This window comes from Salmo salar, chromosome 11 (assembly GCF_965601325.2).
Source record: "Salmo salar chromosome 11, fSalSal1, whole genome shotgun sequence".
Classification (NCBI taxonomy): domain Eukaryota; kingdom Metazoa; phylum Chordata; class Actinopteri; order Salmoniformes; family Salmonidae; genus Salmo; species Salmo salar.
In genome coordinates this window covers 55,527,679-55,599,767 of record NC_138301.1, presented here as the reverse complement: position 1 = coordinate 55,599,767, position 72,089 = coordinate 55,527,679, and the positions used below count along the sequence as shown (strand labels likewise).

Here is a 72,089-nt window from a genome sequence, read left to right as displayed (position 1 = left end):
ACAGTCCATTACATTACAGTATGTAACAGTCTGAATGACAGTCCATTAAATTACAGTATATAACAGTCTGAATGACAGTCCATTACAGTACATAACAGTCTGAATGACAGTCCACTACATTACAGTATATAACAGTCTGAATGACAGTCCACTACATTACAGTATATAACAGTCCACTACATTACAGTATGTAACAGTCCACTACATTACAGTATATAACAGTCTGAATGACAGTCCACTACATTACAGTATATAACAGTCTGAATGACAGTCCACTACATTACAGTATATAACAGTCTGAATGACAGTCCACTACATTACAGTATATAACAGTCTGAATGACAGTCCATTACAGTATATAACAGTCTGAATGACAGTCCACTACATTACAGTATATAACTGTCTGAATGACAGTCCACTACATTACAGTATATAACAGTCTGAATGACAGTCCATTACATTACAGTATGTAACAGTCTGAATGACAGTCCATTACATTACAGTATATAACAGTCTGAATGACAGTCCATTACAGTATATAACAGTCTGAATGACAGTCCACTACATTACAGTATATAACTGTCCACTACATTACAGTATGTTACAGTCCACTGGATTACAGTATATAACAGTCTGAATGACAGTCCACTACATTACAGTATATAACAGTCTGAATGACAGTCCACTACATTACAGTATATAACAGTCTGAATGACAGTCCATTACATTACAGTATATAACAGTCTGAATGACAGTCCATTACAGTATATAACAGTCTGAATGACAGTCCACTACATTACAGTATATAACTGTCTGAATGACAGTCCACTACATTACAGTATATAACAGTCTGAATGACAGTCCATTACATTACAGTATATAACAGTCTGAATGACAGTCCATTACATTACAGTATATAACAGTCTGAATGACAGTCCATTACAGTACATAACAGTCTGAATGACAGTCCACTACATTACAGTATATAACAGTCTGAATGACAGTCCATTACAGTATATAACAGTCTGAATGACAGTCCACTACATTACAGTATATAACTGTCTGAATGACAGTCCACTACATTACAGTATATAACAGTCTGAATGACAGTCCATTACATTACAGTATGTAACAGTCTGAATGACAGTCCATTAAATTACAGTATATAACAGTCTGAATGACAGTCCATTACAGTACATAACAGTCTGAATGACAGTCCACTACATTACAGTATATAACAGTCTGAATGACAGTCCACTACATTACAGTATATAACAGTCCACTACATTACAGTATGTAACAGTCCACTACATTACAGTATATAACAGTCTGAATGACAGTCCACTACATTACAGTATATAACAGTCTGAATGACAGTCCACTACATTACAGTATATAACAGTCTGAATGACAGTCCACTACATTACAGTATATAACAGTCTGAATGACAGTCCATTACAGTATATAACAGTCTGAATGACAGTCCACTACATTACAGTATATAACTGTCTGAATGACAGTCCACTACATTACAGTATATAACAGTCTGAATGACAGTCCATTACATTACAGTATGTAACAGTCTGAATGACAGTCCATTACATTACAGTATATAACAGTCTGAATGACAGTCCATTACAGTACATAACAGTCTGAATGACAGTCCACTACATTACAGTATATAACAGTCTGAATGACAGTCCACTACATTACAGTATATAACAGTCCACTACATTACAGTATGTAACAGTCCACTACATTACAGTATATAACAGTCTGAATGACAGTCCACTACATTACAGTATATAACAGTCTGAATGACAGTCCACTACATTACAGTATATAACAGTCTGAATGACAGTCCACTACATTACAGTATATAACAGTCTGAATGACAGTCCATTACATTACAGTATATAACAGTCTGAATGACAGTCCATTACAGTATATAACAATCTGAATGACAGTCCACTACATTACAGTATATAACAGTCTGAATGACAGTCCATTACAGTATATAACAGTCTGAATGACAGTCCACTACATTACAGTATATAGCAGTCTGAATGACAGTCCACTACATTACAGTATATAACAGTCCACTACATTACAGTATATAACAGTCCACTACATTACAGTATATAACAGTCTGAATGACAGTCCATTACATTACAGTATATAACAGTCTGAATGACAGTCCATTACATTACAGTATATAACAGTCTGAATGACAGTCCATTACAGTATATAACAGTCTGAATGACAGTCCACTACATTACAGTATATAACAGTCTGAATGACAGTCCATTACATTACAGTATATAACAGTCTGAATGACAGTCCACTACATTACAGTATGTAACAGTCTGAATGACAGTCCATTACATTACAGTATATAACAGTCTGAATGACAGTCTATTACAGTATATAACAGTCTGAATGACAGTCCACTACATTACAGTATATAACAGTCTGAATGACAGTCCATTACATTACAGTATATAACAGTCTGAATGACAGTCCACTACATACAGTATGTAACAGTCTGAATGACAGTCCATTACATTACAGTATATAACAGTCTGAATGACAGTCCATTACAGTATATAACAGTCTGAATGACAGTCCACTACATTACAGTATATAACAGTCTGAATGACAGTCCATTACATTACAGTATATAACAGTCTGAATGACAGTCCACTACATTACATTATATAACAGTCTGAATGACAGTCCATTACATTACAGTATGTAACAGTCTGAATGACAGTCCATTACATTACAGTATATAACAGTCTGAATGACAGTCCATTACAGTACATAACAGTCTGAATGACAGTCCACTACATTACAGTATATAACAGTCTGAATGACAGTCCACTACATTACAGTATATAACAGTCCACTACATTACAGTATGTAACAGTCCACTACATTACAGTATATAACAGTCTGAATGACAGTCCACTACATTACAGTATATAACAGTCTGAATGACAGTCCACTACATTACAGTATATAACAGTCTGAATGACAGTCCACTACATTACAGTATATAACAGTCTGAATGACAGTCCATTACATTACAGTATATAACAGTCTGAATGACAGTCCATTACAGTATATAACAATCTGAATGACAGTCCACTACATTACAGTATATAACAGTCTGAATGACAGTCCATTACAGTATATAACAGTCTGAATGACAGTCCACTACATTACAGTATATAGCAGTCTGAATGACAGTCCACTACATTACAGTATATAACAGTCCACTACATTACAGTATATAACAGTCCACTACATTACAGTATATAATAGTCTGAATGACAGTCCACTACATTACAGTATATAACAGTCTGAATGACAGTCCATTACATTACAGTATATAACAGTCTGAATGACAGTCCACTACATTACAGTATATAACAGTCTGAATGACAGTCCACTACATTACAGTATATAACGGTCTGAATGACAGTCCATTACAGTATATAACAGTCTGAATGACAGTCCACTACATTACAGTATATAACAGTCTGAATGACAGTCCATTACATTACAGTATATAACAGTCTGAATGACAGTCCACTACATTACAGTATATAACAGTCTGAATGACAGTCCATTACATTACAGTATATAACAGTCTGAATGACAGTCCATTACATTACAGTATATAACAGTCTGAATGACAGTCCATTACATTACAGTATATAACAGTCTGAATGACAGTCCACTACAGTATATAACAGTCTGAATGACAGTCCACTACATTACAGTATATAACTGTCCACTACATTACAGTATGTTACAGTCCACTACATTACAGTATATAACAGTCTGAATGACAGTCCACTACATTACAGTATATAACAGTCTGAATGACAGTCCACTACATTACAGTATATAACAGTCTGAATGACAGTCCATTACATTACAGTATATAACAGTCTGAATGACAGTCCATTACAGTATATAACAGTCTGAATGACAGTCCACTACATTACAGTATATAACTGTCTGAATGACAGTCCACTACATTACAGTATATAACAGTCTGAATGACAGTCCATTACATTACAGTATATAACAGTCTGAATGACAGTCCATTACATTACAGTATATAACAGTCTGAATGACAGTCCATTACAGTACATAACAGTCTGAATGACAGTCCACTACATTACAGTATATAACAGTCTGAATGACAGTCCACTACATTACAGTATATAACAGTCCACTACATTACAGTATGTAACAGTCCACTACATTACAGTATATAACAGTCTGAATGACAGTCCACTACATTACAGTATATAACAGTCTGAATGACAGTCCACTACATTACAGTATATAACAGTCTGAATGACAGTCCACTACATTACAGTATATAACAGTCTGAATGACAGTCCATTACATTACAGTATATAACAGTCTGAATGACAGTCCACTACATTACAGTATATAACAGTCTGAATGACAGTCCACTACATTACAATATATAACAGTCTGAATGACAGTCCACTACATTACAGTATATAACAGTCTGAATGACAGTCCATTACATTACAGTATATAACAGTCTGAATGACAGTCCACTACATTACAGTATATAACAGTCTGAATGACAGTCCACTACATTACAGTATATAACGGTCTGAATGACAGTCCATTACAGTATATAACAGTCTGAATGACAGTCCACTACATTACAGTATATAACAGTCTGAATGACAGTCCATTACATTACAGTATATAACAGCCTGAATGACAGTCCACTACATTACAGTATATAACAGTCTGAATGACAGTCCATTACATTACAGTATATAACAGTCTGAATGACAGTCCCTTACAATACAGTATATAACAGTCTGAATGACAGTCCACTACATTACAGTATATAACAGTCTGAATGACAGTCCATTACATTACAGTATATAACAGTCTGAATGACAGTCCATTACAGTATATAACAGTCTGAATGACAGTCCACTACATTACAGTATATAACAGTCTGAATGACAGTCCATTACATTACAGTATATAACAGTCTGAATGACAGTCCATTACAGTATATAACAGTCTGAATGATAGTCCACTACATTACAGTATATAACAGTCTGAATGACAGTCCATTACATTACAGTATATAACAGTTTGAATGACAGTCCATTACATTACAGTATATAACAGTCTGAATAACAGTCCATTACATTACAGTATATAACAGTCAGAATGACAGGCCATTACAGTATATAACAGTCTGAATGACAGTCCACTACATTACAGTATATAACTGTCCACTACATTACAGTATGTTACAGTCCACTACATTACAGTATATAACAGTCTGAATGACAGTCCACTACATTACAGTATATAACAGTCTGAATGACAGTCCACTACATTACAGTATATAACAGTCTGAATGACAGTCCATTACATTACAGTATATAACAGTCTGAATGACAGTCCATTACAGTATATAACAGTCTGAATGACAGTCCACTACATTACAGTATATAACTGTCTGAATGACAGTCCACTACATTACAGTATATAACAGTCTGAATGACAGTCCATTACATTACAGTATATAACAGTCTGAATGACAGTCCATTACATTACAGTATATAACAGTCTGAATGACAGTCCATTACAGTACATAACAGTCTGAATGACAGTCCACTACATTACAGTATATAACAGTCTGAATGACAGTCCACTACATTACAGTATATAACAGTCCACTACATTACAGTATGTAACAGTCCACTACATTACAGTATATAACAGTCTGAATGACAGTCCACTACATTACAGTATATAACAGTCTGAATGACAGTCCACTACATTACAGTATATAACAGTCTGAATGACAGTCCACTACATTACAGTATATAACAGTCTGAATGACAGTCCATTACATTACAGTATATAACAGTCTGAATGACAGTCCACTACATTACAGTATATAACAGTCTGAATGACAGTCCACTACATTACAGTATATAACGGTCTGAATGACAGTCCATTACAGTATATAACAGTCTGAATGACAGTCCACTACATTACAGTATATAACAGTCTGAATGACAGTCCATTACATTACAGTATATAACAGTCTGAATGACAGTCCACTACATTACAGTATATAACAGTCTGAATGACAGTCCATTACATTACAGTATATAACAGTCTGAATGACAGTCCCTTACAATACAGTATATAACAGTCTGAATGACAGTCCACTACATTACAGTATATAACAGTCTGAATGACAGTCCATTACATTACAGTATATAACAGTCTGAATGACAGTCCATTACAGTATATAACAGTCTGAATGACAGTCCACTACATTACAGTATATAACAGTCTGAATGACAGTCCATTACATTACAGTATATAACAGTCTGAATGACAGTCCACTACATTACAGTATGTAACAGTCTGAATGACAGTCCATTACATTACAGTATATAACAGTCTGAATGACAGTCCATTACAGTATATAACAGTCTGAATGACAGTCCACTACATTACAGTATATAACAGTCTGAATGACAGTCCACTACATTACAGTATATAACAGTCTGAATGACAGTCCATTACATTACAGTATATAACAGTCTGAATGACAGTCCATTACATTACAGTATATAACAGTCTGAATGACAGTCCACTACATTACAGTATATAACAGTCTGAATGACAGTCCACTACATTACAGTATATAACAGTCCACTACATTACAGTATGTAACAGTCCACTACATTACAGTATATAACAGTCTGAATGACAGTCCACTACATTACAGTATATAACAGTCTGAATGACAGTCCATTACATTACAGTATATAACAGTCTGAATGACAGTCCATTACAGTATATAACAGTCTGAATGACAGTCCATTACAGTATATAACAGTCTGAATGACAGTCCATTACAGTATATAACAGTCTGAATGACAGTCCACTACATTACAGTATATAACAGTCCACTACATTACAGTATATAACAGTCTGAATGACAGTCCACTACATTACTGTATATAACAGTCTGAATGACAGTCCATTACATTACAATATATAACAGTCTGAATGACAGTCCATTACATTACAGTATATAACAGTCTGAATGACAGTAAATTACAGTATATAACAGTCTGAATGACAGTCCACTACATTACAGTATATAACAGTCTGAATGACAGTCCACTACATTACAGTATATAACAGTCCACTACATTAGAGTATATAACAGTCCACTACATTACAGTATATAACAGTCTGACTGACAGTCCACTACATTACAGTATATAACAGTCTGAATAACAGTCCATTACATTACAGTATATAACAGTCTGAATGACTGTCCATTACATTACAGTATATAACAGTCTGAATGACAGTCCATTACAGTATATAACAGTCTGAATGACAGTCCACTACATTACAGTATATAACTGTCCACTACATTACAGTATGTTACAGTCCACTACATTACAGTATATAACAGTCTGAATGACAGTCCACTACATTACAGTATATAACAGTCTGAATGACAGTCCACTACATTACAGTATATAACAGTCTGAATGACAGTCCATTACATTACAGTATATAACAGTCTGAATGACAGTCCATTACAGTATATAACAGTCTGAATGACAGTCCACTACATTACAGTATATAACTGTCTGAATGACAGTCCACTACATTACAGTATATAACAGTCTGAATGACAGTCCATTACATTACAGTATATAACAGTCTGAATGACAGTCCATTACATTACAGTATATAACAGTCTGAATGACAGTCCATTACAGTACATAACAGTCTGAATGACAGTCCACTACATTACAGTATATAACAGTCTGAATGACAGTCCATTACAGTATATAACAGTCTGAATGACAGTCTACTACATTACAGTATATAACTGTCTGAATGACAGTCCACTACATTACAGTATATAACAGTCTGAATGACAGTCCATTACATTACAGTATGTAACAGTCTGAATGACAGTCCATTACATTACAGTATATAACAGTCTGAATGACAGTCCATTACAGTACATAACAGTCTGAATGACAGTCCACTACATTACAGTATATAACAGTCTGAATGACAGTCCACTACATTACAGTATATAACAGTCCACTACATTACAGTATGTAACAGTCCACTACATTACAGTATATAACAGTCTGAATGACAGTCCATTACATTACAGTATATAACAGTCTGAATGACAGTCCATTACAGTATATAACAGTCTGAATGACAGTCCATTACAGTATATAACAGTCTGAATGACAGTCCATTACAGTATATAACAGTCTGAATGACAGTCCACTACATTACAGTATATAACAGTCCACTACATTACAGTATATAACAGTCTGAATGACAGTCCACTACATTACTGTATATAACAGTCTGAATGACAGTCCATTACATTACAATATATAACAGTCTGAATGACAGTCCATTACATTACAGTATATAACAGTCTGAATGACAGTAAATTACAGTATATAACAGTCTGAATGACAGTCCACTACATTACAGTATATAACAGTCTGAATGACAGTCCACTACATTACAGTATATAACAGTCCACTACATTAGAGTATATAACAGTCCACTACATTACAGTATATAACAGTCTGACTGACAGTCCACTACATTACAGTATATAACAGTCTGAATAACAGTCCATTACATTACAGTATATAACAGTCTGAATGACAGTCCATTACATTACAGTATATAACAGTCTGAATGACAGTCCATTACAGTATATAACAGTCTGAATGACAGTCCACTACATTACAGTATATAACTGTCTGAATGACAGTCCACTACATTACAGTATATAACAGTCTGAATGACAGTCCATTACATTACAGTATATAACAGTCTGAATGACAGTCCATTACATTACAGTATATAACAGTCTGAATGACAGTCCATTACAGTACATAACAGTCTGAATGACAGTCCACTACATTACAGTATATAACAGTCTGAATGACAGTCCATTACAGTATATAACAGTCTGAATGACAGTCTACTACATTACAGTATATAACTGTCTGAATGACAGTCCACTACATTACAGTATATAACAGTCTGAATGACAGTCCATTACATTACAGTATGTAACAGTCTGAATGACAGTCCATTACATTACAGTATATAACAGTCTGAATGACAGTCCATTACAGTACATAACAGTCTGAATGACAGTCCACTACATTACAGTATATAACAGTCTGAATGACAGTCCACTACATTACAGTATATAACAGTCCACTACATTACAGTATGTAACAGTCCACTACATTACAGTATATAACAGTCTGAATGACAGTCCATTACATTACAGTATATAACAGTCTGAATGACAGTCCATTACAGTATATAACAGTCTGAATGACAGTCCATTACAGTATATAACAGTCTGAATGACAGTCCATTACAGTATATAACAGTCTGAATGACAGTCCACTACATTACAGTATATAACAGTCCACTACATTACAGTATATAACAGTCTGAATGACAGTCCACTACATTACTGTATATAACAGTCTGAATGACAGTCCATTACATTACAATATATAACAGTCTGAATGACAGTCCATTACATTACAGTATATAACAGTCTGAATGACAGTAAATTACAGTATATAACAGTCTGAATGACAGTCCACTACATTACAGTATATAACAGTCTGAATGACAGTCCACTACATTACAGTATATAACAGTCCACTACATTAGAGTATATAACAGTCCACTACATTACAGTATATAACAGTCTGACTGACAGTCCACTACATTACAGTATATAACAGTCTGAATAACAGTCCATTACATTACAGTATATAACAGTCTGAATGACAGTCCATTACATTACAGTATATAACAGTCTGAATGACAGTCCATTACAGTATATAACAGTCTGAATGACAGTCCACTACATTACAGTATATAACTGTCCACTACATTACAGTATGTTACAGTCCACTACATTACAGTATATAACAGTCTGAATGACAGTCCACTACATTACAGTATATAACAGTCTGAATGACAGTCCACTACATTACAGTATATAACAGTCTGAATGACAGTCCATTACATTACAGTATATAACAGTCTGAATGACAGTCCATTACAGTATATAACAGTCTGAATGACAGTCCACTACATTACAGTATATAACTGTCTGAATGACAGTCCACTACATTACAGTATATAACAGTCTGAATGACAGTCCATTACATTACAGTATATAACAGTCTGAATGACAGTCCATTACATTACAGTATATAACAGTCTGAATGACAGTCCATTACAGTACATAACAGTCTGAATGACAGTCCACTACATTACAGTATATAACAGTCTGAATGACAGTCCATTACAGTATATAACAGTCTGAATGACAGTCCACTACATTACAGTATATAACTGTCTGAATGACAGTCCACTACATTACAGTATATAACAGTCTGAATGACAGTCCATTACATTACAGTATGTAACAGTCTGAATGACAGTCCATTACATTACAGTATATAACAGTCTGAATGACAGTCCATTACAGTACATAACAGTCTGAATGACAGTCCACTACATTACAGTATATAACAGTCTGAATGACAGTCCACTACATTACAGTATATAACAGTCCACTACATTACAGTATGTAACAGTCCACTACATTACAGTATATAACAGTCTGAATGACAGTCCACTACATTACAGTATATAACAGTCTGAATGACAGTCCACTACATTACAGTATATAACAGTCTGAATGACAGTCCATTACATTACAGTATATAACAGTCTGAATGACAGTCCATTACAGTATATAACAGTCTGAATGACAGTCCACTACATTACAGTATATAACTGTCTGAATGACAGTCCACTACATTACAGTAAATAACAGTCTGAATGACAGTCCATTACATTACAGTATATAACAGTCTGAATGACAGTCCATTACATTACAGTATATAACAGTCTGAATGACAGTCCATTACAGTACATAACTGTCTGAATGACAGTCCACTACATTACAGTATATAACAGTCTGAATAACAGTCCATTACATTACAGTATATAACAGTCTGAATGACAGTCCATTACATTACAGTATATAACAGTCTGAATGACAGTCCATTACAGTATATAACAGTCTGAATGACAGTCCACTACATTACAGTATATAACTGTCCACTACATTACAGTATGTTACAGTCCACTACATTACAGTATATAACAGTCTGAATGACAGTCCACTACATTACAGTATATAACAGTCTGAATGACAGTCCACTACATTACAGTATATAACAGTCTGAATGACAGTCCATTACATTACAGTATATAACAGTCTGAATGACAGTCCATTACAGTATATAACAGTCTGAATGACAGTCCACTACATTACAGTATATAACTGTCTGAATGACAGTCCACTACATTACAGTATATAACAGTCTGAATGACAGTCCATTACATTACAGTATATAACAGTCTGAATGACAGTCCATTACATTACAGTATATAACAGTCTGAATGACAGTCCATTACAGTACATAACAGTCTGAATGACAGTCCACTACATTACAGTATATAACAGTCTGAATGACAGTCCATTACAGTATATAACAGTCTGAATGACAGTCCACTACATTACAGTATATAACTGTCTGAATGACAGTCCACTACATTACAGTATATAACAGTCTGAATGACAGTCCATTACATTACAGTATGTAACAGTCTGAATGACAGTCCATTACATTACAGTATATAACAGTCTGAATGACAGTCCATTACAGTACATAACAGTCTGAATGACAGTCCACTACATTACAGTATATAACAGTCTGAATGACAGTCCACTACATTACAGTATATAACAGTCCACTACATTACAGTATGTAACAGTCCACTACATTACAGTATATAACAGTCTGAATGACAGTCCACTACATTACAGTATATAACAGTCTGAATGACAGTCCACTACATTACAGTATATAACAGTCTGAATGACAGTCCATTACATTACAGTATATAACAGTCTGAATGACAGTCCATTACAGTATATAACAGTCTGAATGACAGTCCACTACATTACAGTATATAACTGTCTGAATGACAGTCCACTACATTACAGTAAATAACAGTCTGAATGACAGTCCATTACATTACAGTATATAACAGTCTGAATGACAGTCCATTACATTACAGTATATAACAGTCTGAATGACAGTCCATTACAGTACATAACTGTCTGAATGACAGTCCACTACATTACAGTATATAACAGTCTGAATGACAGTCCACTACATTACAGTATATAACAGTCCACTACATTACAGTATGTAACAGTCCACTACATTACAGTATATAACAGTCTGAATGACAGTCCACTACATTACAGTATATAACAGTCTGAATGACAGTCCACTACATTACAGTATATAACAGTCTGAATGACAGTCCACTACATTACAGTATATAACAGTCTGAATAACAGTCCATTACATTACAGTATATAACAGTCTGAATGACAGTCCACTACATTACAGTATATAACAGTCTGAATGACAGTCCACTACATTACAGTATATAACGGTCTGAATGACAGTCCATTACAGTATATAACAGTCTGAATGACAGTCCACTACATTACAGTATATAACAGTCTGAATGACAGTCCATTACATTACAGTATATAACAGTCTGAATGACAGTCCACTACATTACAGTATATAACAGTCTGAATGACAGTCCATTACATTACAGTATATAACAGTCTGAATGACAGTCCCTTACAATAGAGTATATAACAGTCTGAATGACAGTCCACTACATTACAGTATATAACAGTCTGAATGACAGTCCATTACATTACAGTTTATAACAGTCTGAATGACAGTCCATTACAGTATATAACAGTCTGAATGACAGTCCACTACATTACAGTATATAACAGTCTGAATGACAGTCCATTACATTACAGTATATAACAGTCTGAATGACAGTCCACTACATTACAGTATGTAACAGTCTGAATGACAGTCCATTACATTACAGTATATAACAGTCTGAATGACAGTCCATTACAGTATATAACAGTCTGAATGACAGTCCACTACATTACAGTATATAACAGTCTGAATGACAGTCCATTACATTACAGTATATAACAGTCTGAATGACAGTCCATTACATTACAGTATATAACAGTCTGAATGACAGTCCACTACATTACAGTATATAACAGTCCACTACATTACAGTATGTAACAGTCCACTACATTACAGTATATAACAGTCTGAATGACAGTCCACTACATTACAGTATATAACAGTCTGAATGACAGTCCATTAAATTACAGTATATAACAGTCTGAATGACAGTCCATTACAGTATATAACAGTCTGAATGACAGTCCATTACAGTATATAACAGTCTGAATGACAGTCCATTACAGTATATAACAGTCTGAATGACAGTCCACTACATTACAGTATATAACAGTCCACTACATTACAGTATATAACAGTCTGAATGACAGTCCACTACATTACTGTATATAACAGTCTGAATGACAGTCCATTACATTACAATATATAACAGTCTGAATGACAGTCCATTACATTACAGTATATAACAGTCTGAATGACAGTCCACTACATTACAGTATATAACAGTCCACTACATTAGAGTATATAACAGTCCACTACATTACAGTATATAACAGTCTGACTGACAGTCCACTACATTACAGTATATAACAGTCTGAATAACAGTCCATTACATTACAGTATATAACAGTCTGAATGACAGTCCATTACATTACAGTATATAACAGTCTGAATGACAGTCCATTACAGTATATAACAGTCTGAATGACAGTCCACTACATTACAGTATATAACAGTCTGAATGACAGTCCATTACATTACAGTATATAACAGTCTGAATGACAGTCCACTACATTACAGTATGTAACAGTCTGAATGACAGTCCATTACATTACAGTATATAACAGTCTGAATGACAGTCCATTACAGTATATAACAGTCTGAATGACAGTCCACTACATTACAGTATATAACAGTCTCAATGACAGTCCATTACATTACAGTATATAACAGTCTGAATGACAGTCCATTACATTACAGTATATAACAGTCTGAATGACAGTCCACTACATTACAGTATATAACAGTCTGAATGACAGTCCACTACATTACAGTATATAACAGTCCACTACATTACAGTATGTAACAGTCCACTACATTACAGTATATAACAGTCTGAATGACAGTCCACTACATTACAGTATATAACAGTCTGAATGACAGTCCATTACATTACAGTATATAACAGTCTGAATGACAGTCCATTACAGTATATAACAGTCTGAATGACAGTCCATTACAGTATATAACAGTCTGAATGACAGTCCATTACAGTATATAACAGTCTGAATGACAGTCCACTACATTACAGTATATAACAGTCCACTACATTACAGTATATAACAGTCTGAATGACAGTCCACTACATTACTGTATATAACAGTCTGAATGACAGTCCATTACATTACAATATATAACAGTCTGAATGACAGTCCATTACATTACAGTATATAACAGTCTGAATGACAGTCCATTACAGTATACAACAGTCTGAATGACAGTCCACTACATTACAGTATATAACAGTCTGAATGACAGTCCACTACATTACAGTATATAACAGTCCACTACATTAGAGTATATAACAGTCCACTACATTACAGTATATAACAGTCTGACTGACAGTCCACTACATTACAGTATATAACAGTCTGAATAACAGTCCATTACATTACAGTATATAACAGTCTGAATGACAGTCCATTACAGTATATAACAGTCTGAATGACAGTCCACTACATTACAGTATATAACTGTCTGAATGACAGTCCACTACATTACAGTATATAACAGTCTGAATGACAGTCCATTACATTACAGTATATAACAGTCTGAATGACAGTCCATTACATTACAGTATATAACAGTCTGAATGACAGTCCATTACAGTACATAACAGTCTGAATGACAGTCCACTACATTACAGTATATAACAGTCTGAATGACAGTCCATTACAGTATATAACAGTCTGAATGACAGTCCACTACATTACAGTATATAACTGTCTGAATGACAGTCCACTACATTACAGTATATAACAGTCTGAATGACAGTCCATTACATTACAGTATGTAACAGTCTGAATGACAGTCCATTACATTACAGTATATAACAGTCTGAATGACAGTCCATTACAGTACATAACAGTCTGAATGACAGTCCACTACATTACAGTATATAACAGTCTGAATGACAGTCCACTACATTACAGTATATAACAGTCCACTACATTACAGTATGTAACAGTCCACTACATTACAGTATATAACAGTCTGAATGACAGTCCACTACATTACAGTATATAACAGTCTGAATGACAGTCCACTACATTACAGTATATAACAGTCTGAATGACAGTCCATTACATTACAGTATATAACAGTCTGAATGACAGTCCATTACAGTATATAACAGTCTGAATGACAGTCCACTACATTACAGTATATAACTGTCTGAATGACAGTCCACTACATTACAGTAAATAACAGTCTGAATGACAGTCCATTACATTACAGTATATAACAGTCTGAATGACAGTCCATTACATTACAGTATATAACAGTCTGAATGACAGTCCATTACAGTACATAACTGTCTGAATGACAGTCCACTACATTACAGTATATAACAGTCTGAATGACAGTCCACTACATTACAGTATATAACAGTCCACTACATTACAGTATGTAACAGTCCACTACATTACAGTATATAACAGTCTGAATGACAGTCCACTACATTACAGTATATAACAGTCTGAATGACAGTCCACTACATTACAGTATATAACAGTCTGAATGACAGTCCACTACATTACAGTATATAACAGTCTGAATAACAGTCCATTACATTACAGTATATAACAGTCTGAATGACAGTCCACTACATTACAGTATATAACAGTCTGAATGACAGTCCACTACATTACAGTATATAACGGTCTGAATGACAGTCCATTACAGTATATAACAGTCTGAATGACAGTCCACTACATTACAGTATATAACAGTCTGAATGACAGTCCATTACATTACAGTATATAACAGTCTGAATGACAGTCCACTACATTACAGTATATAACAGTCTGAATGACAGTCCATTACATTACAGTATATAACAGTCTGAATGACAGTCCCTTACAATAGAGTATATAACAGTCTGAATGACAGTCCACTACATTACAGTATATAACAGTCTGAATGACAGTCCATTACATTACAGTTTATAACAGTCTGAATGACAGTCCATTACAGTATATAACAGTCTGAATGACAGTCCACTACATTACAGTATATAACAGTCTGAATGACAGTCCATTACATTACAGTATATAACAGTCTGAATGACAGTCCACTACATTACAGTATGTAACAGTCTGAATGACAGTCCATTACATTACAGTATATAACAGTCTGAATGACAGTCCATTACAGTATATAACAGTCTGAATGACAGTCCACTACATTACAGTATATAACAGTCTGAATGACAGTCCATTACATTACAGTATATAACAGTCTGAATGACAGTCCATTACATTACAGTATATAACAGTCTGAATGACAGTCCACTACATTACAGTATATAACAGTCCACTACATTACAGTATGTAACAGTCCACTACATTACAGTATATAACAGTCTGAATGACAGTCCACTACATTACAGTATATAACAGTCTGAATGACAGTCCATTACATTACAGTATATAACAGTCTGAATGACAGTCCATTACAGTATATAACAGTCTGAATGACAGTCCATTACAGTATATAACAGTCTGAATGACAGTCCATTACAGTATATAACAGTCTGAATGACAGTCCACTACATTACAGTATATAACAGTCCACTACATTACAGTATATAACAGTCTGAATGACAGTCCACTACATTACTGTATATAACAGTCTGAATGACAGTCCATTACATTACAATATATAACAGTCTGAATGACAGTCCATTACATTACAGTATATAACAGTCTGAATGACAGTCCATTACAGTATATAACAGTCTGAATGACAGTCCACTACATTACAGTATATAACAGTCTGAATGACAGTCCACTACATTACAGTATATAACAGTCCACTACATTAGAGTATATAACAGTCCACTACATTACAGTATATAACAGTCTGACTGACAGTCCACTACATTACAGTATATAACAGTCTGAATGACAGTCCATTACATTACAGTATATAACAGTCTGAATGACAGTCCATTACAGTATATAACAGTCTGAATGACAGTCCACTACATTACAGTATATAACAGTCTGAATGACAGTCCATTACATTACAGTATATAACAGTCTGAATGACAGTCCACTACATTACAGTATGTAACAGTCTGAATGACAGTCCATTACATTACAGTATATAACAGTCTGAATGACAGTCCATTACAGTATATAACAGTCTGAATGACAGTCCACTACATTACAGTATATAACAGTCTCAATGACAGTCCATTACATTACAGTATATAACAGTCTGAATGACAGTCCATTACATTACAGTATATAACAGTCTGAATGACAGTCCACTACATTACAGTATATAACAGTCTGAATGACAGTCCACTACATTACAGTATATAACAGTCCACTACATTACAGTATGTAACAGTCCACTACATTACAGTATATAACAGTCTGAATGACAGTCCACTACATTACAGTATATAACAGTCTGAATGACAGTCCATTACATTACAGTATATAACAGTCTGAATGACAGTCCATTACAGTATATAACAGTCTGAATGACAGTCCATTACAGTATATAACAGTCTGAATGACAGTCCATTACAGTATATAACAGTCTGAATGACAGTCCACTACATTACAGTATATAACAGTCCACTACATTACAGTATATAACAGTCTGAATGACAGTCCACTACATTACTGTATATAACAGTCTGAATGACAGTCCATTACAGTATATAACAGTCTGAATGACAGTCCATTACAGTATATAACAGTCTGAATGACAGTCCATTACAGTATATAACAGTCTGAATGACAGTCCACTACATTACAGTATATAACAGTCCACTACATTACAGTATATAACAGTCTGAATGACAGTCCACTACATTACTGTATATAACAGTCTGAATGACAGTCCATTACATTACAATATATAACAGTCTGAATGACAGTCCATTACATTACAGTATATAACAGTCTGAATGACAGTCCATTACAGTATACAACAGTCTGAATGACAGTCCACTACATTACAGTATATAACAGTCTGAATGACAGTCCACTACATTACAGTATATAACAGTCCACTACATTAGAGTATATAACAGTCCACTACATTACAGTATATAACAGTCTGATTGACAGTCCACTACATTACAGTATATAACAGTCTGAATAACAGTCCATTACATTACAGTATATAACAGTCTGAATGACAGTCCATTACATTACAGTATATAACAGTCTGAATGACAGTCCATTACAGTATATAACAGTCTGAATGACAGTCCACTACATTACAGTATATAACTGTCCACTACATTACAGTATGTTACAGTCCACTACATTACAGTATATAACAGTCTGAATGACAGTCCATTACAGTATATAACAGTCTGAATGACAGTCCACTACATTACAGTATATAACTGTCTGAATGACAGTCCACTACATTACAGTATATAACAGTCTGAATGACAGTCCATTACATTACAGTATATAACAGTCTGAATGACAGTCCATTACATTACAGTATATAACAGTCTGAATGACAGTCCATTACAGTACATAACAGTCTGAATGACAGTCCACTACATTACAGTATATAACAGTCTGAATGACAGTCCATTACAGTATATAACAGTCTGAATGACAGTCCACTACATTACAGTATATAACTGTCTGAATGACAGTCCACTACATTACAGTATATAACAGTCTGAATGACAGTCCATTACATTACAGTATGTAACAGTCTGAATGACAGTCCATTACATTACAGTATATAACAGTCTGAATGACAGTCCATTACAGTACATAACAGTCTGAATGACAGTCCACTACATTACAGTATATAACAGTCTGAATGACAGTCCACTACATTACAGTATATAACAGTCCACTACATTACAGTATGTAACAGTCCACTACATTACAGTATATAACAGTCTGAATGACAGTCCACTACATTACAGTATATAACAGTCTGAATGACAGTCCACTACATTACAGTATATAACAGTCTGAATGACAGTCCACTACATTACAGTATATAACAGTCTGAATGACAGTCCATTACATTACAGTATATAACAGTCTGAATGACAGTCCATTACAGTATATAACAATCTGAATGACAGTCCACTACATTACAGTATATAACAGTCTGAATGACAGTCCATTACAGTATATAACAGTCTGAATGACAGTCCACTACATTACAGTATATAGCAGTCTGAATGACAGTCCACTACATTACAGTATATAACAGTCCACTACATTACAGTATATAACAGTCCACTACATTACAGTATATAATAGTCTGAATGACAGTCCACTACATTACAGTATATAACAGTCTGAATGACAGTCCATTACATTACAGTATATAACAGTCTGAATGACAGTCCAATACATTACAGTATATAACAGTCTGAATGACAGTCCACTACATTACAGTATATAACGGTCTGAATGACAGTCCATTACAGTATATAACAGTCTGAATGACAGTCCACTACATTACAGTATATAACAGTCTGAATGACAGTCCATTACATTACAGTATATAACAGTCTGAATGACAGTCCACTACATTACAGTATATAACAGTCTGAATGACAGTCCATTACATTACAGTATATAACAGTCTGAATGACAGTCCACTACATTACAGTATATAACAGTCTGAATGACAGTCCATTACATTACAGTATATAACAGTCTGAATGACAGTCCATTACAGTATATAACAGTCTGAATGACAGTCCACTACATTACAGTATATAACAGTCTGAATGACAGTCCATTACATTACAGTATATAACAGTCTGAATGACAGTCCACTACATTACAGTATGTAACAGTCTGAATGACAGTCCATTACATTACAGTACATAACAGTCTGAATGACAGTCCACTACATTACAGTATATAACAGTCCACTACATTACAGTATGTAACAGTCCACTACATTACAGTATATAACAGTCTGAATGACAGTCCACTACATTACAGTATATAACAGTCTGAATGACAGTCCACTACATTACAGTATATAACAGTCTGAATGACAGTCCATTACATTACAGTATATAACAGTCTGAATGACAGTCCATTACAGTATATAACAGTCTGAATGACAGTCCACTACATTACAGTATATAACTGTCTGAATGACAGTCCACTACATTACAGTAAATAACAGTCTGAATGACAGTCCATTACATTACAGTATATAACAGTCTGAATGACAGTCCATTACATTACAGTATATAACAGTCTGAATGACAGTCCATTACAGTACATAACTGTCTGAATGACAGTCCACTACATTACAGTATATAACAGTCTGAATGACAGTCCACTACATTACAGTATATAACAGTCCACTACATTACAGTATGTAACAGTCCACTACATTACAGTATATAACAGTCTGAATGACAGTCCACTACATTACAGTATATAACAGTCTGAATGACAGTCCACTACATTACAGTATATAACAGTCTGAATGACAGTCCATTACATTACAGTATATAACAGTCTGAATGACAGTCCATTACAGTATATAACAGTCTGAATGACAGTCCACTACATTACAGTATATAACAGTCTGAATGACAGTCCATTACATTACAGTATATAACAGTCTGAATGACAGTCCACTACATTACAGTATGTAACAGTCTGAATGACAGTCCATTACATTACAGTATATAACAGTCTGAATGACAGTCCACTACATTACAGTATATAACAGTCTGAATGACAGTCCATTACATTACAGTATATAACAGTCTGAATGACAGTCCATTACAGTATATAACAGTCTGAATGACAGTCCACTACATTACAGTATATAACTGTCTGAATGACAGTCCACTACATTACAGTAAATAACAGTCTGAATGACAGTCCATTACATTACAGTATATAACAGTCTGAATGACAGTCCATTACATTACAGTATATAACAGTCTGAATGACAGTCCATTACAGTACATAACTGTCTGAATGACAGTCCACTACATTACAGTATATAACAGTCTGAATGACAGTCCACTACATTACAGTATATAACAGTCCACTACATTACAGTATGTAACAGTCCACTACATTACAGTATATAACAGTCTGAATGACAGTCCACTACATTACAGTATATAACAGTCTGAATGACAGTCCACTACATTACAGTATATAACAGTCTGAATGACAGTCCACTACATTACAGTATATAACAGTCTGAATAACAGTCCATTACATTACAGTATATAACAGTCTGAATGACAGGTCCACTACATTACAGTATATAACAGTCTGAATGACAGTCCACTACATTACAGTATATAACGGTCTGAATGACAGTCCATTACAGTATATAACAGTCTGAATGACAGTCCACTACATTACAGTATATAACAGTCTGAATGACAGTCCATTACATTACAGTATATAACAGTCTGAATGACAGTCCACTACATTACAGTATATAACAGTCTGAATGACAGTCCATTACATTACAGTATATAACAGTCTGAATGACAGTCCCTTACAATAGAGTATATAACAATCTGAATGACAGTCCACTACATTACAGTATATAACAGTCTGAATGACAGTCCATTACATTACAGTTTATAACAGTCTGAATGACAGTCCATTACAGTATATAACAGTCTGAATGACAGTCCACTACATTACAGTATATAACAGTCTGAATGACAGTCCATTACATTACAGTATATATATCAGTCTGAATGACAGTCCACTACATTACAGTATGTAACAGTCTGAATGACAGTCCATTACATTACAGTATATAACAGTCTGAATGACAGTCCATTACAGTATATAACAGTCTGAATGACAGTCCACTACATTACAGTATATAACAGTCTGAATGACAGTCCATTACATTACAGTATATAACAGTCTGAATGACAGTCCATTACATTACAGTATATAACAGTCTGAATGACAGTCCACTACATTACAGTATATAACAGTCCACTACATTACAGTATGTAACAGTCCACTACATTACAGTATATAACAGTCTGAATGACAGTCCACTACATTACAGTATATAACAGTCTGAATGACAGTCCATTACATTACAGTATATAACAGTCTGAATGACAGTCCATTACAGTATATAACAGTCTGAATGACAGTCCATTACAGTATATAACAGTCTGAATGACAGTCCATTACAGTATATAACAGTCTGAATGACAGTCCACTACATTACAGTATATAACAGTCCACTACATTACAGTATATAACAGTCTGAATGACAGTCCACTACATTACTGTATATAACAGTCTGAATGACAGTCCATTACATTACAATATATAACAGTCTGAATGACAGTCCATTACATTACAGTATATAACAGTCTGAATGACAGTCCATTACAGTATATAACAGTCTGAATGACAGTCCACTACATTACAGTATATAACAGTCTGAATGACAGTCCACTACATTACAGTATATAACAGTCCACTACATTAGAGTATATAACAGTCCACTACATTACAGTATATAACAGTCTGACTGACAGTCCACTACATTACAGTATATAACAGTCTGAATAACAGTCCATTACATTACAGTATATAACAGTCTGAATGACAGTCCATTACATTACAGTATATAACAGTCTGAATGACAGTCCATTACAGTATATAACAGTCTGAATGACAGTCCACTACATTACAGTATATAACAGTCTGAATGACAGTCCATTACATTACAGTATATAACAGTCTGAATGACAGTCCACTACATTACAGTATGTAACAGTCTGAATGACAGTCCATTACATTACAGTATATAACAGTCTGAATGACAGTCCATTACAGTATATAACAGTCTGAATGACAGTCCACTACATTACAGTATATAACAGTCTGAATGACAGTCCATTACATTACAGTATATAACAGTCTGAATGACAGTCCATTACATTACAGTATATAACAGTCTGAATGACAGTCCACTACATTACAGTATATAACAGTCTGAATGACAGTCCACTACATTACAGTATATAACAGTCCACTACATTACAGTATGTAACAGTCCACTACATTACAGTATATAACAGTCTGAATGACAGTCCACTACATTACAGTATATAACAGTCTGAATGACAGTCCATTACATTACAGTATATAACAGTCTGAATGACAGTCCATTACATTACAGTATATAACAGTCTGAATGACAGTCCATTACAGTATATAACAGTCTGAATGACAGTCCATTACAGTATATAACAGTCTGAATGACAGTCCACTACATTACAGTATATAACAGTCCACTACATTACAGTATATAACAGTCTGAATGACAGTCCACTACATTACTGTATATAACAGTCTGAATGACAGTCCATTACATTACAATATATAACAGTCTGAATGACAGTCCATTACATTACAGTATATAACAGTCTGAATGACAGTCCATTACAGTATATAACAGTCTGAATGACAGTCCACTACATTACAGTATATAACTGTCCACTACATTACAGTATGTTACAGTCCACTACATTACAGTATATAACAGTCTGAATGACAGTCCACTACATTACAGTATATAACAGTCTGAATGACAGTCCACTACATTACAGTATATAACAGTCTGAATGACAGTCCATTACATTACAGTATATAACAGTCTGAATGACAGTCCATTACAGTATATAACAGTCTGAATGACAGTCCACTACATTACAGTATATAACTGTCTGAATGACAGTCCACTACATTACAGTATATAACAGTCTGAATGACAGTCCATTACATTACAGTATATAACAGTCTGAATGACAGTCCATTACATTACAGTATATAACAGTCTGAATGACAGTCCATTACAGTACATAACAGTCTGAATGACAGTCCACTACATTACAGTATATAACAGTCTGAATGACAGTCCATTACAGTATATAACAGTCTGAATGACAGTCCACTACATTACAGTATATAACTGTCTGAATGACAGTCCACTACATTACAGTATATAACAGTCTGAATGACAGTCCATTACATTACAGTACATAACAGTCTGAATGACAGTCCACTACATTACAGTATATAACAGTCTGAATGACAGTCCACTACATTACAGTATATAACAGTCCACTACATTACAGTATGTAACAGTCCACTACATTACAGTATATAACAGTCTGAATGACAGTCCACTACATTACAGTATATAACAGTCTGAATGACAGTCCACTACATTACAGTATATAACAGTCTGAATGACAGTCCATTACATTACAGTATATAACAGTCTGAATGACAGTCCATTACAGTATATAACAATCTGAATGACAGTCCACTACATTACAGTATATAACAGTCTGAATGACAGTCCATTACAGTATATAACAGTCTGAATGACAGTCCACTACATTACAGTATATAGCAGTCTGAATGACAGTCCACTACATTACAGTATATAACAGTCCACTACATTACAGTATATAACAGTCCACTACATTACAGTATATAATAGTCTGAATGACAGTCCACTACATTACAGTATATAACAGTCTGAATGACAGTCCATTACATTACAGTATATAACAGTCTGAATGACAGTCCAATACATTACAGTATATAACAGTCTGAATGACAGTCCACTACATTACAGTATATAACGGTCTGAATGACAGTCCATTACAGTATATAACAGTCTGAATGACAGTCCACTACATTACAGTATATAACAGTCTGAATGACAGTCCATTACATTACAGTATATAACAGTCTGAATGACAGTCCACTACATTACAGTATATAACAGTCTGAATGACAGTCCATTACATTACAGTATATAACAGTCTGAATGACAGTCCACTACATTACAGTATATAACAGTCTGAATGACAGTCCATTACATTACAGTATATAACAGTCTGAATGACAGTCCATTACAGTATATAACAGTCTGAATGACAGTCCACTACATTACAGTATATAACAGTCTGAATGACAGTCCATTACATTACAGTATATAACAGTCTGAATGACAGTCCACTACATTACAGTATGTAACAGTCTGAATGACAGTCCGTTACATTACAGTACATAACAGTCTGAATGACAGTCCACTACATTACAGTATATAACAGTCTGAATGACAGTCCATTACATTACAGTATATAACAGTCTGAATGACAGTCTATTACAGTATATAACAGTCTGAATGACAGTCCACTACATTACAGTATATAACAATCTGAATGACAGTCCATTACATTACAGTATATAACAGTCTGAATGACAGTCCACTACATACATTATGTAACAGTCTGAATGACAGTCCATTACATTACAGTATATAACAGTCTGAATGACAGTCCATTACAGTATATAACAGTCTGAATGACAGTCCACTACATTACAGTATATAACAGTCTGAATGACAGTCCATTACAATACAGTATATAACAGTCTGAATGACAGTCCATTACATTACAATATATAACAGTCTGAATGACAGTCCACTACATTACAGTATATAACAGTCTGAATGACAGTCCACTACATTACAGTATATAACAGTCCACTACATTACAGTATGTAACAGTCCACTACATTACAGTATATAACAGTCTGAATGACAGTCCACTACATTACAGTATATAACAGTCTGAATGACAGTCCATTACATTATAGTATATAACAGTCTGAATGACAGTCCATTACAGTATATAACAGTCTGAATGACAGTCCATTACAGTATATAACAGTCTGAATGACAGTCCACTACATTACAGTATATAACAGTCTGAATGACAGTCCATTACAGTATATAACAGTCTGAATGACAGTCCACTACATTACAGTATATAACAGTCCACTATTTTACAGTATATAACAGTCTGAATGACAGTCCACTACATTACTGTATATAACAGTCTGAATGACAGTCCATTACATTACAATATATAACAGTCTGAATGACAGTCCATTACATTACAGTATATAACAGTCTGAATGACAGTCCATTACAGTATATAACAGTCTGAATGACAGTCCACTACATTACAGTATATAACAGTCTGAATGACAGTCCACGACATTACAGTATATAACAGTCCACTACATTAGAGTATATAACAGTCCACTACATTACAGTATATAACAGTCTGAATGACAGTCCACTACATTACAGTATATAACAGTCTGAATAACAGCCCATTACATTACAGTATATAACAGTCTGAATGACAGTCCATTACATTACAGTATATAACAGTCTGAATGACAGTCCGTTACAGTATATAACAGTCTGAATGACAGTCCACTACATTACAGTATATAACTGTCCACTACATTACAGTATGTTACAGTCCACTACATTACAGTATATAACAGTCTGAATGACAGTCCACTACATTACAGTATATAACAGTCTGAATGACAGTCCACTACATTACAGTATATAACAGTCTGAATGACAGTCCATTACATTACAGTATATAACAGTCTGAATGACAGTCCATTACAGTATATAACAGTCTGAATGACAGTCCACTACATTACAGTATATAACTGTCTGAATGACAGTCCACTACATTACAGTATATAACAGTCTGAATGACAGTCCATTACATTACAGTATATAACAGTCTGAATGACAGTCCATTACAATATATAACAATCTGAATGACAGTCCACTACATTACAGTATATAACAGTCTGAATGACAGTCCATTACAGTATATAACAGTCTGAATGACAGTCCACTACATTACAGTATCTATCAGTCTGAATGACAGTCCACTACATTACAGTATATAACAGTCCACTACATTACAGTATATAACAGTCCACTACATTACAGTATATAACAGTCTGAATGACAGTCCACTACATTACAGTATATAACAGTCTGAATGACAGTCCACTACATTACAGTATATAACAGTCTGAATGACAGTCCACTACATTACAGTATATAACAGTCTGAATGACAGTATATTGGTTGATATCTAGACTGGGGGATGCATGGGAAATCAGTCAGATACAACTAGATATCATGGAGATGGATGGTTCTGATTGTTACAAACAGAGAATTGTAACCACAAGGGCCTGGTGGTGGAGCTATCATGAGGGCCTGGTGGTGAAGCTATCACGAGGGCCTGGTGGTGGAGCTATCACGAGGGCCTGGTGGTGGAGCTATCACGAGGGCCTGGTGGTGGAGCTATCACGAGGAGCCTGGTGGTGGAGCTTTCACGAGGAGCCTGGTGGTGGAGCTATCACGAGGGCCTGGTGGTGGAGCTATCACGAGGGCCTGGTGGTGGAGCTATCACGAGGGCCTGGTGGTGGAGCTATCACGAGGGCCTGGTGGTGGAGCTATCACGAGGAGCCTGGTGGTGGAGCTATCACGAGGAGCCTGGTGGTGGAGCTATCACGAGGGCCTGGTGGTGGAGCTATCACGAGGGCCTGGTGGTGGAGCTATCACGAGGGCCTGGTGGTGGAGCTATCACGAGGGCCTGGTTTTGGACCTATCACGAGGAGCCTGGTGGTGGAGCTATCACGAGGAGCCTGGTGGTGGAGCTATCACGAGGGCCTGGTGGTGGAGCTATCACGAGGGTCATGATGCTGCAACACGTAGCTCATTATCAGTGAATCTTTGGATTGGTTCAGTTCTGAAAAGTTTAACCAGACATAATTTTGTTATTAGCAGTGCATTCCTTGCTGGCATGTGACAGGCCTGCAGTCTTATTGCATTTGGGATGGTCTGGGCAACAACAAGGACGATCCTGTTATCTTACTAGGGGGTTGTTATCTCTGAAGGGCTTGTTATGTACTGCAGGATGTGTCCGTGGTTTATAAGGACAGCTCCTGTTATTCAGAGACACAATTCACAATGAGAGGCTTCTGACTTCACTTAACACTCACACACACACACACACACACACACACGCACACACTGCTGACTGTCTCCCCCGACGTGCGATAGAGTTGTGAACCGTGCTTGACCTTTGACACACTCCCCAGTAATGCCGTTTAAAGGCCCACTCCTTCATTTAACATAGAAGAAATGCCTGAAGAGAGAGTGCCATACGTCCTAAAAACACATTCAATATCATTAGTATAAGCGTTTCTGTCACATGAAAAACAGGAGTTTAAATAAAAGAGCTGTGTTCTGAAGAAGCAAAAATCAAGTACAGGCCCTGCAAACGACACACTCCAAAGTATGCACTGAATCCCTGAAAAAGAGAGTTGACCTTTGACCCTTTACAAGTGTCTTTGTTGTGTTTTTTTTTTCATGGACCTGTTAGATCACTGTGTTTCGTATGGGCTCAGAGGGCCAACAGGACATCGAGATGTCCATTCTGACGGCTTTGCTCAAAGGTAACCTGGGTAGAACACCGAACTGTTCTTCTGCTTTTTTACTTCACTCATAACACCACTGACTTAGAACAGCTGAATGCTGGGATTGAAACATTTGATTGAATCCCAGCCATAGTCTATAGAACAGCTGAATGCTTTGATTGAAACATTTGATTGAATCCCAGCCATAGTCTATAGAACAGCTGAATGCTGGGATTGAAACATTTGATTGAATCCCAGCCATAGTCTATAGAACAGCTGAATGCTGGGATTGAAACATTTGATTGAATCCCAGCCATAGTCTATAGAACAGCTGTGAAGCGTTTCAAGGTTAAACCAAAAAGCCTTGTTGGTGTTTGATTGTAGGCACCAATGCCTCTGCCCCTGACCAGCTGAGTCTAGCCCTGGCCTGGAACAGAGTGGACATCGCTAGGAGCCAGATCTTCGTCTACGGTCACCACTGGCCCATGAGTGGCAGCGTAAGTGCATACACAACTTGGGAAACACATGGATACACAATGAACATTACCATGCTGGTCTAACAGGGCCTGATTCAGAGTTGTAATGAACATTACCATGCTGGTCTAACAGGGCCTGATTCAGAGTTGTAATGAACATTACCATGCTGGTCTAACAGGGCCTGATTCAGAGTTGTAATGAACATTACCATGCTGGTCTAACAGGGCCTGATTCAGAGTTGTAATGAACATCACCATGCTGGTCTAACAGGGCCTGATTCAGAGTTGTAATGAACATCACCATGCTGGTCTAACAGGGCCTAATTCAGAGTTGTACTGAACATTACCATGCTGGTCTAACAGGGCCTGATTCAGAGTTGTAATGAACATTACCATGCTGGTCTAACAGGGCCTGATTCAGAGTTGTAATGAACATCACCATGCTGGTCTAACAGGGCCTGATTCAGAGTTGTAATGAACATTACCATGCTGGTCTAACAGGGCCTGATTCAGAGTTCGGATAAACGCGTGCAGCTTGACCTTTCACCTAAATCATTCATTGACATCAATGGGTGAGAGTAAAGGGTGCATAATACGGCTTAAATAGAGTTCAACTTGCAGACCTCAAGTCAGAAAAACTGCCCATATTCCAAAATAACTATTTTACCTGACCCAAATGGCATCAAATTTCCAAACATAGTGCACTACTTTTTGTCCAGAGCCCTATGGGACTTGGTCAAAACTAGTGCACAATACAGGGAATAGGGTGCCATTTAGGACACAACCTGAACCTCTATCCAACGGTGATGGTGAGACAACAACCACCATTGCAGGTACTGTAAAAGCTCCATGTAAACTGGGTCAACAAGGGCTTTCCTCCTCCTGTGTTACCTCCCAGGCGGCCAGCACCACGGCATCCCAGGTACAGCCTAAGAGCCCGGTCCCAGCCCGCGGTGGAGGTGCTGGGGCAGGGAAGGGGAAGTCCAGGGTCAAGAAGGGCAAAGGAGGTAAGGCCAAACCCGAACCTCCGGAAGAGACGGACCCCAGGAAGCTGGAGCTACGCAACTGGGTAAATAAATAACCAGTACTGATTATTGATAGGCATTAACACAGTACACTATATTCAACCCTCAAACACATCAATACACTATATTCAACTCTCAAACATATCAATACACTATATTCAATTCTCAAACACATCAATACACTATATTCAACTCTCAAACACATCAATACACTGTATTCAACCCTCAAACACATCAATACACTATATTCTACCCTCAGTCATATCAATACACTATATTCAACCCTCAAACATATCAATACACTGTATTCAACCCTCAAACATATCAATACACTGTATTCAATCCTCAAACACATCAATACACTGTATTCACCCTCAAACACATCAATACACTATATTCCATCCTCAAACATATCAATACACTATATTTCCAGCCTCAAACATATCAATACACTATATTCAACCCTCAAACATATCCATACGCTATATTCAACCCTCAAACACATCAATACACTATATTCAACCCTCAAACACATCAATACACTGTATTCAACTCTCAAACACATCAATACACTGTAGTCAACCCTCAAACATATCAATACACTTTATTCAACCCTCAAACATATCAATACACTGTATTCAACTCTCAATCATATCAATACACTATATTCAACTCTCAAACATATCAATACACTGTATTCAACTCTCAAACACATCAATACACTATATTCAACTCTCAATCATATCAATACACTATATTCAACCCTCAAACATATCAATACACTGTATTCATTCCTCAAACATATCAATACACTGTATTCAAACTCAAACACATCAATACACTATATTCCAGCCTCAAACATATCAATACACTATATTTCCAGCCTCAAACATATCAATACACTATATTCAAACCTCAAACACATCAATACACTATATTCAACCCTCAAACACATAAATACACTGTATTCAACTCTCAAACACATCAATACACTGTATTCAATCTCAAACACATCAATACACTGTATTCAACTCTCAAACATATCAATACACTGTATTCAACTCTCAAACATATCAATACACTGTATTCAACCCTCAAACATATCAATACACAATACATTTCTATCTGAAGCAGTTATGTAGAGGGTAATGCAAGTCAACTCTTTAATTTCATATTTTAATGAGGACTTATTCTTCCTGGACACTGATCCTAAAGGTGTTTTATATATATTTACACATTTTGAGGTTGGAATAATACTGGGAAATGTAGATTTCTTTTTTATGATAATATCCTTTTAGTGTACAGAGCTGTTTGAAAAGACCGCCTGAAAATTCAGCCTGTTTTGGTGTGATGGAGTTTTGGCCTGTCTGGTGACATCACCAGGTGGTAAACGAGTTCATAGACCAATAAGAAAGAGTGTTCCCAAACCTCTCTGCCAATAACAGCAAGTATTCCGTTTTCCCCTCCCCACTCAGACCACTCCCAGACAGTCCTCGCTAAATTCTTGATTGAGAAATTGCTCTTTGCTAAGAAGCTAATTTTGTTTATTTTTTTTATATTTTTTTAAAATCATTTTGATCAAGTTATTGTTACCCAGAAATGATTTGATATTGAGATAAAAACGGCTTCATTTGGACCTTTAACATTCTGTAACGCTGCCCCCTCCTGGACAGGCCCCACTTGTCTGTGGTGGTAATCCATAGCCTAACTGTCTCCTCTACTGTCTTCCTGGTTTCTCCAGTACTGTAGGTGAACTCTCTGGAGCAGGCCATGATGGACGCCCTGGTGCTTGACAGGGTTATGGTTAATGTGTCTCTCTCTACTGTAGGTGAACTCTCTGGAGCAGGCCATGATGGACGCCCTGGTGCTTGACAGGGTTATGGTTAATGTGTCTCTCTCTACTGTAGGTGAACTCTCTGGAGCAGGCCATGATGGACGCCCTGGTGCTTGACAGGGTTATGGTTAATGTGTCTCTCTACTGTAGGTGAACTCTCTGGAGCAGGCCATGATGGACGCCCTGGTGCTTGACAGGGTTATGGTTAATGTGTCTCTCTCTACTGTAGGTGAACTCTCTGGAGCAGGCCATGATGGACGCCCTGGTGCTTGACAGGGTTATGGTTAATGTGTCTCTCTACTGTAGGTGAACTCTCTGGAGCAGGCCATGATGGACGCCCTGGTGCTTGACAGGGTTATGGTTAATGTGTCTCTCTACTGTAGGTGAACTCTCTGGAGCAGGCCATGATGGACGCCCTGGTGCTTGACAGGGTTATGGTTAATGTGTCTCTCTCTACTGTAGGTGAACTCTCTGGAGCAGGCCATGATGGACGCCCTGGTGCTTGACAGGGTTATGGTTAATGTGTCTCTCTCTACTGTAGGTGAACTCTCTGGAGCAGGCCATGATGGACGCCCTGGTGCTTGACAGGGTTATGGTTAATGTGTCTCTCTACTGTAGGTGAACTCTCTGGAGCAGGCCATGATGGACGCCCTGGTGCTTGACAGGGTTATGGTTAATGTGTCTCTCTACTGTAGGTGAACTCTCTGGAGCAGGCCATGATGGACGCCCTGGTGCTTGACAGGGTTATGGTTAATGTGTCTCTCTCTACTGTAGGTGAACTCTCTGGAGCAGGCCATGATGGACGCCCTGGTGCTTGACAGGGTTATGGTTAATGTGTCTCTCTCTACTGTAGGTGAACTCTCTGGAGCAGGCCATGATGGACGCCCTGGTGCTGGACAGGGTGGACTTCGTCAAGCTGCTGATAGAGAACGGTGTCAACATCCACCACTTCCTCACCATCCCTCGTCTGGAGGAACTATACAACACGGTGAGATAGATAGATAGATAGATAGATAGATAGATAGATAGATAGATAGATAGATAGATAGATAGATAGATAGATAGATAGATAGATAGATAGATAGATAGATAGATAGATAGATAGATAGATAGATAGATAGATAGATAGATAGATAGATAGATAGATAGATAGATAGATAGATAGATAGATAGATAGATAGATAGATAGATAGATAGATAGATAGATAGATAGATAGATAGATAGATAGATAGATAGATAGATAGATAGATAGATAGATAGATAGATAGATAGATAGATAGATAGATAGATAGATAGATAGATAGATAGATAGATAGATAGATAGATAGATAGATAGATAGATAGATAGATAGATGCCATTTTGATATCTCCTAAATCAATAGCTCTTAACAGGGTTGGGGTCAATTCCATTTCTGTTAACTTCCGGACATGATTTAAATTGACTTGACCCCAACCTTGCTTCTAAATACATGTTAGTAGTATATAGAAAAATCCATGAAGTATATTGTTGAGAATTAGATGTTTGCGTGGCAAAACCAGATCAATACATCTGATGAGAAAAACCATTGCCACCGTGTTCTCTGTGTTGAATTTCAGTTATGATTACAGAATCAATATTTTGGGGGAATTCTTTCAAAGAATAGGTTCATAATGCCCTCTCTATAATCCAAAGAAAGAAAGAAAGAGAGAGAGAGAGAGTGAGAGAGAGAGAGAGAGAGAGAGAGAGAGACTGCTCCTTTAGCCTTCTATGTCATTTTATGTTATTAGTCAACATTATATGAACTTCAGCGATGCGGAGTGAATATTTGTTTGTTGTTGTTGTCATTATTTGTTTGTTGTTTGTTTTTACAGAGGCTGGGCCCAACAAATACACTGCACTTTGTAGTTAGAGACGTTAAAAAGGTACTGTTTATTTTATTATTCAACCTTTATTTGGAGAGGGAGTCAATGACAATGTTATGATTGGTTATATAAATGTGTTATGACTGGTTTTATAAAGGTGTTATGACTGGTTTTGTAAAGGTGTTATGACTGGTTTTATAAAGGTGCTATGACTGGTTTCATGAAGGTGTTATGACTGGTTTCATGAAGGTTTTATGACTGGTTTTATAAAGGTGTTATGACCGGTTTTATAAAGGTTTTATGACTGATTTTATAAAGGTGTTATGACTGGTTTAATAAATGTGTTATGTATACCTCCTATAGTAAAGTGTTACCTAATATTGACCCCCTATAGTAAAGTGTTACTTAATGTATACCCCTATAGTAAAGTGTTACCTAATATTGACCCCCTATAGTAAAGTGTTACCTAACGTAGTAAGAAAAATGTAATATAAGGTGAAAACAGTAACAGTATAATGATGATGGTTGGTTGGTGTTTCAGGGAAATCTTCCACCGGATTACCAGATCACCTTGATCGATATCGGATTGGTCCTGGAGTTCCTGATGGGCGGGGCTTATCGCTGTAACTATACCAGAAAGCAGTTCCGCACCCTCTACAACAACCTCTACGGGTTAAAAAGAGTGAGGAGAAATACTCCCTTTACAGATCTGAATATAATATACTGAACAAAAATATGCACGCAACATGTCAAGTGTTGCTCCTATTTTTCATGAGCTGAATTAAAAGATCCCAGAAATTTTCCATACGCACGTAAAGCTTATTTCTCTTAAATTTTGTGCGAACATTTGTTTACATCCCTGTTAGTGAGCATTTCTCCTTTGCCAAGATAATCCATCCACCTGAGAGGTGTGGCATATCAAAAAACTGATTTAACAGCATGATCATTACACAGGTGCACCTTGTGCTGGGGACAATGAAGGGCCACTCTAAAATGTGCACTTTTGTCACACAACACAATGCCACAGATGTCTCAAGTTTTGAGCGAGCGTGCAATTGGCATGCAGACTGCAGGAATGTCTTGCCAGAGAATTGAATGCTCATTTCTCTACCATAAGCCACCTCTAACGTCATTTTAGAGAATTTGGCAGTACGTCCAACCGGCCTCACAACTGCAGACCACGTGTTTCCACGCCTGAGCAGGCTTCTTCACCTGTGGGATGGTCTGAGACCAGCTGATGAAACTGTGGGTTTGCACAACCAAAGAATTTCTGCAAAAACTGTCAGAAACTGTCTCAGGGAAGCTCATCTCTGTCCTCGTCGTCCTCACCAGGGTCTTGACCTGACTGCAGTTCGGCGTCATAACCAACTTCAGTTGGCAAATGCTCACCTTCGATGGCCACTGGCACACTGGAGAAGTGTGCTTTTCACGGATGAATCCCAGTTTCCACTGTACTGGGCAGATGGCAGATAGCATGTATGGCGTTGTGTGGGCAAGCAGTTTTCTGATGTCAACGTTGTGAACAGAGTGACCCATGGTGGCGGTGGGGTTATGGTATGGGGCAGGCATAAGCTACGTACAACAAACACAATTGAATTTTATCGATAGCAATTTGAATGCACAGAGATACCGTGACGAGATCCTCAAGCCCATTGTCGTGTCATTCATCTGCCGCCATCACCTCATGTTTCAGCATCATAATGCACTGCCCCATTCACAAGGATCTGTGAAAATGTCCCAGTTCTTCCATGGCCTGCATACTCACCAGACATGTAAACCATTGAGTATGTTTGGGATGCTAGGGATCGATGTGTACGACAGCTTGTTCCAGTTCGAACAGCCATTAATGAGGAGTGGGACAACATTTCACAGGCCACAATCAACAGCCTGATCAACTCTATGCGAAGGAGATGTGTCTCGCTGCATGAGGCAAATGGCGGTCACACCAGATACTAACCAATGCATGTCTGTATTCCCAGTCATGTGAAATCCATAGATTAGGGCCTAATGATTTGAATCAAATCAAATCAAATCAAATGTATTTATAAAGCCGTTTTTGCATCAGCTGATGTCACAAAGTGCTGTACAGAAACTCAGCCTAAAACCCCAAACAGCAAGCAACGCAGATGTAGAAGCACATTATTTGAAATAAATAATGAATTTATTTCAATTGACTGATTTCCTTATATGAACTGTAACTCAGTAAAATCTTTGAAATTGTTGCGTGCTGCATTTATATTTTTGTTCAGTGTAATAATAACTTTAATAATATAATAATAATATATAATGTTAACGCTAACATGAATGCTACTGTTAATCATGCTAATTAATGCTGTCCACCTCCCTTGTTTTGTTTCACAGCCGAAAGCTTTAAAAATGTTAGGACTGGAGGTGAGTCTCATTTGTCTTTCACTTAGCAGCGCTGTTCTATTTAGCACCGCTGTTCTATTTAGCACCGCTGTTCTATTTAGCACCGCTGTTCTAATTAGCACCGCTGTTCTATTTAGCACCGCTGTTCTATTTAGCACCGCTGTTCTATTTAGCACCGCTGTTCTATTTAGCACCGCTGTTCTAATTAGCACCGCTGTTCTATTTAGAACCGCTGTTCTAATTAGCACCACTGTTCTATTTAGCACCGCTGTTCTATTTAGCACCGCTGTTCTATTTAGCACGCTGTTCTAATTAGCACCGCTGTTCTATTTAGCGCAATTTTATATTTACATATTGTAACGACCCTGGGTTCATAAGCGCGGAAATCGACTCTGCTGCACGAGCATGTTTTTGCGGCACAGTCGATAGCGCGTTGGACTTCGGGCTAGAAGGTCGAAGGTTCGAGGCCTGCTCCCTGCTGTTTCATTACAATATCATCCATACCAATACAATAACCACTTGAATTAATTTCTGTATACAGGGGATAATACACTTAGTCTTCCATTGGTATCAATGCATGTCTAAGTAAACATTTGACTTCAGTGAAGTGAAGTTAAGATTCGCCCTACACCCAATACTTCATATTTCTAATGTCCATCTGATTCATACCAGGACGACGAGCCACGAGGAAAGGGCAAGAGTAAAGGGAAGAAGAAGAAGAAGGAGGAAGAGATCGACATCGATGTGGACGACCCAGAGGTCTGCCGCTTCCAGTACCCGTTCCATGAGCTGATGGTGTGGGCCGTTCTCATGAAGCGCCAGAAGATGGCTCTGTTCCTGTGGAAGCGGGGGGAAGAGGCCATGGCCAAAGCTCTGGTGGCCTGTAAGCTGTACAAGGCCATGGCCCACGAGTCGTCTCAGAGTGAACTGGTGGACGACATTTTCCAGGACCTGGAAAACAATTCCAAGTTAGTGAGGGGCTAGCTAGCAGAAAGGTTTCAATCTAACAGTGTTGTGGTCAAGTTAGTGAGGGGCTAGCTAGCAGAAAGGTTTCAATCTAACAGTGTTGGGGTCAAGTTAGTGAGGGGCTAGCTAGCAAAAAGGTTTCAATCTAACAGTGTTGGGGTCAAGTTAGTGAGGGGTGTCGTGTCTTTGGGAGTACCATTAAACGGAAGATATGTTTATCAATTAGCTCCCTGTAATTATTATCACGCGATTAAACTGATTAATCGTTTAATTGTAATTAACTAGGAGATCGGGGCACCAAGGAGAATATTCAGATTACAAAGCTATAATTCTCCTAATATAACTTTCCTGTACTATAATATTATATTATATTATAGTATAGGCCGATTATCTTCTAGTTTCAATGGTGTATTTTACCTCTAGTCCAGTCTCATTCCAAACGTCGTAAATTGTTGTATCTGCACGAACCCAGTCTTTACTAAAATCATCCATACATCAATTGTCTTAAAATCATTTATTTACTACACTAAGTAATTAACAGAAAAACATACAAACAGCAACTATCGTCACAGAGGATTGGTAGAGGAATGTGCCCTTGTGGGCTAAACAGGCAGGTCGGCCTGTTGAACAATGGATCATAAAAGGTCAGCTGTGGCACACAGAGTTCATTAATATTAACAATTGACAATTGAAGGCTCACTCATTCGGGAACAATTGCAATCAATATATATTTACGCTCAGTGTGTCGTTCTGATTCTTGTTGGAGAGTAGTTCTGATGGAGAGTCTCTCTCTCGGTTAGAATGGATCTTTCAAAGCGACATTCATTAATGTCGTCATCGAATGGTTGTTTCGTTGGTCTTCGCGTTCAATGATATAATTTACTTAGCTGCAGACTAATAATTAATATCAAAGACTTGTTCTTATTCTGTCAGTATGAATAGTCTAAAAGTTAACCACGTGGTATGGTTCACTTTCAGTAGAGGAATTGGAAGGTAAAACCTATTAGCCAACGGAGTGTAGGCCTGGTCTCAAGAAATGTGAATCAGGGGGTGTTTTATAGTGCCCATAGAACAGCTTGTCAAATGACGCCTGGTCCTGTATGGGTCCCTGGGGGTGTGCCTATGACTGAGTTAGATTTGGTTACAGAAATACAATTCTATCACATTACATCAGTACATAGCATCTCAATGTCTTACAAAAGCTTTATCCTTATTAATACATTCTATACAACCATTATGATGCTATTATATAAACAGTTTTATGGTAATATGGCTATATTGTCTCTTCTGAGTATCACACAATTGTACCAAGCGGATCAGTTCGTAGCTGGATTCTTCACCAATCTTCCATACCTTCTCCAGAACACAAAATGTCGCTTGGCTCTCCAATTCTATGAGTTGGAAGAATTTCCTGTGTCTCTCTATGGGCCATGTGGCCAGAGACTCTCCTGGAATTTTAGAGTTTTTACGACCCTTTACACACAGGGTGGATTGGGTGCAAAAGGGAGGGGTCAACTGTCCTCCCTGTACCAAAAAAGGCCAAAGTCATGACAGGGGCTAGCTAGCAGAAAGGTTTCAATCTAACAGTGTTGGGGTCAAGTTAGTGAGGGGCTAGCTAGCAGAAAGGTTTCAATCTAACAGTGTTGGGGTCAAGTTAGTGAGGGGCTAGCTAGCAGAAAGGATTCAATATAACAGTGTTGGGGTCAAGTTAGTGAGGGGCTAGCTAGCAGAAAGGTTTCAATCTAACAGTGTTGGGGTCGAGATAGTGAGGAAATTCAGGAAGTAAACTCAAATTCCAAATAGGAAAATTAGCATTGTAAATGTTATTGACCCCAAACTTGGAATAGTCCTTTAGGGTGCTGGCTTTTCTGTTCACAATTCAACCCTCGGAAACTAAGCCCTGGTACATCCCATTACTGTATCATTGCCCTGGTCCAACCCATTACTGTATCATTGTTCTGGTCCATCCCATTACCGTATCATTGTTCTGGTCCATCCCATTACCGTATCACTGTTCTGGTCCAACCCATTACTGTATCATTGTTCTGGTCCATCCCATTACCGTATCATTGTTCTGGTCCAACCCATTACTGTATCACTGTTCTGGTCCAACCCATTACCGTATCATTGTTCTGGTCCAACCCATTACTGTATCATTGTTCTGGTCCATCCCATTACCGTATCACTGTTCTGGTCCAACCCATTACTGTATCATTGTTCTGGTCCATCCCATTACTGTATCATTGTTCTGGTCCATCCCATTACCGTATCACTGTTCTGGTCCAACCCATTACTGTATCATTGTTCTGGTCCATCCCATTACTGTATCATTGTTCTGGTCCAACCCATTACTGTATCATTGTTCTGGTCCATCCCATTACCGTATCACTGTTCTGGTCCAACCCATTACTGTATCATTGTTCTGGTCCATCCCATTACTGTATCATTGTTCTGGTCCAACCCATTACTGTATCATTGTTCTGGTCCATCCCATTACCGTATCACTGTTCTGGTCCATCCCATTACTGTATCATTGCCCTGGTACATCCCATTACTGTATCACTGTTCTGGTCGAACCCATTACTGTATCATTGTTCTGGTCCAACCCATTACTGTACCACTGTTCTGGTCCAACCCATTACTGTATCATTGTTCTGGTCCAACCCATTACTGTATCATTGTTCTGATCCATCCCATTACTGTATCACTGTTCTGGTCCATCCCATTACCGTATCATTGTTCTGGTCCATCCCATTACTGTATCATTGTTCTGGTCCATCCCATTACCGTATCATTGTTCTGGTCCAACCCATTACTGTATCATTGTTCTGGTCCATCCCATTACCGTATCACTGTTCTGGTCCAACCCATTACTGTATCATTGTTCTGGTCCATCCCATTACCGTATCACTGTTCTGGTCCAACCCATTACTGTATCACTGTTCTGGTCCATCCCATTACCGTATCACTGTTCTGGTCCAACCCATTACTGTATCACTGTTCTGGTCCATCCCATTACTGTACCATTGTTCTGGTCCAACCCATTACCGTATCACTGTTCTGGTCCAACCCATTACCGTATCATTGTTCTGGTCCATCCCATTACCGTATCATTGTTCTGGTCCAACCCATTACTGTATCATTGTTCTGGTACATCCCATTACTGTATCACTGTTTTGGTACATCCCATTACTGTATCATTGTTCTGGTCCAACCCATTACCGTATCACTGTTCTGGTCCAACCCATTACTGTATCATTGTTCTGGTACATCCCATTACCGTATCATTGTTCTGGTCCATCCCATTACTGTATCATTGTTCTGATCCATCCCATTACTGTATCACTGTTCTGGTCCATCCCATTACCGTATCATTGTTCTGGTCCATCCCATTACTGTATCATTGTTCTGGTCCATCCCATTACCGTATCATTGTTCTGGTCCAACCCATTACTGTATCATTGTTCTGGTCCATCCCATTACCGTATCACTGTTCTGGTCCATCCCATTACCGTATCATTGTTCTGGTCCAACCCATTACTGTATCATTGTTCTGGTACATCCCATTACTGTATCACTGTTCTGGTACATCCCATTACTGTATCATTGTTCTGGTCCAACCCATTACCGTATCACTGTTCTGGTCCAACCCATTACTGTATCATTGTTCTGGTACATCCCATTACCGTATCATTGTTCTGGTCCATCCCATTACTGTATCACTGTTCTGATCCATCCCATTACCGTATCATTGTTCTGGATGTCTGCTGCTTCTTGGTTGTTGATTTCTGTCTTGTTGCTTTTCTCACTCTGTTTTTCTGTACATTGTATTCAGGATTTTGATTAAATGCCCTTAAAATGAACAGTGATTTGATTTGATACCTAGATGAAAACCCACAACTGACCATCTAAGCACAACATCTTCCTTTTTCCCTCCTCAGAGAGTTTGGCCAGCTGGCCTACGAGCTCCTAGACCAGTCCTATAAGCACGATGAGCAGGTGGCCATGAAACTACTGACCTATCAGCTGAAGAACTGGAGTAACTCCACCTGTCTGAAGCTGGCTGTAGCCGCCAAGCACAGAGACTTTATCGCCCACACCTGCAGTCAGATGCTACTTACTGATATGTGGATGGGATGTCTGAGAATGGGCAAGAGGAACGGGTTCAAGGTGGGTTCAAGTCCCGTTTACCTGTGACTGTATTCATGATACATCACTGCCTCCCGTGTCTTATTGCTTTTATAAAAATCTGTTACCAACATACTAAAATAACAATGAATTACATATCCCCCCCCCCCAAAAAATATTTAGACAAGTCAATTCATAAAATGTCATTATTCCACCAGAAGATATAGTCCAGACAAAAATCTGGATGTTATTTATTTTGGTCATGTTGCTACAGACAGGACCCAGTCGTTAATTATTTTCTCATAGTTGCTATGCAAAAGGACTGATAATCCGTTCTAAACAAAATGGTTGCTATGCGGCTGGATAATGTTCTTGTCACTTGCTAGCTAGCTAGCCAACTTCAGCTAACTCAGTCATATCAAACATTGAACCTGGAATCAAATCAAATGGTATTTATCACAGGCACAGAATACAACTGGTGTAGACTTTACATTGAAATGCTTGCTTATGAACCTTTCCCAAAGATGCAGAATTTAAACAGTTATAATAATAAAAATATGTGTGTGTAATGTTTGGGCTAACACATTGGTAACATTTTACATTAAGCTAACACATTGGTAACATTTTACATTAAGCTAACACATTGGTAACATTTTACATTAAGCTAACACTTTGGTAACATTTTACATTAAGCTAACACATTGGTAACATTTTACATTAGGCTAACACACTGGTAACATTTTACATTAGGCTAACACACTGGTAACATTTTACATTAGGCTAACACACTGGTAACATTTTACATTAGACTAACACATTGGTAACACTTTACATTAGGCTAACACATTGGTAACAGTTTACATTAGGCTAACACATTGGTAACACTTTACATTAGGCTAACACATTGGTAACACTTTACATTAAGCTAACACATTGGTAACACTTTACATTAGGCTAGCACACTGGTAACACTTTACATTAGGCTAACACACTGGTAACACTATAAAGTCAAATAATGAACACGTTGACACTCAACATTAAGGTATATTTAATGTAAAGTATATTAGTCAACCTGGTAACACTACATTACAGTGTACTTTATATAAAGTATATTAGTCAACATGGTAACACTACATTACAGTGTACTTTAGTATATTAGTCAACATGGTAACACTACATTACAGTGTACTTTAGTATATTAGTCAACATGGTAACACTACATTACAGTGTACTTTAGTATATTAGTCAGCATGGTAACACAACATTACAGTGTACTTTAGTATATTAGTCCACATGGTATCACTGCATTACAGTGTACTTTATATAAAGTATATTAGTCAACATGGTAACACTACATTACAGTGTACTTTATATAAAGTATATTAATCAACATGGTAACACTACATTACAGTGTACTTTAGTATATTAGTCAACATGGTAACACCACATTACAGTGTACTTTAGTATATTAGTCAACATGGTAACACTACATTACAGTGTACTTTAGTATATTAGTCAACATGGTAACACTACATTACAGTGTACTTTAGTATATCAGTCAACATGGTAACACCACATTACAGTGTACTTTATATAAAGTATATTAGTCAACATGGTAACACTTGTCACGGTTGTCGTCGGTTAAGGAGGACCAAAATGCCGCAGGTATGTGTAAACTCATCTTCTTTATTATTTGGAAAGAAGGAAAACCCAAAATAAACACGTATACAAAAGAAACACACCGACAATAAACAGTCCTGTAAGGCTTGATGCTATACACGGAACAATCTCCCACAATTAAACAGACAAACACACCCAACTAATATAGGACTTCCAATCAAAGGCAACACCACACAGCTGCCTTCAATTGGAAGTCCACCCCAATTAACCAAACATAGACATACAACTAACTAGATCAACATAGAAATACGTAAACAAGGAACAGTGCCCAAAAACCCCGGAATACTTAAATCAAATGCCCTTTTTAGAAAAACACCACCCCTAACCACATAAAACAAATACCTTCTGCCACGTCCTGACCAAACTACAATACCAATTAACCCTTATACTGGCCAGGACGTGACAGTACCCCCCCCCCCTTAAAGGTGCTAACCCCGGAAGCACCTTAAAAAAAAATAACAACAACCCCAAACAACAAAACAAAAATTCCCCCCTACTAAAGGGAGGGAAGGGAGGGTGGCTGCCGTCAACGACAGCACTGTGCTACACCCCCCCTCCCCAACCCACCTATATCTGGAGGTGGCTCCGGTTCTGGCCGTTCCAGGCAGTCGGGCCACTCTGGCAGCTCGGGGCAGTCTGGCCGCTCGGGGCAGTCTGGCCGCAGTCTGGCCGCTCGGGGCAGTCTGGCCGCAGTCTGGCCGCTCGGGGCAGTCTGGCCGCAGTCTGGCCGCTCGGGGCAGTCTGGCCGCAGTCTGGCCGCTCGGGGCAGTCTGGCCACTCTGGCATCTCCGGGCAGTCTGGCCACTCTGGCATCTCCGGGCAGTCTGGCCACTCTGGCATCTCCGGGCAGTCTGGCCACTCTGGCAGCTCCTGACTAGTGGGCGGCTCTGGCGACTCCTCACTGACGGGCAGTTCGGGCGACTCCTCACTGACGGGCAGTTCGGGCGACTCCTCACTGACGGGCAGTTCGGGCGACTCCTGACTGACGGGCAGTTCGGGCGACTCTTGACTGACGGGCAGTTCGGGCGACTCTTGACTGACGGGCAGTTCGGGCGACTCTTGACTGACGGGCAGTTCGGGCGACTCTTGACTGACGGGCAGTTCGGGCGACTCTTGACTGACGGGCAGTTCGGGCGACTCTTGACTGACGGGCAGTTCGGGCGACTCTTGACTGACGGGCAGTTCGGGCGACTCTTGACTGACGGGCAGTTCGGGCGACTCTTGACTGACGGGCATTTCGGGCGACTCTTGACTGACGGGCAGTTCGGGCGACTCTTGACTGACGGGCAGTTCGGGCGACTCTTGACTGACGGGCAGTTCGGGCGACTCTTGACTGACGGGCAGTTCGGGCGACTCTTGACTGACGGGCAGTTCGGGCGACTCTTGACTGACGGGCAGTTCGGGCGACTCTTGACTGACGGGCAGTTCGGGCGACTCTTGACTGACGGGCAGCTCTAGCGACGTCGGACTGGGATGACGCACTTGAAGCCTGGTGCGTGGTGCTGGTACTGGACGTACCAGATTGGGAACACGCACCTCCAGGCTAGTGCGGGGAGCGGGAACAGGACGAGTCGGACTGGGCTGACGCACTTCCGGGTCCGCACAAGAAACAGGAGCTGGAAACCCAGGGCTATGGAGGCGCACAGGCGGTCTTGATCTTACCTCCTGCACAACCCGTCCTGGCTGGATGGAACTAGTAGCCCTGCACGAGCGGGGTGCTTTTACAGGGCGGACTGGGCTGTGCAGGGGCCTGATGGTAGCCGTGCGTAGAGCGGGAGTTGGGTAGCCTGGTCCTCGGAGGCGTACCGGCGACCAGATGCGCTGCGCAGGCATCCTCCTACCAGGCTGGATGCCCGCTCTAGCATGGCACCTGCGAGGGGCTGGAATAACGCGCACCGGACTGTGCGTGCATATGGGTGAGATAGTGCGCTCCTCAGCGAAACATGGCGCTCTCCACCTCATACGCTCCTCCATATAACCACGGGTAGCTGGCTTCCGGCTCTTCCTAGGCCTAGCCAAACTACCCGTGTGCCCCCCCCAAAAAAATTATTGGGGGTGCCTCTCGTGCTTCTCCCTCAGCGCGTCCAAGGCCTCGTACCTCCGCCTCTCTGCCTTGGCTGCCTCAATTTCCTCCCGTGGGCGACGGTACTCCCCAGCCTGGTGCCAAGGTCCAGCCCCGTCCAGAACTTCCTCCCAGGTCCATCTCTCCCGCTAGTCCAACTCGAAATCCCCTTTCTTCTGCTGCTTGGTCCTTAGTTGTTGGGAGATTCTGTCAGGGTTGTCGTCGGTTAAGGAGGACCAAAATGCCGCAGGTATGTGTAAACTCATCTTCTTTATTATATGGAAAGAAGGAAAACCCAAAATAAACACGTATACAAAAGAAACACACCGACAATAAACAGTCCTGTAAGGCTTGATGCTATACATGGAACAATCTCCCACAATTAAATAGACAAACACACCCAACTAATATAGGACTTCCAATCAAAGGAAACACCACACAGCTGCCTTCAGTTGGAAGTCCACCCCAATTAACCAAACATAGACATACAACTAACTACATCAACATAGAAATACGTAAACAAGGAACAGTGCCCAAAAACCCCGGAATACTTAAATCAAATGCCCTTTTTAGAAAAACACCACCCCTAACCACATAAAACAAATACCTTCTGCCACGTCCTGACCAAACTACAATACCAATTAACCCTTATACTGGCCAGGACGTGACAACACTACATTACAGTGTACTTTAGTATATTAGTCAACATGGTAACACTACATTACAGTGTACTTTATATAAAGTATATTAGTCAGCATGGTAACACTACATTACAGTGTACTTTAGTATATTAGTCAACATGGTAACACCACATTACAGTGTACTTTATATAAAGTATATTAGTCAACATGGTAACACTACATTACAGTGTACTTTAGTATATTAGTCAACATGGTAACACTACATTCCAGTGTACTTTATATAAAGTATATTAGTCAACATGGTAACACTACATTACAGTGTACTTTATATAAAGTATATTAGTCAACATGGTAACACTACATTACAGTGTACTTTATATAAAGTATATTAGTCAACATGGTAATACCACATTACAGTGTACTGTATATAAAGTATATTAGTCAACATGGTTACACTTTGCATAAGGTATTCTTTATATCACTTTACATTAAGGTAACACTTAAAGGTGTACTATGCAGAAATCACTCCGCCATTTCCTGGTTGATAAAATTCTAATAGTTAGCCTAATTTCAGTTTATGTGACAAAACAAGCACTCAAGAGTATTGAAAACCAGTGTACCTTCTAAACAGCTGTGAAATATATTTTCCATAAGCAAAAATATTTTATTCTCAGCTGTTTTGAAGCTGGTGTACAAAACCGAAAGCAAAAGACGCAAAAATGAATCTTAAGAACGGGAAGTATCGAATATAGTACACATAGAACAGATCTACCGCTTCTTAGACTTGCTTTCAAGGAGAATGACAGATCTATAATCACATTTCTATGTCAATTTGGTCAAGTCTCCAAAAAGTGACATATTGCAGCTTTAACATTAAGGTATACTCAATGTAAAGCATTTGAGTATACTTGGTAAGACTTTACATTAAGGTATGCTCAATGTAAAGTATTTTAGTATACATGGTAAGACTTTACATTAAGGTATACTCAATGTAAAGTATTTTAGTATACATGGTAAGACTTTACATTAAGGTATACTCAATGTAAAGCATTTGAGTATACTTGGTAAGACTTTACATTAAGGTATACTTTAAATGGGGTTTGCTAATTATTTATAAGGAGGTTAAAGCCCGTTAATAATTGGTTTATAGATGGTTTATTAATATGTAATACAATAATAACTGGTTGTGAATGTGTGGTTTTGTGTCATTTTGGTGCTTGAGACATATAGCAATTCAAGTGAAATCCTTCTTCTCATCTCTGTGACCCACAGGTGATATTTGGCATAATTTTCCCACCTTCGATTCTCCTCATGGATTTTCGACTCGGGGAAGAAGTGACATATCAAGCCCCAGCAGAGAACGAAGAAGCGAAGGACAAAGACGATGACAATAAATCCAGCAAGGTGAACACTGACAGTCAAGCATCTGACTGGTTGATTGATTGATTGATTGATTGATTGATTGATTGATTGATTGATTGATTGATTGATTGATTGGTCGGTCGTTCATCAGTGGATGGGTTGCTTGCTTGATTGGTTTATCTGTTTTTTTAATAATACTTAATATTACTTTACATTTAATACTACATTCAAATGTACTGTAAGTCCTGTATGTAAATTCATGACGGTTGTTTCTATCGACCATGCTTTCAGGAAGTGAATGCTGATGCAGTGTCCAGAAAGGCGGATGAGGAAGAAAGCACTGTAAAAAAGAGAAGAGTTCCAATCGGAGAGAAGATCTATGAATTTTACAACACTCCTTTCACCAAATTCTGGTTCAACACTGCAAGTAGACTTTTAATACAACTAAAAAAAGAAATGTTATTTAGGAAGCATTTCTCAACACCACACACTTTGAAATATACTTTTGTGAAACCTTGATTTTGTTGTTTTGAAATGACTATCAGCACAGAGGTGACAAATAGACCTTATCCACAGATAATATAATACTATTTAATATAATGATAATATGATATCAACAAAAGGTGATATAAAGATGTGTGATTATTGATCGAAGGCACTTTGTGTTGTGGCCTAAAACGCCACTGCTGCCCCCACCTCTGGTCTTGTGTACATGTTCTCCTAAAAGCTCCGAGCTCTTTTCATTGTCTCCTCAGATCTCCTACCTGGCCTACCTGTGTTTGTACAACTACATCATCCTGGTCAAGATGGAACGTTGGCCGTCCCTGCAGGAGTGGATCGTCATCTCTTACATCATCACTCTGGGAATGGAGAAAGTCAGACAGGTAACGTCTCACGTCGTCACAGTCAGACAGGTAACGTCTCACGTCGTCACAGTCAGACAGGTAACGTCTCAGACAGGTAATGTCTCACATCATCACAGTCAGACAGGTAACGTCAAACGTCGTCACAGTCAGACAGGTAACGTCTCACATCGTCACAGTCAGACAGGTAACGTCTCACATCGTCACAGTCAGACAGGTAACGTCTCACATCGTCACAGTCAGAGGGTTAACGTCTCAAACAGGTTACGTCTCACATCATCACAGTCAGAGGGGTAACGTCTCACATCATCACAGTCAGACAGGTAACATCTCACATCGTCACAGTCAGAGGGGTAACGTCTCACGTCGTCACAGTCAGACAGGTAACGTCTCACGTCGTCACAGTCAGACAGGTAACTTCTCACATCGTCACAATCAGACAGGTAACTTCTCACATCATCACAGTCAGACAGGTAACTTCTCACATCATCACAGTCAGACAGGTAACTTCTCACATCGTCACAGTCAGACAGGTAACATCTCACATCGTCACAGTCAGAGGGGTAACTTCTCACATCGTCACAGTTATACAGGTGATGACTCACATCATCACAGTCAGACAGGTAACTTCTCACATCGTCACAGTCAGAGGCATAACTACTCACATCGTCACAGTCAGACAAGTAACATCTCACATCGTCACAGTCAGGCAGGTAACGTCTCACATCGTCACAGTCAGAGGGGTAACATCTCACATCGTCACAGTCAGACAGGTAACTTCTCACATCGTCACAGTCAGACAGGTAACTTCTCACATCATCACAGTCAGACAGGTAATGTCTCAGACAGGTAACGTCTCACATCATCACAGTCAGAGGGGTAACATCTCACATCGTCACAGTCAGAGGGGTAACGTCTCACATCATCACAGTCAGACAGGTAACGTCTCACATCGTCACAGTCAGACAGGTAACGTCTCACATCGTCACAGTCAGAGGGGTAACTTCTCACATCGTCACAGTTATACAGGTGATGACTCACATCATCACAGTCAGACAGGTAACTTCTCACATCGTCACAGTCAGAGGCATAACTTCTCACATCGTCACAGTCAGACAAGTAACATCTCACATCGTCACAGTCAGGCAGGTAACGTCTCACATCGTCACAGTCAGAGGGGTAACATCTCACATCGTCACAGTCAGACAGGTAACTTCTCACATCGTCACAGTCAGACAGGTAACTTCTCACATCATCACAGTCAGACAGGTAATGTCTCAGACAGGTAACGTCTCACATCATCACAGTCAGAGGGGTAACATCTCACATCGTCACAGTCAGAGGGGTAATGTCTCACATCATCACAGTCAGACAGGTAACGTCTCACATCGTCACAGTCAGACAGGTAACGTCTCACATCGTCACAGTCAGGCAGGTAACGTCTCACATCGTCACAGTCAGAGGGGTAACATCTCACATCGTCACAGTCAGACAGGTAACTTCTCACATCGTCACAGTCAGACAGGTAACTTCTCACATCATCACAGTCAGACAGGTAACTTCTCACATCGTCACAGTCAGACAGGTAACATCTCACATCGTCACAGTCAGAGGGGTAACTTCTCACATCGTGACAGTTATACAGGTGATGACTCACATCATCACAGTCAGACAGGTAACTTCTCACATCGTCACAGTCAGAGGGGTAACTTCTCACATCGTCAAAGTCAGACAGGTAACATCTAACATCGTCACAGTCAGGCAGGTAACGTCTCACATCGTCACAGTCAGAAGGGTAACATCTCACATTGTCACAGTCAGACAGGTAACTTCTCACATCATCACAGTCAGACAGGTAACATCTCACATCGTCACAGTCAGAGGGGTAACATCTCACATCGTCACAGTCAGACAGGTAAATTCTCACATCGTCACAGTCAGACAGGTAATGTCTCACATCGTCACAGTCAGAGGGGTAACGTCTCACATCGTCGCAGTCAGACAAGTAACGTCTCACATCGTCACAGTCAGACAGGTAACATCTAACATCGTCACAGTCAGGCAGGTAACGTCTCACATCGTCACAGTCAGAAGGGTAACATCTCACATTGTCACAGTCAGACAGGTAACTTCTCACATCGTCACAGTCAGACAGGTAACATCTCACATCGTCACAGTCAGAGGGGTAACATCTCACATCGTCACAGTCAGACAGGTAAATTCTCACATCGTCACAGTCAGACAGGTAATGTCTCACATCGTCACAGTCAGAGGGGTAACGTCTCACATCGTCACAGTCAGACAAGTAACGTCTCACATCGTCACAGTCAGACAGGTAACATCTCACATCGTCACAGTCAGACAGGTAACGTCTCACATCATCACAGTCAGGCAGGTAACATCTCACATCATCACAGTCAGACAGGTAACGTCTCACATGATCACAGTCAGAGGAGTAACATCTCACATCGTCACAGTCAGACAGGTAACATCTCACATCGTCACAGTCAGACAGGTAACATCTCACATCGTCACAGTCAGAGGGGTAACATCTCACATCGTCACAGTCAGACAGGTAAATTCTCACATCGTCACAGTCAGACAGGTAATGTCTCACATCGTCACAGTCAGAGGGGCAACGTCTCACATCGTCACAGTCAGACAAGTAACGTCTCACATCGTCACAGTCAGACAGGTAACATCTCACATCGTCACAGTCAGACAGGTAACGTCTCACATCATCACAGTCAGGCAGGTAACATCTCACATCATCACAGTCAGACAGGTAACGTCTCACATCATCACAGTCAGACAAGTAACATCTCACATCGTCACAGTCAGACAGGTAAATTCTCACATCGTCACAGTCAGACAGGTAACGTCTCACATCGTCACAGTCAGAGGGGTAACGTCTCACATCGTCACAGTCAGAGGGGTAACGTCTCACATCATCACAGTCAGACAGGTAACATCTCACATCGTCACAGTCAGACAGGTAACATCTCAAATCGTCACAGTCAGAGGGGTAACATCTCACGTCATCACAGTCAGACAGGTAACGTCTCACATCATCACAGTCAGGCAGGTAACTTCACACATCGTCACAGTCAGACAGGTAACTTCACACATCGTCACAGTCAGACAGGTAACTTCAAACATCGTCACAGTCAGACAGGTAACGTCTCACATCGTCACAGTCAGACAGGTAACATCTCACATCATCACAGTCAGAGGGGTAACGTCTCACATCGTCACAGTCAGACAGGTAACGTCTCACATCATCACAGTCAGACAGGTAACGTCTCACATCGTCACAGTCAGACAGGTAACGTCTCACATCATCACAGTCAGACAGGTAACATCTCACATCATCACAGTCAGACAGGTAACTTCTCACATCGTCACAGTCAGACAGGTAACTTCTCACATCGTCACAGTCAGACATGTAACGTCTCACATCGTCACAGTCAGACAGGTAACGTCTCACATTGTCACAGTCAGACAGGTAACGTCGCACATCATCACAGTCAGACAGGTAACGTCTCACATCGTCACAGTCAGACAGGTAACGTCTCACATCATCACAGTCAGACAGGTAACATCTCACATCATCACAGTCAGACAGGTAACTTCTCACATCATCACAGTCAGACAGGTAACTTTTCACATCGTCACAGTCAGACAGGTAACATCTCACATCGTCACAGTCAGAGGGGTAACTTCTCACATCGTCACAGTTATACAGGTGATGACTCACATCCTCACAGTCAGACAGGTAACTTCTCACATCGTCACAGTCAGAGGGGTAACTTCTCACATCGTCACAGTCAGACAGGTAACATCTAACATCATCACAGTCAGACAGGTAACTTCTCACATCGTCACAGTCAGAGGGGTAACTTCTCACATCGTCACAGTCAGACAGGTAACATCTAACATCGTCACAGTCAGGCAGGTAAATTCTCACATCGTCACAGTCAGACAGGTAATGTCTCACATCGTCACAGTCAGAGGGGTAACGTCTCACATCGTCACAGTCAGACAAGTAACGTCTCACATCGTCACAGTCAGACAGGTAACATCTCACATCGTCACAGTCAGACAGGTAACGTCTCACATCATCACAGTCAGGCAGGTAACATCTCACATCATCACAGTCAGACAGGTAACGTCTCACATGATCACAGTCAGAGGAGTAACATCTCACATCGTCACAGTCAGACAGGTAACATCTCACATCGTCACAGTCAGACAGGTAACATCTCACATCGTCACAGTCAGAGGGGTAACATCTCACATCGTCACAGTCAGACAGGTATATTCTCACATCGTCACAGTCAGACAGGTAATGTCTCACATCGTCACAGTCAGAGGGGCAACGTCTCACATCGTCACAGTCAGACAAGTAACGTCTCACATCGTCACAGTCAGACAGGTAACATCTCACATCGTCACAGTCAGACAGGTAACGTCTCACATCATCACAGTCAGGCAGGTAACATCTCACATCATCACAGTCAGACAGGTAACGTCTCACATCATCACAGTCAGACAAGTAACATCTCACATCGTCACAGTCAGACAGGTAAATTCTCACATCGTCACAGTCAGACAGGTAACGTCTCACATCGTCACAGTCAGAGGGGTAACGTCTCACATCGTCACAGTCAGAGGGGTAACGTCTCACATCATCACAGTCAGACAGGTAACATCTCACATCGTCACAGTCAGACAGGTAACATCTCAAATCGTCACAGTCAGAGGGGTAACATCTCACGTCGTCACAGTCAGACAGGTAACGTCTCACATCATCACAGTCAGGCAGGTAACTTCACACATCGTCACAGTCAGACAGGTAACTTCACACATCGTCACAGTCAGACAGGTAACTTCAAACATCGTCACAGTCAGACAGGTAACGTCTCACATCGTCACAGTCAGACAGGTAACATCTCACATCATCACAGTCAGAGGGGTAACGTCTCACATCGTCACAGTCAGACAGGTAATTTCTCACATCATCACAGTCAGACAGGTAACGTCTCACACCATCTCAATCAGACAGATAACGTCTAACATCGTCACAGTCAGACAGGTTACGTCTCACATTGTCACAGTCAGACAGATAACGTCTCACATTGTCACAGTCAGACAGGTAACATCTCACATCATCACAGTCAGACAGGTACCGTCTCATATCATCACAGTCAGACAGGCAACTTCTCACATCGTCACAGTCAGACAGGTAATTTCTCACATCATCACAGTCAGACAGGTAACGTCTCACACCATCTCAATCAGACAGATAACGTCTCACATCATCACAGTCAGACAGGTAACTTCTCACATCGTCACAGTCAGAGGGGTAACTTCTCACATCGTCACAGTTATACAGGTGATGACTCACATCATCACAGTCAGACAGGTAACTTCTCACATCGTCACAGTCAGAGGGGTAACTTCTCACATCGTCACAGTCAGAAGGGTAACATCTCACATTGTCACAGTCAGACAGGTAACTTCTCACATCGTCACAGTCAGACAGGTAACATCTCACATCGTCACAGTCAGAGGGGTAACATCTCACATCGTCACAGTCAGACAGGTAACTTCTCACATCGTCACAGTCAGACAGGTAACATCTCACATCGTCACAGTCAGAGGGGTAACATCTCACATCGTCACAGTCAGACAGGTAAATTCTCACATCGTCACAGTCAGACAGGTAACGTCTCACATCGTCACAGTCAGACAGGTAACGTCTCACATCATCACAGTCAGGCAGGTAACTTCACACATCGTCACAGTCAGACAGGTAACTTCACACATCGTCACAGTCAGAGGGGTAACATCTGACATCGTCACTGTTATACAGGTAACTTCTCACATCGTCACAGTCAGAGGGGTAACGTCTCACATCGTCACAGTCAGACAGGTAACGTCTCACGTCGTCACAGTCAGACAGGTAATGTCTCACATCATCACAGTCAGACAGGTAATGTCTCAGACAGGTAACGTCTCACGTCGTCACAGTCAGACAGGTAACGTCTCACATCATCACAGTCAGACAGGTAACGTCTCACGTCATCACAGTCAGAGGGGTAACGTCTCACATTGTCACAGTCAGACAGGTAACGTCTCACATCGTCACAGTCAGACAGGTAACGTCTCAGACAGGTAACGTCTCACGTCGTCACAGTCAGAGGGGTAACATCTGACATCGTCACAGTCAGACAGGTAACGTCTCACATCATCACAGTCAGAGGGGTAACGTCTCACATTGTCACAGTCAGACAGGTAACGTCTCACATCGTCACAGTCAGACAGGTAACGTCTCAGACAGGTAACATCTCACTTCATCACAGTCAGACAGGTAACGTCTAACATCGTCACAGTCAGACAGGTTACGTCTCACATTGTCACAGTCAGACAGATAACGTCTCACATTGTCACAGTCAGACAGGTAACGTCTAACATCAACACAGTCAGACAGGTAACGTCTCACATTGTCACAGTCAGACAGATAACGTCTCACATTGTCACAGTCAGACAGGTAACATCTCACATCATCACAGTCAGGCAGGTAACATCTCACATCGTCACAGTCAGACACTTAACGTCTCACATCATCACAGTCAGGCAGGTAACATCTCACATCGTCACAGTCAGACAGGTAACGTCTCACATCATCACAGTCAAACAGGCAATGTCTCACATTGTCACAGTCAGACAGGTAACGTCTCACATCATCACAGTCAGACAGGTAACGTTTCACATCATCACAGTCAGAGGGGTAACGTCTCACATCATCACAGTCTGACAGGTAACGTCTCACATCATCACAGTCAGACAGGTAACTTCTCACATCATCACAGTCAGACAGGTATCGTCTCAGACTGGTAACTTCTCACATCATCACAGTCAGACAGGTAACGTCTCAGACAGGTAACTTCTCACATCATCACAGTCAGACAGGTAACGTCTCAAACAGGTAACTTCTCACATCATCACAGTCAGACAGGTAACGTCTCAGACAGGTAACTTCTCACATCATCACAGTCAGACAGGTATCGTCTCAGACAGGTAACTTCTCACATCATCACAGTCACACAGGTAATGTCTCAGACAGGTAACGTCTCACATCATCACAGTCAGAGGGGTACCGTCTCACATCGTCACAGTCAGACAGGTAACGTCTCACATTGTCACAGTCAGACAGATAACGTCTCACATCATCACAGTCAGGCAGGTAACGTCTCACATCATCAAAGTCAGACAGGTAACGTCTAACATCGTCACAGTCAGACAGGTAACTTCTCACATCATCACAGTCAGACAGGTAACGTCTCACATCATCACAGTCAGACAGGTAACATCTCACATCATCACAATCAGACAGGTAACATCTCACATCATCACAGTCAGACAGGTAACATCTCACATCATCACAGTCAGACAGGTAACATCTCACATCAACACAGTCAGACAGGTACCGTCTCATATCATCACAGTCAGACAGGCAACTTCTCACATCGTCACAGTCAGACAGGTAATTTCTCACATCATCACAGTCAGACAGGTAACGTCTCACACCATCTCAATCAGACAGATAACGTCTCACATCGTCACAGTCAGACAGGTAACGTCTCACGTCATCACAGTCAGACAGGTAACGTCTCACATCGTCACAGTCAGACAGGTAACGTCTCACATCATCACAGTCAGACAGGTAACATCTCACATCATCACAGTCAGACAGGTAAACGTCTCACATCATCACAGGCAGACAGGTAACGTCTCACATCGTCACAGTCAGACATGTAACGTCTCACATCGTCACAGTCAGACAGGTAACGTCTCACATTGTCACGGTCAGACAGGTAACGTCTCACATTGTCACAGTCAGACAGGTAAAGTCTCAGACAGGTAACGTCTCACATCATCACAGTCAGACAGGCAATGTCTCACATCATCACAGTCAGACAGGTAACATCTCACATCGTCACAGTCAGACAGGTAACATCTCACATCATCACAGTCAGACAGGTAAACGTCTCACATCATCACAGGCAGACAGGTAACATCTCACATCGTCACAGTCAGACAGGTAACGTCTCAGAAAGGTAACATCTCACATCATCACAGTCAGACAGGTAACGTCTAACATCGTCACAGTCAGACAGGTAACGTCTCACATTGTCACAGTCAGACAGGTAACGTCTCACATCGTCACAGTCAGACAGGTAACGTCTCACATCATCACAGTCAGGCAGGTAACGTCTCACATCGTCACAGGCAGACAGGTAATGTCTCACATCATCACAGTCAGGCAGGTAACGTCTCACATCGTCAGAGTCAGACAGGTAACGTCTCAGACAGGTAATGTCTCACATCATCACAGTCAGACAGGTAACGTCTCACATCATCACAGTCAGACAGGTAACATCTCACATTGTCACAGTCAGACAGGTAACGTCTCAGAAAGGTAACATCTCACATCATCACAGTCAGACAGGTAATGTCTAACATCGTCACAGTCAGACAGGTAACGTCTCACATTGTCACAGTCAGACAGATAACGTCTAACATTGTCACAGTCAGACAGGTAACATCTCACATCATCACAGTCAGACAGGTAACGTCTCACATCGTCACAGTCAGACAGGTAACGTCTCACATCATCACAGTCAGGCAGGTAACGTCTCACATAGTCACAGTCAGACAGGTAACGTCTCACATCATCACAGTCAGGCAGGTAACGTCTCACATCGTCACAGTCAGACAGGTAACGTCTCAGACAGGTAATGTCTCACATCATCACAGTCAGACAGGTAACGTCTCACATCGTCACAGTCAGACAGGTAACATCTCACATTGTCACAGTCCGACAGGTAACGTCTCAGACAGGTAACGTCTCACATCGTCACAGTCAGACAGGTAACATCTCACATCGTCACAGTCAGACAGGTAACGTCTCAGACAGGTAATGTCTCACATCATCACAGTCAGACAGGTAACGTCTCACATCGTCACAGTCAGACAGATAACGTCTCAGACAGGTAACGTCTCACATTGTCACAGTCAGACAGGTAACGTCTCAGACAGGTAAAGTCTCACATCATCACAGTCAGACAGGCAATGTCTCACATCATCACAGTCAGACAGGTAACATCTCACATCGTCACAGTCAGACAGGTAACATCTCACATCATCACAGTCAGAGGGGTAACGTCTCACATCATCACAGTCTGACAGGTAACGTCTCACATCATCACAGTCAGACAGGTAACTTCTCACATCATCACAGTCAGACAGGTATCGTCTCAGACTGGTAACTTCTCACATCATCAAGGTCAGACAGGTAACTTCTCAGACAGGTAACGTCTCACATCGTCACAGTCAGACAGATAACGTCTCAGACAGGTAACGTCTCACATTGTCACAGTCAGACAGGTAACGTCTCAGACAGGTAAAGTCTCACATCATCACAGTCAGACAGGCAATGTCTCACATCATCACAGTCAGACAGGTAACATCTCACATCGTCACAGTCAGACAGGTAACGTCTCACATTGTCACAGTCAGACAGATAACGTCTCACATTGTCACAGTCAGACAGGTAACATCTCACATCATCACAGTCAGACAGGTAACGTCTCACATCATCACAGTCAGACAGGTAACGTCTCACATCATCACAGTCAGGCAGGTAACATCTCACATAGTCACAGTCAGACAGGTAACGTCTCACATCATCACAGTCAGACAGGTAACGTCTCAGAAAGGTAACATCTCACATCATCACAGTCAGACAGGTAACGTCTCACATCGTCACAGTCAGACAGGTAACATCTCACATAATCACAGTCAGAGGGGTAACGTCTCACATCATCACAGTCAGACAGGTAAACGTCTCACATCATCACAGGCAGACAGGTAACATCTCACATTGTCACAGTCAGACAGGTAACGTCTCAGAAAGGTAACATCTCACATCATCACAGTCAGACAGGTAACGTCTAACATCGTCACAGTCAGACAGGTAACGTCTCACATTGTCACAGTCAGACAGATAACGTCTCACATTGTCACAGTCAGACAGGTAACATCTCACATCATCACAGTCAGACAGGTAACGTCTCACATCGTCACAGTCAGACAGGTAACGTCTCACATCATCAAAGTCAGGCAGGTAACGTCTCACATCGTCACAGTCAGACAGGTAACGTCTCAGACAGGTAATGTCTCACATCATCACAGTCAGACAGGTAACGTCTCACATCGTCACAGTCAGACAGGTAACATCTCACATTGTCACAGTCCGACAGGTAACGTCTCAGACAGGTAACGTCTCACATCGTCACAGTCAGACAGGTAACATCTCACATCGTCACAGTCAGACAGGTAACGTCTCAGACAGGTAATGTCTCACATCATCACAGTCAGACAGGTAACGTCTCACATCGTCACAGTCAGACAGATAACGTCTCAGACAGGTAACGTCTCACATTGTCACAGTCAGACAGGTAACGTCTCACATCATCACAGTCAAACAGGCAATGTCTCACATTGTCACAGTCAGACAGGTAACGTCTCACATCATCACAGTCAGACAGGTAACGTTTCACATCATCACAGTCAGAGGGGTAACGTCTCACATCATCACAGTCTGACAGGTAACGTCTCACATCATCACAGTCAGACAGGTAACTTCTCACATCATCACAGTCAGACAGGTAACGTCTCAAACAGGTAACTTCTCACATCATCACAGTCAGACAGGTAACGTCTCAGACAGGTAACTTCTCACATCATCACAGTCAGACAGGTATCGTCTCAGACAGGTAACTTCTCACATCATCACAGTCACACAGGTAATGTCTCAGACAGGTAACGTCTCACATCATCACAGTCAGAGGGGTACCGTCTCACATCGTCACAGTCAGACAGGTAACGTCTCACATTGTCACAGTCAGACAGATAACGTCTCACATCATCACAGTCAGGCAGGTAACGTCTCACATCATCACAGTCAGACAGGTAACGTCTAACATCGTCACAGTCAGACAGGTAACTTCTCACATCATCACAGTCAGACAGGTAACGTCTCACATCATCACAGTCAGACAGGTAACATCTCACATCATCACAATCAGACAGGTAACATCTCACATCATCACAGTCAGACAGGTAACATCTCACATCATCACAGTCAGACAGGTAACATCTCACATCAACACAGTCAGACAGGTACCGTCTCATATCATCACAGTCAGACAGGTAACGTCTCACGTCATCACAGTCAGACAGGTAACGTCTCACATCGTCACAGTCAGACAGGTAACGTCTCACATCATCACAGTCAGACAGGTAACATCTCACATCATCACAGTCAGACAGGTAAACGTCTCACATCATCACAGGCAGACAGGTAACGTCTCACATCGTCACAGTCAGACATGTAACGTCTCACATCGTCACACTCAGACAGGTAACGTCTCACATTGTCACGGTCAGACAGGTAACGTCTCACATTGTCACAGTCAGACAGGTAAAGTCTCAGACAGGTAACGTCTCACATCATCACAGTCAGACAGGCAATGTCTCACATCATCACAGTCAGACAGGTAACATCTCACATCGTCACAGTCAGACAGGTAACATCTCACATCATCACAGTCAGAGGGGTAACGTCTCACATCATCACAGTCAGACAGGTAAACGTCTCACATCATCACAGGCAGACAGGTAACATCTCACATCGTCACAGTCAGACAGGTAACGTCTCAGAAAGGTAACATCTCACATCATCACAGTCAGACAGGTAACGTCTAACATCGTCACAGTCAGACAGGTAACGTCTCACATTGTCACAGTCAGACAGGTAACGTCTCACATCGTCACAGTCAGACAGGTAATGTCTCACATCATCACAGTCAGGCAGGTAACGTCTCACATCGTCACAGGCAGACAGGTAATGTCTCACATCATCACAGTCAGGCAGGTAACGTCTCACATCGTCAGAGTCAGACAGGTAACGTCTCAGACAGGTAATGTCTCACATCATCACAGTCAGACAGGTAACGTCTCACATCATCACAGTCAGACAGGTAACATCTCACATTGTCACAGTCAGACAGGTAACGTCTCAGAAAGGTAACATCTCACATCATCACAGTCAGACAGGTAATGTCTAACATCGTCACAGTCAGACAGGTAACGTCTCACATTGTCACAGTCAGACAGATAACGTCTAACATTGTCACAGTCAGACATGTAACATCTCACATCATCACAGTCAGACAGGTAACGTCTCACATCGTCACAGTCAGACAGGTAACGTCTCACATCATCACAGTCAGGCAGGTAACGTCTCACATAGTCACAGTCAGACAGGTAACGTCTCACATCATCACAGTCAGGCAGGTAACGTCTCACATCGTCACAGTCAGACAGGTAACGTCTCAGACAGGTAATGTCTCACATCATCACAGTCAGACAGGTAACGTCTCACATCGTCACAGTCAGACAGGTAACGTCTCACATTGTCACGGTCAGACAGGTAACGTCTCACATTGTCACAGTCAGACAGGTAAAGTCTCAGACAGGTAACGTCTCACATCATCACAGTCAGACAGGCAATGTCTCACATCATCACAGTCAGACAGGTAACATCTCACATCGTCACAGTCAGACAGGTAACATCTCACATCATCACAGTCAGAGGGGTAACGTCTCACATCATCACAGTCAGACAGGTAAACGTCTCACATCATCACAGGCAGACAGGTAACATCTCACATCGTCACAGTCAGACAGGTAACGTCTCAGAAAGGTAACATCTCACATCATCACAGTCAGACAGGTAACGTCTAACATCGTCACAGTCAGACAGGTAACGTCTCACATTGTCACAGTCAGACAGGTAACGTCTCACATCGTCACAGTCAGACAGGTAATGTCTCACATCATCACAGTCAGGCAGGTAACGTCTCACATCGTCACAGGCAGACAGGTAATGTCTCACATCATCACAGTCAGGCAGGTAACATCTCACATCGTCAGAGTCAGACAGGTAACGTCTCAGACAGGTAATGTCTCACATCATCACAGTCAGACAGGTAACGTCTCACATCATCACAGTCAGACAGGTAACATCTCACATTGTCACAGTCAGACAGGTAACGTCTCAGAAAGGTAACATCTCACATCATCACAGTCAGACAGGTAATGTCTAACATCGTCACAGTCAGACAGGTAACGTCTCACATTGTCACAGTCAGACAGATAACGTCTAACATTGTCACAGTCAGACAGGTAACATCTCACATCATCACAGTCAGACAGGTAACGTCTCACATCGTCACAGTCAGACAGGTAACGTCTCACATCATCACAGTCAGGCAGGTAACGTCTCACATAGTCACAGTCAGACAGGTAACGTCTCACATCATCACAGTCAGGCAGGTAACGTCTCACATCGTCACAGTCAGACAGGTAACGTCTCAGACAGGTAATGTCTCACATCATCACAGTCAGACAGGTAACGTCTCACATCGTCACAGTCAGACAGGTAACATCTCACATTGTCACAGTCCGACAGGTAACGTCTCAGACAGGTAACGTCTCACATCGTCACAGTCAGACAGGTAACATCTCACATCGTCACAGTCAGACAGGTAACGTCTCAGACAGGTAACGTCTCACATTGTCACAGTCAGACAGGTAACGTCTCAGACAGGTAAAGTCTCACATCATCACAGTCAGACAGGCAATGTCTCACATCATCACAGTCAGACAGGTAACATCTCACATCGTCACAGTCAGACAGGTAACATCTCACATCATCACAGTCAGAGGGGTAACGTCTCACATCATCACAGTCTGACAGGTAACGTCTCACATCATCACAGTCAGACAGGTAACTTCTCACATCATCACAGTCAGACAGGTATCGTCTCAGACTGGTAACTTCTCACATCATCAAGGTCAGACAGGTAACTTCTCAGACAGGTAACGTCTCACATCGTCACAGTCAGACAGATAACGTCTCAGACAGGTAACGTCTCACATTGTCACAGTCAGACAGGTAACGTCTCAGACAGGTAAAGTCTCACATCATCACAGTCAGACAGGCAATGTCTCACATCATCACAGTCAGACAGGTAACATCTCACATCGTCACAGTCAGACAGGTAACGTCTCACATTGTCACAGTCAGACAGATAACGTCTCACATTGTCACAGTCAGACAGGTAACATCTCACATCATCACAGTCAGACAGGTAACGTCTCACATCGTCACAGTCAGACAGGTAACGTCTCACATCATCACAGTCAGGCAGGTAACATCTCACATCATCACAGTCAGACAGGTAACGTCTCACATCGTCACAGTCAGACAGGTAACATCTCACATAATCACAGTCAGAGGGGTAACGTCTCACATCATCACAGTCAGACAGGTAAACGTCTCACATCATCACAGGCAGACAGGTAACATCTCACATTGTCACAGTCAGACAGGTAACGTCTCAGAAAGGTAACATCTCACATCATCACAGTCAGACAGGTAACGTCTAACATCGTCACAGTCAGACAGGTAACGTCTCACATTGTCACAGTCAGACAGATAACGTCTCACATTGTCACAGTCAGACAGGTAACATCTCACATCATCACAGTCAGACAGGTAACGTCTCACATCGTCACAGTCAGACAGGTAACGTCTCACATCATCAAAGTCAGGCAGGTAACGTCTCACATCGTCACAGTCAGACAGGTAACGTCTCAGACAGGTAATGTCTCACATCATCACAGTCAGACAGGTAACGTCTCACATCGTCACAGTCAGACAGGTAACATCTCACATTGTCACCGTCCGACAGGTAACGTCTCAGACAGGTAACGTCTCACAACGTCACAGTCAGACAGGTAACATCTCACATCGTCACAGTCAGACAGGTAACGTCTCAGACAGGTAATGTCTCACATCATCACAGTCAGACAGGTAACGTCTCACATCGTCACAGTCAGACAGATAACGTCTCAGACAGGTAACGTCTCACATTGTCACAGTCAGACAGGTAACGTCTCAGACAGGTAACGTCTCACATCATCACAGTCAGACAGGCAATGTCTCACATCATCACAGTCAGAGGGGTAACGTCACACATCATCACAGTCAGACAGGTAACGTCTCACATCATCACAGTCAGACAGGTAACATCTCACATCATCACAATCAGACAGGTAACATCTCATATCATCACAGTCAGACAGGTAACTTCTCACATCATCACAGTCAGACAGGTAACGTCTCACATCATCACAGTCAGACAGGTAACATCTCACATCATCACAGTCAGACAGGTACCGTCTCATATCATCACCGTCAGACAGGCAAATTCTCACATCATCACAGTCAGACAGGTAACATCTCACATCATCACAGTCAGACAGGTAAACGTCTCACATCATCACAGGCAGACAGGTAACATCTCACATCGTCACAGTCAGACAGGTAACGTCTCACATTGTCACAGTCAGACAGGTAACGTCTCAGACAGGTAACGTCTCACATCATCACAGTCAGACAGGCAATGTCTCACATCATCACAGTCAGACAGGTAACGTCTCACATCGTCACAGTCAGACAGGTAACATCTCACATCATCACAGTCAGAGGGGTAACGTCTCACATCATCACAGTCAGACAGGTAAACGTCTCACATCATCACAGGCAGACAGGTAACATCTCACATTGTCACAGTCAGACAGGTAACGTCTCAGAAAGGTAACATCTCACATCATCACAGTCAGACAGGTAACGTCTAACATCGTCACAGTCAGACAGGTAACGTCTCACATTGTCACAGTCAGACAGATAACGTCTCACATTGTCACAGTCAGACAGGTAACATCTCACATCATCACAGTCAGACAGGTAACGTCTCACATCGTCACAGTCAGACAGGTAACGTCTCACATCATCAAAGTCAGGCAGGTAACGTCTCACATCGTCACAGTCAGACAGGTAACGTCTCAGACAGGTAATGTCTCACATCATCACAGTCAGACAGGTAACGTCTCACATCGTCACAGTCAGACAGGTAACATCTCACATTGTCACAGTCCGACAGGTAACGTCTCAGACAGGTAACGTCTCACATCGTCACAGTCAGACAGGTAACATCTCACATCGTCACAGTCAGACAGGTAACGTCTCAGACAGGTAATGTCTCACATCATCACAGTCAGACAGGTAACGTCTCACATCGTCACAGTCAGACAGATAACGTCTCAGACAGGTAACGTCTCACGTTGTCACAGTCAGACAGGTAACGTCTCAGACAGGTAACGTCTCACATCATCACAGTCAGACAGGCAATGTCTCACATCATCACAGTCAGAGGGGTAACGTCTCACATCATCACAGTCAGACAGGTAACTTCTCACATCATCACAGTCAGACAGGTAACGTCTCAGACAGGTAACTTCTCACATCATCACAGTCAGACAGGTAACGTCTCAGACAGGTAACTTCTCACATCATCACAGTCAGACAGGTAACGTCTCAGACAGGTAACTTCTCACATCATCACAGTCAGACAGGTATCGTCTCAGACAGGTAACTTCTCACATCATCACAGTCAGACAGGTAATGTCTCAGACAGGTAACGTCTCACATCGTCACAGTCAGACAGGTAACATCTCACATTGTCACAGTCAGACAGATAACGTCTCACATCATCACAGTCAGGCAGGTAACGTCTCACATCATCACAGTCAGACAGGTAACGTCTAACATCGTCACAGTCAGACAGGTAACTTCTCACATCATCACAGTCAGACAGGTAACGTCTCACATCATCACAGTCAGACAGGTAACATCTCACATCATCACAATCAGACAGGTAACATCTCACATCATCACAGTCAGACAGGTAACTTCTCACATCATCACAGTCAGACAGGTAACGTCTCACATCATCACAGTCAGACAGGTAACATCTCACATCATCACAGTCAGACAGTTACCGTCTCATATCATCACCGTCAGACAGGCAAATTCTCACATCATCACAGTCAGACAGGTAACATCTCACATCATCACAGTCAGACAGGTAACTTCTCACATCATCACAGTCAGACAGGTAAACTCTCACATCATCACAGTCAGACATTTAACGTCTCACATCATCACAGTCAGACAGGTAACGTCTCACATCGTCACAGTCAGACAGATAACGTCTCAGACAGGTAACGTCTCACATTGTCACAGTCAGACAGGTAACGTCTCAGACAGGTAACGTCTCACATCATCACAGTCAGACAGGCAATGTCTCACATCATCACAGTCAGAGGGGTAACGTCTCACATCATCACAGTCAGACAGGTAACTTCTCACATCATCACAGTCAGACAGGTAACGTCTCAGACAGGTAACTTCTCACATCATCACAGTCAGACAGGTAACGTCTCAGACAGGTAATGTCTCACATCATCACAGTCAGACAGGTAACGTCTCACATCGTCACAGTCAGACAGGTAACATCTCACATTGTCACAGTCCGACAGGTAACGTCTCAGACAGGTAACGTCTCACATCGTCACAGTCAGACAGGTAACATCTCACATCGTCACAGTCAGACAGGTAACGTCTCAGACAGGTAATGTCTCACATCATCACAGTCAGACAGGTAACGTCTAACATCGTCACAGTCAGACAGGTAACTTCTCACATCATCACAGTCAGACAGGTAACGTCTCACATCATCACAGTCAGACAGGCAATGTCTCACATCATCACAGTCAGAGGGGTAACGTCTCACATCATCACAGTCAGACAGGTAACTTCTCACATCATCACAGTCAGACAGGTAACGTCTCAGACAGGTAACTTCTCACATCATCACAGTCAGACAGGTAACGTCTCAGACAGGTAACTTCTCACATCATCACAGTCAGACAGGTAACGTCTCAGACAGGTAACTTCTCACATCATCACAGTCAGACAGGTATCGTCTCAGACAGGTAACTTCTCACATCATCACAGTCAGACAGGTAATGTCTCAGACAGGTAACGTCTCACATCATCACAGTCAGAGGGGTACCGTCTCACATCGTCACAGTCAGACAGGTAACGTCTCACATCATCACAGTCAGACAGGTAACGTCTCACATTGTCACAGTCAGACAGATAACGTCTCACATCATCACAGTCAGGCAGGTAACGTCTCACATCATCACAGTCAGACATGTAACGTCTAACATCATCACAGTCAGACAGGTAACTTCTCACATCATCACAGTCAGACAGGTAACGTCTCACATCATCACAGTCAGACAGGTAACATCTCACATCATCACAATCAGACAGGTAACATCTCACATCATCACAGTCAGACAGGTAACTTCTCACATCATCACAGTCAGACAGGTAACGTCTGACATCATCACAGTCAGACAGGTAACATCTCACATCATCACAGTCAGACAGGCAACTTCTCACATCGTCACAGTCAGACAGGTAATTTCTCACATCGTCACAGTCAGACAGGTAACGTCTCACACCATCTCAATCAGACAGATAACGTCTCACATCGTCACAGTCAGACAGGTAACGTCTCACGTCATCACAGTCAGACAGGTAACGTCTCACATCGTCACAGTCAGACAGGTAACGTCTCACATCATCACAGTCAGACAGGTAACATCTCACATCATCACAGTCAGACAGGTAAACGTCTCACATCATCACAGGCAGACAGGTAACGTCTCACATCATCACAGTCAGACAGGTAACGTCTCACGTCATCACAGTCAGACAGGTAACGTCTCACATCGTCACAGTCAGACCGGTAACGTCTCACATCATCACAGTCAGAGGGGTAACGTCTCACATCATCACAGTCAGACAGGTAACATCTCACATCATCAGAGTCAGACAGGTAACATCTCACATCATCACAGTCAGACAGGTAACATCTCACATCATCACAGTCAGACAGGTAACGTCTCACATCATCACAGTCAGACATGTAACTTCTCACATCATCACAGTCAGACAGGTAACGTCTCAGACAGGTAACTTCTCACATCATCACAGTCAGACAGGTAACGTCTCAGACAGGTAACTTCTCACATCATCACAGTCAGACAGGTAACGTCTCAGACAGGTAACTTCTCACATCATCACAGTCAGACAGGTAACGTCTCAGACAGGTAACTTCTCACATCATCACAGTCAGATAGGTAACGTCTCAGACAGGTAACTTCTCACATCATCACAGTCAGACAGGTAACGTCTCAGACAGGTAGCGTCTCACATCATCACAGTCAGACAGGTAACGTCTCACATCGTCACAGTCAGACAGGTAACTTCTCACATCATCACAGTCAGACAGGTAACGTCTCACATCATCACAGTCAGACAGGTAACATCTCACATCATCACAGTCAGACAGGTAACTTCTCACATCATCACAGTCAGACAGGTAACGTCTCACATCATCACAGTCAGACAGGTAACTTCTCACATCATCACAGTCAGACAGGTAACATCTCACATCATCACAGTCAGACAGGTAACTTCTCACATCGTCACAGTCAGACAGATAACGTCTCAGACAGGTAACGTCTCACATTGTCACAGTCAGACAGGTAACGTCTCAGACAGGTAACGTCTCACATCATCACAGTCAGACAGGCAATGTCTCACATCATCACAGTCAGACAGGTAACTTCTCACATCATCACAGTCAGACAGGTAACGTCTCACATCATCACAGTCAGACAGGTAACATCTCACATCATCACAATCAGACAGGTAACATCTCACATCATCACAGTCAGACAGGTAACTTCTCACATCATCACAGTCAGACAGGTAACTTCTCACATCATCACAGTCAGACAGGTAACGTCTCACATCATCACAGTCAGACAGGTAACATCTCACATCATCACAGTCAGACAGGTACCGTCTCATATCATCACCGTCAGACAGGCAAATTCTCACATCATCACAGTCAGACAGGTAACATCTCACATCATCACAGTCAGACAGGTAAACGTCTCACATCATCACAGGCAGACAGGTAATGTCTCACATCGTCACAGTCAGACACGTAACGTCTCACATCGTCACAGTCAGACAGGTAACATCTCACATCGTCACAGTCAGACAGGTAACGTCTCACATTGTCACAGTCAGACAGGTAACGTCTCAGACAGGTAACGTCTCACATCATCACAGTCAGACAGGCAATGTCTCACATCATCACAGTCAGACAGGTAACGTCTCACATCGTCACAGTCAGACAGGTAACATCTCACATCATCACAGTCAGAGGGGTAACGTCTCACATCATCACAGTCAGACAGGTAAACGTCTCACATCATCACAGGCAGACAGGTAACATCTCACATCGTCACAGTCAGACAGGTAACGTCTCAGAAAGGTAACATCTCACATCATCACAGTCAGACAGGTAACGTCTAACATCGTCACAGTCAGACAGGTAACGTCTCACATCATCACAGTCAGGCAGGTAACATCTCACATCATCACAGTCAGACAGGTAACGTCTCACATCGTCACAGTCAGACAGGTAACATCTCACATTGTCACAGTCAGACAGGTAACGTCTCAGAAAGGTAACATCTCACATCATCACAGTCAGACAGGTAACGTCTAACATCGTCACAGTCAGACAGGTAACGTCTCACATTGTCACAGTCAGACAGATAACGTCTCACATTGTCACAGTCAGACAGGTAACATCTCACATCATCACAGTCAGACAGGTAACGTCTCACATCGTCACAGTCAGACAGGTAACGTCTCACATCATCAAAGTCAGGCAGGTAACGTCTCACATCGTCACAGTCAGACAGGTAACGTCTCAGACAGGTAATGTCTCACATCATCACAGTCAGACAGGTAACGTCTCACATCGTCACAGTCAGACAGGTAACATCTCACATTGTCACAGTCCGACAGGTAACGTCTCAGACAGGTAACGTCTCACAACGTCACAGTCAGACAGGTAACATCTCACATCGTCACAGTCAGACAGGTAACGTCTCAGACAGGTAATGTCTCACATCATCACAGTCAGACAGGTAACGTCTCACATCGTCACAGTCAGACAGATAACGTCTCAGACAGGTAACGTCTCACATTGTCACAGTCAGACAGGTAACGTCTCAGACAGGTAACGTCTCACATCATCACAGTCAGACAGGCAATGTCTCACATCATCACAGTCAGAGGGGTAACGTCACACATCATCACAGTCAGACAGGTAACGTCTCACATCATCACAGTCAGACAGGTAACATCTCACATCATCACAATCAGACAGGTAACATCTCATATCATCACAGTCAGACAGGTAACTTCTCACATCATCACAGTCAGACAGGTAACGTCTCACATCATCACAGTCAGACAGGTAACATCTCACATCATCACAGTCAGACAGGTACCGTCTCATATCATCACCGTCAGACAGGCAAATTCTCACATCATCACAGTCAGACAGGTAACATCTCACATCATCACAGTCAGACAGGTAAACGTCTCACATCATCACAGGCAGACAGGTAACATCTCACATCGTCACAGTCAGACAGGTAACGTCTCACATTGTCACAGTCAGACAGGTAACGTCTCAGACAGGTAACGTCTCACATCATCACAGTCAGACAGGCAATGTCTCACATCATCACAGTCAGACAGGTAACGTCTCACATCGTCACAGTCAGACAGGTAACATCTCACATCATCACAGTCAGAGGGGTAACGTCTCACATCATCACAGTCAGACAGGTAAACGTCTCACATCATCACAGGCAGACAGGTAACATCTCACATTGTCACAGTCAGACAGGTAACGTCTCAGAAAGGTAACATCTCACATCATCACAGTCAGACAGGTAACGTCTAACATCGTCACAGTCAGACAGGTAACGTCTCACATTGTCACAGTCAGACAGATAACGTCTCACATTGTCACAGTCAGACAGGTAACATCTCACATCATCACAGTCAGACAGGTAACGTCTCACATCGTCACAGTCAGACAGGTAACGTCTCACATCATCAAAGTCAGGCAGGTAACGTCTCACATCGTCACAGTCAGACAGGTAACGTCTCAGACAGGTAATGTCTCACATCATCACAGTCAGACAGGTAACGTCTCACATCGTCACAGTCAGACAGGTAACATCTCACATTGTCACAGTCCGACAGGTAACGTCTCAGACAGGTAACGTCTCACATCGTCACAGTCAGACAGGTAACATCTCACATCGTCACAGTCAGACAGGTAACGTCTCAGACAGGTAATGTCTCACATCATCACAGTCAGACAGGTAACGTCTCACATCGTCACAGTCAGACAGATAACGTCTCAGACAGGTAACGTCTCACGTTGTCACAGTCAGACAGGTAACGTCTCAGACAGGTAACGTCTCACATCATCACAGTCAGACAGGCAATGTCTCACATCATCACAGTCAGAGGGGTAACGTCTCACATCATCACAGTCAGACAGGTAACTTCTCACATCATCACAGTCAGACAGGTAACGTCTCAGACAGGTAACTTCTCACATCATCACAGTCAGACAGGTAACGTCTCAGACAGGTAACTTCTCACATCATCACAGTCAGACAGGTAACGTCTCAGACAGGTAACTTCTCACATCATCACAGTCAGACAGGTATCGTCTCAGACAGGTAACTTCTCACATCATCACAGTCAGACAGGTAATGTCTCAGACAGGTAACGTCTCACATCGTCACAGTCAGACAGGTAACATCTCACATTGTCACAGTCAGACAGATAACGTCTCACATCATCACAGTCAGGCAGGTAACGTCTCACATCATCACAGTCAGACAGGTAACGTCTAACATCGTCACAGTCAGACAGGTAACTTCTCACATCATCACAGTCAGACAGGTAACGTCTCACATCATCACAGTCAGACAGGTAACATCTCACATCATCACAATCAGACAGGTAACATCTCACATCATCACAGTCAGACAGGTAACTTCTCACATCATCACAGTCAGACAGGTAACGTCTCACATCATCACAGTCAGACAGGTAACATCTCACATCATCACAGTCAGACAGTTACCGTCTCATATCATCACCGTCAGACAGGCAAATTCTCACATCATCACAGTCAGACAGGTAACATCTCACATCATCACAGTCAGACAGGTAACTTCTCACATCATCACAGTCAGACAGGTAAACTCTCACATCATCACAGTCAGACATTTAACGTCTCACATCATCACAGTCAGACAGGTAACGTCTCACATCGTCACAGTCAGACAGATAACGTCTCAGACAGGTAACGTCTCACATTGTCACAGTCAGACAGGTAACGTCTCAGACAGGTAACGTCTCACATCATCACAGTCAGACAGGCAATGTCTCACATCATCACAGTCAGAGGGGTAACGTCTCACATCATCACAGTCAGACAGGTAACTTCTCACATCATCACAGTCAGACAGGTAACGTCTCAGACAGGTAACTTCTCACATCATCACAGTCAGACAGGTAACGTCTCAGACAGGTAACTTCTCACATCATCACAGTCAGACAGGTAACGTCTCAGACAGGTAACTTCTCACATCATCACAGTCAGACAGGTATCGTCTCAGACAGGTAACTTCTCACATCATCACAGTCAGACAGGTAATGTCTCAGACAGGTAACGTCTCACATCATCACAGTCAGAGGGGTACCGTCTCACATCGTCACAGTCAGACAGGTAACGTCTCACATCATCACAGTCAGGCAGGTAACGTCTCACATCATCACAGTCAGACATGTAACGTCTAACATCATCACAGTCAGACAGGTAACTTCTCACATCATCACAGTCAGACAGGTAACGTCTCACATCATCACAGTCAGACAGGTAACATCTCACATCATCACAATC

The 72,089-nt window shown here is 40.7% G+C and overlaps 1 protein-coding gene across 1 annotated transcript; it reads left to right on the top strand.

Moving 5' to 3' along the window:
- Nucleotides 1–28,839: 28,839 nt before the first annotated feature.
- On the top strand, nt 28,840–48,359 carry LOC106587998 (transient receptor potential cation channel subfamily M member 1). Its single transcript, XM_082957551.1, has 11 exons — nt 28,840–28,897; nt 29,243–29,355; nt 33,047–33,181; nt 34,046–34,096; nt 34,578–34,718; nt 36,398–36,427; nt 37,079–37,374; nt 41,314–41,542; nt 47,156–47,287; nt 48,001–48,129; nt 48,348–48,359. The coding sequence occupies exons 1-11, from the start codon at nt 28,840–28,842 to the stop codon at nt 48,357–48,359; spliced, it is 1,326 nt and encodes a 441-aa protein (XP_082813677.1).
- Nucleotides 48,360–72,089: the final 23,730 nt, after the last annotated feature.

What these genes read in the sequence shown, in the direction of transcription:
- LOC106587998 (XM_082957551.1), top strand. Translation starts at nt 28,840, where the DNA reads ATGGGCTCAGAGGGCCAACAGGACATCGAGATGTCCATTCTGACGGCT. An exon ending in TCTGACGGCTTTGCTCAAAG is followed by an intron (nt 28,898 to 29,242) that starts GTAACCTGGGTA and finishes GTTTGATTGTAG; the next exon opens with GCACCAATGCCTCTGCCCCT. An exon ending in TGGAGGAACTATACAACACG is followed by an intron (nt 33,182 to 34,045) that starts GTGAGATAGATA and finishes TTGTTTTTACAG; the next exon opens with AGGCTGGGCCCAACAAATAC.